The following is a 72089-nucleotide window of genomic DNA, read 5'->3' on the forward strand; positions in this document are numbered from 1 at the left end:
GTTATTAATGGTGGATGGAGATTACAACACTAGAATTTGCAAACCAATCTGAATTTCCATTTACATTAAATTAACGTGTAAAGTCACAGAGAAATAATAGTGAATATATTGGGACTACGAGAGTAATTATAAAAGATACTGCCCTATAACTTGCAAGCGTTCAATGTATGCCACAGTGAGCCCCCTGAAATTGCTATGATGATTCCGATTACTAACGCAAAAAATTTCAATAACAGCATGTCACTGTCATGCACAATAATTGATTATTGCTTGCTGGTGATCTGCTGCGTCTGAAACTATTCGTATAAATATAGTGACTTATCTTAGCAGCCATTTCTGATCTTTGCAACTATTGTAGCTAATTTTAAATCCCACAGGAACCATTAAATTCTGAAGTTTGACGTTTCTGATTTCTGTTATACAAGCTATTCCTGCCAACATAAAAAAATGAGGATCAGCCACACATTGATTTATTTCATATTGGTAAATAAGGAATTCGTTAAATGTTACTGGACAACATCCTGTTGTCACTGAATGCCAGTCGTTAACTTTATAATAACCTCATTCAAATCTATATTTAACCATTTTAAGTCACTGTTGTCACTGAACAGTGGCGGAGGAACTATCTTTAAATTTCACCTTTAATGAGTCAATCAGGTTTATCCGCTTTTCTTGTTAGGCAGTAATTCACATGTCATGTGAAACGACGATGACATTCGAGACATCAAAAGCTCAAAACTATAATATTAATCAGTTTAGAGTACACTTCAACATACGAGGGACGTTTTATAAATAATGCAATGCATTTTCTCTGAAAGCAGATTGCTTTTATTCTGGATTCCAATATACCATATTATCCCGCACTCTTTCGGGTACAGAACCCCAGTTTTCAACATGATATCGTTTCAATGTGACGGCCCTATATCATCTTACTGGAAGGCTTCGTATACCCGTATGTTACCACTCTTCTGGTCGACGTCGGAGCCAAAGTCTTGCAGCAGCATCAATAATCTCCGCATCATCCACTTACTGCCTCCCGCGGAGTGCATCAATCATTGGGCCAAACAGACGGATATTTGAGGGTGCCACAGACGGGCTGTAGGGTGGATGAGGAAGAAGAATCAAATGAAGTTTTGCGGGCTCCTCTCGGAGGACTCACTTGTGTGAGGCCTTGCTTTTTCACGTAGAAGCAGCAGGTCGTTTGAAATTTTCTGGCGACGAACACTCCGAAGTCAGTTTTTTTTTTCCTTTTGGTTTCCTGAGGCTGCGTACGGCCGGCCGGCATGCCGGAGATCGGAATGCTTAGTGCGACCTCTTTGTTATGATGACAGACCCCTCATCTTGCTTTTGTTCTCTGCTAGGTCTGCGTACACATTCTGCAAGCGCCTATTACAGGTTTCGGCTGGGAACGTAACGCCGTTAAAGACGCCATTTTAAGGCAACGTACAATGCCGCCACCTATGGGAACTCCATGCAAGTATAGGGGCTCAAGTAGGAATCCACCACGATGGCACACACCAAATACTACATTTTCTCAACCTAAAATGGCTCGTCTTTACCTACTACTTCTCAATAGAGTCAGCGACAATTACAATGACATAGAAATTGCAAAAGAATACTACATGCAGACATACCTTACTGTATACATAATGTGGTTTCAAAGATTTGTACGATACCTGACAGTAACTGATAACTGTCAAATGTATATAAAAAATTAACTTTAACAGCGATAATTGATACCCGAAAATCACCTCTTGGCACATGTCTGAGGCATCAACCTCTGATTTTACGACGAAAAACTATACTGGCCGCACGTTTCCAATTACAACACCAACGGTCTCCAGTTTCAGTGGTACTGAAAATAATAAATAGGCTTACTCCACAATGATGTAGAACTGTCAGCCGAAATGTACAACCTAAGCATTAGAGTTCGTATTTGGGGAGAAACGACATATTTCTACACGCGAAAGAGTCTTACGAGCCTTCCTTAAGTGAGCTTTACTGTGGCGTTTTCGTGAGAAAAATGAGTATAAAAATAAGAAAAATATCAATTCTTTGTTTGTGATGCAAATAAAATGACATCCACTGTTAATGTAATATACAGAGTGTAAAAAAGATGTGTCGACAATTCTGAGAAGTGGAAGTATTGATTAGAGAATTTCTTTCCGCTAAACGTAAGTTGGAGAACGCTGCCTTTCTGATATACGAACATGCACTCACAGGAGTTCTTGACATTTCGTTGCGGAAATTTGCACAGTTGTGGTGTTGGCGCTCTGTCGACAGGGCTGGGAATATGTTTTAATTTATTCCAATATCTCAGTACCCTGTGTACACATAATTCCGGGCATTATGAAATCTCCAGTAAGCTGCGTGGTTCGAATCTGTCACACTGTAATTTTCCAACAACCTTAAGAGGCGTTCTAGAGGTGCTCATTGAGAAGACTCCCAGTTTTTGCCTCTTGTGGAGCCAGAAAATCTGTGCTCCTAGGACCCTGAACAAATCTACCGCAAAGCTTAACACATGGTTTTCTGCGAAGTGGGTATTTTCCAACGGAGAGGACCGGGATTGTACCCTACTGCTATTTGCCGGATCTAAGTAGAAATAATTTTTGAAAAATCAGTTGTTGAGTAGAATGCCGCCATCACTACAAAAGTAGTACAAAACAGAAAAGAAAACACAGTCAACAATACGTGCTTAATATAGCACAGTAATAGTAAACACAAGAGCGAAGTCACTGGAATAAATACTAGTGCACTGTAATACATAGCCACAGGCGCGATTAGTTTATCAGACAGCAGTAATCACTACTAAGTCTGGTACTGCATAATAACTCGAACCACACATCTGAAAGGAAACCATCTAGAATGCTGCTATACAGGAAAACACAAAAGCACACAGCCTTTACGGTGCCACGTTCACTGGATATGCTTTCCTCGCTTCAGTGCGAATGAACAACTCTCGAAACACTGTGTATACGACATTTTTAGTAAATTAACTACACCAATTTCATGAAAGCTTTTCAGTGTTGTGAAGAGTGTTGTGGACTGGCAAGAGCGCCAATCCACTATGAGAGGAAGCCGAAAGGGACGCGTTTAAGCTCACGCAGGATGGCGTGAGGTCTGGAACAGGACAAGGTCTTTATAGTAGCAAAAATAGTACGTAGCTTCTGGATTACGTAACTTTAATCCATAATTGGTGAACATCGGTCTGACGGTACATGCATCACAAGATAAATAGCAATTGATAACGGCGCCTTGCTAGGTCGTAGCAAATGACGTAGCTGAAGGCTATGCTAATATCGTCTCGGCAAATGAGAGCGTAATTTGTCAGTGAACCATCGCTAGCAAAGTCGGCTGTACAACTGGGGCGAGTGCTAGGAAGTCTCTCTAGACCTGCCGTGTGGAGGCGCTCTGTCTGCAATCACTGATAGTGGCGACACGCGGGTCCGACGTATACTACCGGACCGCGGCCGATTTAAAGGCTACCACCTAGCAAGTGTGGTGTCTGGCGGTGACACCACAAAGAGAATGTTATTTATACCACCTCATGTCAGCATTAAAGTCCACAGATTCACTAGAACTTATAAAAATATTTCAGAGAAACCCAACAAAAAATTAATAGCTTAGTTTGGTCATTTTACAAGAAAATCTTTCTTAAGCAAGCTTTCAAAAAGGTTCAAATGGCTCTGAGCTCTATGGACTTAACAGCTGAGGTCATCAGCCCCCTAGATTTAGAACTACTTAAACCTAACTAACCTACGGACATCACATACATCCATGCCCGGGGTAGGATTCGAACCTGCGACCGTAGAAGCAGCGCAGTTCCAGACTGAAGCGCCTAGAACCGCTCGGCCACAACGGCCGGCAAAGCAAGTTTTACACCTCAATTTTAACAAGACGGTGTATGTAATCTGGGCAAGTTTTATTGGCTCAATATTTTGACGTGCAATAATATGAATTTGAATTTTGTAACACTTTATTCCCTTACAGGTTATTGTTACCTCACTGTATGAAGTATCTTTCTTTTATACGGTTATTACAAATTACGTAGTATATTTCTGTTGTGGAAAAGTTATTTTATCTATGATAGATATAGTCAAAAATGGTTCAAATGGCTCTGAGCACTATGGGACTTAACTTCTGAGGTCATAAGTCCCCTAGAATTTAGAACTACTTAAACCTAACTAACCTAAGGACATCACACACATCCATGCCCGAGGCAGGATTCGAACCTGCGACCCTAGCGGTCGCGCGGTTCCAGACTGTAGCGTCTATAACCGCTCGGCCACTCAGACCGGCAGATATAGTCAGACGTGATTTGTCTCGACAGCACCTGTTCCCTTTATTACTGAGAAAAAATCGCATCTTTTGCAAGCTGCATCAAAGCTGTCTTCGGTGCCAAGGTTACGAAGGCAACAAACTCGACTACAGGAACAAACCTTTCTCCTGAGTGAAAGAACCACGCCTCCGACTGACACTGGCTGACGTAGGCGACCTAGAAGTAGACCAGTTCTAGCAGTGGACAGTACCGCAGCGGAAGGCCGCCCACTGTGGCAGAGACCGCCGCGCACGTTGCAGTACGGTATAAAAGACAGCCGCCTGCGGTCTGCAGGTACAGTCTGCTCCCACAGCAACAACCTTATCCACACAGCAACATGAAATTCTTGGTAAGTGCCTGTGTTCTTCTGGAGAGTGACATATAATCAGCTCATTGATGTAAATAAATGTGTACTGTCAATAGATCCAAATCACTTGAGAATTTGAGTAATGTATTACAAGGGGTACCAACACCAGTTATGTTGACTGAATTGTTACGAGGACCTTCCCGCTGCGAACGGATCGTATATGAGTGGCCCCGCCTTTTTCATCCACATCTGTAGTCCGCAACCAGATGTGGGATGCTTGTCTTCCTCTTACAGTTCCTTGGCGGATATTTAGCATTAGCTGCTGAACAAACATGAATCACTCTAATTACACTTTCGTGGTCACTATCCGATATGTGTGCAGCAGCAGCTAATATCTCCTTCAACTTGTCCTATAAGTTGGGCCATCAAAATAGTGATTCAAAATGGTTCAAATGGCTCTGAGCACTATGGGACTCAACTGCTGTGGTCATAAGTCCCCTAGAACTTAGAACTACTTAAACCTAACTAATCTAAGGACAGCACACAACACCCAGCCATCACGAGGCAGAGAAAATCCCTGACCCCGCCGGGAATCGAACCCGGGAACCCGGGCGTGGGAAGCGAGAACGCTACCGCACGACCACGAGATGCGGGCTCCAAATAGTGATAGCAAATGTTACTGTGGTGCAGTGCTAATTTTCAAACCTTCCATCTCTAGAAGCTGATCATTTAAGCGGGGTAGGACCTCAAACGGGCCGACTTGGAGCAGGAGAGGCATCAAAGGACATTTTAATTTCCAGTGTCTATAATTTTAGAAATAAATTCATAAAACTTTCTCACCATCACCACGAAGGATCCAGGATTCACACTCATTGCAGTGGAACTTCGAAAACATGACAATTTTTTTACATGTGAAATTTCATCATTTTTTTTACTTACTAATGGCTGCATTTGTTGCTATGAGTACACTTTTCTTCATAAGTCAGAGAGAATTTTACACAGCAGACATACCATACCTAGAGGTGTATGGAACTCTAGAATTTATTTAATTTATGAAGAAACGAATGAGTTGCTATATTTTAAAGTTCATGTTTAGAAAAAACACAAATTTTATAGTTAATTACCTCAATTTTTTCTACAGTTTTTAATAGATTTGGAAAATTCTAGAGTTTCATACACCTCTACGTATGGTTTGTATGCTGTGCAAAATTCATCGAAGAATCTCTCTTACTTATGAAGAAAACTGTACCTATAGCAACAAATGCTGCCATTAGTAAGTGAAAAAAATGATGAAATTTCAGAATTAAAAAAAATTACTTCGTTATGTTTTCGAACTTCCACTGCTATGAGTGTGAATTCTGAATCCTTCCTGGTCATGCTGGCACTGTTTTATGAATTTATTTGTAAAAGTATAGACAGCTGAAATTAAAATGTCCTGTGGCGCCTCTCCTGCTCCAAGTCGGACCGTTTGACGTTCTACCCCCCTTAAAGGAGACTTCCACGCTGTGTAAACAATCCCCAGATGAGCGGCGCATCATTTCTTTGTGTATTCTCTTTATTCCGTTTAAAAATGACCCACCAACAGAAAGGTAGCATTTTTCGAGGGCACTTAACAACATTCTAGGTTCAAAATGGCTCTGAGCACTATGGGACTTAACATCTGAGGTCACCAGTCCCCTAGAACTTAGAACCACTTAAATCTAACTAATCTAAGGACATCACACATATCCATGCACGAGGCAGGATTCGAACCTGCGACCGTAGCGGTCGCGCGGTACCAGACTGAAGCGCCTAGAACCGCTCGGCCACAAAGGCCGGCCCACAACATTCCAATTCTCTCTGGTAGCAAAATAACGTGACTTGATTATATGAGATAACCTATGTGATTAACTATGAGACAACTGTATCATGGCCAAGATAGTGTCTATTTACTCTACCGTTATTAAGCGATGTAGCTCAGGTAGTATTTCGTTGTTATCTATATATAATGTGAAGAAAGTGCACAGAATCCTGACCACACAACTGTACTTGCCCCAGTAATTTTTTGTTATAAGCTAATAATGACATTTGAGCCATCGCTAAACGTGTAAGATATTCTACCTGGTATTGTTAGTCTTCATACTAGGCCGAATAACGTATTTCAAACTAATGAGAAGTTATTTTATTGCAGAAATAAGTGTCATTTATTATTTTCTGTATTTCATCTGATACACCAACAATACTTCGCTGAGTTTAAGGCAGTAGCATGGCAAATAATCAGTAGGAGGTAATTTTGGCTATAATTACGCTGCTACATAAATCATACCCGATTTTGTTCCCACACACTCCCCTCTTCAGAACAATTAGTTTCAGCAGATTTCCTCCGAGAATTACTTTTTGCCTCTCTGTTCAAGATAAGTTCGTTAGAAGCGTTGTGCAGCTTCTGTATGTGTGACATAACATTAACTTTGAGTGTACGATCGATTCCGTGCTGCATCACTTGAAAATTCCTGTTCAGATTTACAGTCTGTTGGAGAAAGTGCCCACGTCTTGCTTATCTAAATACGAGCTGTACTGTTGTGAAATCTGATGGTCACAGTCCTAACAAAAATTGATTGTAAAATGGTCAGCGTTTCGCCTCACTATATAAAGCTGCGAAAAATTAGGAATGAAATACTCCAGAACATTCTCGTGAAATTGCCAACAACCGAATATGCTTCCCCAGTTTCAAGAATCCGTATGTTGCCGAGATTTTTGGTCAGACAGTGGTGCTTGAGTTACCTTGTGCAACAAAAGAAAAGAGTAAATTGCATAAAAAATTTACAAATGGGTAGCAACCACGTAGCTGAAACCATTACAGTCAATTTTGAGTCTGCACGGTGATTGCGAAGAACTCACGAGTTATCACTGAAATACTGAATTAAATCAAGAATGAATGGTTATGTTCCCTGTAAATTACAGCATTTCATTGTTAGGGTCCCTGTACAGGAATCCTTTCGAAACCCCTGATGTAGAACTCATCTCATACTATGACTGTAATCCACAAATGTATCACTGCAATTAAAAATATACAAATCTACTTTAGAACAGCAGGATGTATCTAGTGCAATTGCACTACAGAATATGGGCACTTCAGAAACTGTTATATGGGAATGGATTGTGTACCCATATCTGTTACGTATTTAAAACCTAGCCTGCCTCGGTGGCCGAGCGGTTCTAGGCGCTTCAGTCCGGAACCGCGCGACTGCTCCGGTCGCAGATTCGAATCCTGTCTCGGGCATGGATGTGTGTGAAGTCCTTAGGTTAGTTAGGTTGAAGTAGTTCTACGTTCTATGGGACTGATGACCTCAGATGTTAAGTCCCATAGTGCTCAGAGCCATTTGAACCATTTAATTCTTAGTTGCGAGCAACATAATGTCTATGCGTCACTTTAGGATTCCCTTCTCACAATGGCCTGTAAAAATGTTACTAATTGACGCCCTTAACTTTGACAGACTAGGGCAATAGACTAGATTGAATGAGATGCAGTTCCTGAATGTACCTGTGGCTAAAATAACCGGGACTACCACACAGTACTTTGTTTTGCTATTTTCCGTTGCCTCTGTTAGTTTCTTCCTTAATCGATGTTGTATCGTCCTTGTAACTGAGTGATGGCAGGAACATTATCAGATCTCGACGCCTTACATCTCTGGAAGCCTCCTAGAACCTAATGAAACATTGGAGGATCCATAAAATATTTTAGATTATCTTACACGTAAGACCTAAATGGAACATTTGGAACAGGAAACTGATAAAAAAACGTCAAGTTATTTCCGTCCAAGTGTGGTCCATCCAACTTCACAGCTTGCATGTTACTTCACTACTTCACTACTACATACTCTAGCAGTCAGAAGCCATCTCAGATCCGTATACAGGAAGGACTAGTACTGGGAGTATAGCTATGTCTGTCAGTAGCTAGCGACAGTAACCAATCGTTTGCAGAAGGACTCTGCAACTGAAATGACTAATGAAATTTCTTGCTTGTAGGTGTCTATACGAGAAGCCTGTTTGGCAGTTATTTAATATTTTGCTGTTCAGTTTTAACCATATGCACTGGCAGGAGCAGAGGATTTCAAGTTAGTCTTCAGCTGTAATTAAGTTTCTATGTTTGGATAAATTTCCTCAGCTGAATACGATAGGACTTCTGGCAGCCCAAGTGACTTTTATTAATGTAACTGAGTGTCGCCTGTTCAGTCGAACAAGTCCGACAGAACAGATACGCGATTTCTCTATGACACATGATTCGGCGCGGATTCAGAAATATCGTTCTAATCCCTAGGGAGTCAAGAATTTGCAAGTAGGAGGTATAACGGACGAGGGAAGCTAGTAAGCAGCGAGTGATAAGACGAGTGTTTTGGTCGGACGGGGAGCGTGTCCGGGCAGCTGAGACAGTTAAAGAAAACTTTCTACAGGAGTAGAACTTCCGGGTTGGAGTCCCGATCCGGCAAAATTTTTCAACTTCTGCCATTGCAATACTGAAATGTTCTCTGTGGTTCGTAGAAGTGATTTGCCACCTACCCAGTTTCTCTTTCTTCCCTCTTCCTCTGTTTCAGAAAATCAAGTAAGTTTTATATAATGCTGCACTACACTGTAAAGTGACGGAGACAAATGACAGTGTATTTCATTATTGCCGCCAAATCTGTAAACAACGGTGACGATGGAAACGTTTTACCAGTCGTTCAGTTTCTTCACAATAGAACTCTGCTCAATGGTCAAGCAGCCATTCCAGAACCGCTTTGTGGAAGTTATCTTCGTTGGAAAATTTGCGACTGCTGCCAATCAGTTCTTCTGTTGGCTGTACATTGTGGTCCTTGCTTGACGTCGATGGCCTGTTTTCACGATGAGCTTCAACTGCGTCTGTAAGTTCTTTGTCAAATTGTTGGCACCATTTCACTATGAGTCCGCAGCTCGTGGTCGTGCGGTAGCGTTCTCGCTTCCCACGCCCGGGTTACCGGGTTCGATTCCCGGCGGGGTCAGGGATTTTCTCTGCCTCGTGATGACTGGGTGTTGTGTGATGTGCATAGGTTAGTTAGGTTTAACTAGTTCTAAGTTTTAGGGGACTAATGACCTCAGAAGTTGAGTCCCATAGTGCTCAGAGCCATTTGAACCATTTTTTTCACTATGATTAGGCTCGATTTTACTAGGAAATTTGTGGTAAGATCTTATGGGACCAAACTGCTGAGATCACCGGTCCCTAAGCTTACACACTACTTAATCTAACGTAACTGACTTACGCTAAGGACAAGACACACACCCTTGCCCGAGGGAGGATTCGAACCTCCGACGGAGGGAGCCACGTGGACCGTGAAAAGGCGCCTTATACTGCGCGACTATATATCACTAGAATTTTATTGTGAATCGGGTTAGAATTTGAATAAACTGCCAACAAGAATGGTACTGTACTGTCCCACGTACTTCGACTTTGAGATAGATTTCGAATTACCACTCCACCTGACACGCACACTGTGATGTTCCAGTTAAGCGTACCACAGCAGAACTCTGTCGGCTGGAGACCGAGAACAAGTGCTCTCTTCCGACAGTGAACTCCTCTTTTTCCCCAACAGTTTTAGGTTCGAACTACATCTGTAACTTACGGTCGTGCTGCGCGTTCCCTACCTTTACGACGAATGGGCGGAAGATGACCAAAGGATGTGTTGCCGTAAGAATCTGGACAGGCAAGCAAAAGAATACTAGACACAAATTCAGTTTAAATAAAGTTATTGTAGTCAACTTACTCTGAGAAGTGCTACACTACTGTCACTTGTTACAGGCGCAGCTAGCTACAAGCAGAGGCCTAACCCAGGCGTGCGTCTATACACACTGAATATTTGCCAGTAGGGCTATGAACAATTTGGAGTAATGGTCGGCACCAAAGAGCAACAGGAACTCTCACAAGAAGCACGGAACTACAAGTAGAAGCAGAGAACTGCTCTTAAGGTGACCGCAGCTTATAACTTCGTCCTGTCGGTTCTGGAGTTTCTTCAACGGCAGCGACGTTCAAAGCGCCGCTCGTGGCACGATCAAGAATCTTCGAAGCGCCGGGTCTGGCAGTATCGTTAAGCTACGACACTAAACATGCTTTTTGAAGTCCCCTCGTAGATACATGAAGTCTTTTAACACTCTACGGCCTATTTATGCCCCAGTCCTTTCTATCAAATGCTGATAATACAGTCTCGCCAGGCTATTTCTAATTAGCTATGTGCAACAACGTCAAGTAAATCCTAGCGTATGTTATTCCTTCATGACCTTGGAGTCGCTGTCCAAACTGTGAGATGAGGCTCCAGGCGCTTATGAGTGCTCCTTAGCATCAGACAGTAACAGATGGAACCCTCTCTCCTCCATTCGAATAGTGCATGATGTTACCTGGGAAATTTTATATCTTTTCGTGGAATTGCTGAGGCCGCAAAAATTGAGGATGTTGACATGTGGAATAAACTGGTCTACTGCCGGATGTTTGCCGGCCGAAGTGGCCGTGCGGTTAAAGGCGCTGCAGTCTGGAACCGCAAGACCGCTACGGTCGTAGGTTCGAATCCTGCCTCGGGCATGGATGTTTGTGACGTCCTTAGGTTAGTTAGGTTTAACTAGTTCTAAGTTCTAGGGGACTAATGACCTCAGCAGTTGAGTCCCATAGTGCTCAGAGCCATTTGAACCATTTTGCCGGATGTTTGTGTCGCTCTGGCACAATATTTCGGTCACGTAACTCGCTGCCTTCTTCAGGTGCTACCTGAGACAGTCTCAGGTAGCACCTGAAGAAGGCAACGAGTTACGTGGTCGAAATATTGTGCCAGAGCGACAGAAACATCCGGCAGTAGACCCGATTATTCCACATGTCAAGATCTCGCCGGGAAAGCCTGAAGAGTTACATATTAAGTATGTTGTTGGTGGTGTCAGCGAGTGACATCCGCGTCGTGTCGTCTTTCTCAGGTGGTCGTGCTGGTGGCGTGTGTGGCGGTGGCGTCCTGCCAGCAGGAGCTGCAGCGCGAGAAGCGTGGATACCTCGGCCTGGGGGCCGGACTGCTGGCCGCCCCCGCCGTCGCCGCCCCCGCTGTGGTCGCTGCCCCCGCAGTTGCCGCCGTCGCTGGCCCCGCAGTCGTCGCCGGCCCCGCCGTCGGCTACGGATACGGCTACCTCGGCGGTGTCCACGGAAGGCTGGTGCACGGTTGAAGCGCCTTCCTCTCTAACCTCCGTGCGCTGTGTTTCTTTGTTGCTGTGGCCTCATTAAAGCTCCTTTTTGTAATTTAACATATTGTGTTTCTTCTTCATTTTCTCTCTTAAAGTACCAGAGCACCTAATTACATCTTAGTATCATGCTTTGACATCACCAATGGAGTCAACAGAGAAATGGAGTGCCATCCACATGATATCGTTAATGGTTACACAGTGTGTCCCATTTCCGTTAAGACTGTGGCTATGAAAAATAAAACACACGGATGTCCACAAAATCACTGAAATAATTCGAAAGAGTCTTTCCCCGAATCAAAACACAGCTGAAATCGTTTTATACGTGTTTTGTAAAAGTCACTCTAGTCCTTTATTAGAGTTGCATTTTGTACTGCAGTATAATTTTCTTGAGCCGGCCGAAGTGGCCGTGCGGTTAAAGGCGCTGCAGTCTGGAACCGCAAGACCGCTACGGTCGCAGGTTCGAATCCTGCCTCGGGCAAGGATGTTTGTGATGTCCTTAGGTTAGTTAGGTTTAAGTAGTTCTAAGTTCTAGGGGACTAATGACCTCAGCAGTTGAGTCACATAGTGCTCAGAGCCATTTGATCCATTTGAACCATAATTTTCTTGGGTTCCTTCATCGCGTCGTTTCATTGCCATATTCAGTTTTGAGAATAACCAGACATTGGCTGGGGCCAAATCCGGACAAATAGGGTATGTGATCCATTTGCCGGCCACAAACTGATGCTCATACTTTGCTTTGTGAGCTGGGGTGTCATCACTAAAGTGCAACCAGGAACTTGCCTTTCGGTACTCGGGGCGAATTCGCCGAATTCTCGGGCACAAACACTGGAAGACTAAAAAAAACTCGATGTTACCTCAGTGTCCCACTACCATTTTCTGACGAGTGTCAGACACGTAGAGTTGAATTCCCAGCTGCAGAAACGCTTTGACTTTCTACACAGCTGTTCTTGAAGCTTCAAGGATAGTAACGTCGCTGCTCGCTACGAGATAACACTTCAGTTTGGAATTTCACTTAACAAGCAGTCCTAACGGAACTGGGATGCAGGTGCAGTATATACGAAGAATATGTGCCAATCTACAACCTGTTTCGGAGAGAACCGCATGTGAAATTAAAGAAACAAGCAGCTATAACTCATCTGTTAAATTTATACTGGAATTCTCAGTTGAAACTTTAACGATACCGTGAAGATATCCTGCATTGGAGCTCTCAATGGAAATTAATATGAAAACGATGGAAATATCATATTCAGAGCACATATGGTAGAGTATTCCGGAGGCATTAGATGACAGTGGAAAGGTTTCTGATCTCATAATTGGTTTCTTAAGGTACTTGTTGTAGCTCAAAATTTTCAGCTTTCTTCTAGACGCAGTTGATGGTGTGTAGAGGGAGCAATTTCCACTACAGATTACTTTTAATTTAAGAGCGCCAGTTTTCTGTATAGGTCTCAAACCGAAATTTAGCCCAATTTTTGGAAATGAGTTACATATTACACCATGAGCCACACATTATACGAAGTACAGCCAGCTTTTGGGACAAGAGTCATTAAAAATTACCGAAAAATAGTTAGGTGTCATTGTAATAAAATGTAACACACAAACATTCCACACTGTTGACCATTAAATTGTAGTATCATGAAGGAAGCAAGCATCGAATGTCAACATGGCGTTAAGTATAACATATGCTAGGTTATGCAAATAATCAGCATTTCAACACACCTACACCAAACAGTTAGGTCTTACGGCATTTGGATTGTCTACAGGGTGAAAAGTATTTAAACCGACAAACTCTGGGAGGTTGTAGGGGACATCAAAACAAATATTTTTCCCTAATGTCATTTTTTCCTACGAGGGTTATTTAAACCGGTGGAGGCCGTATTACGCTCTTGTTGTTAGAGGGGTATTACGATCTTCAGTTGTTAGAGGGCGTCTTACGCTCTTCAGTTGTAGGCAACTGCTGTCCACCAGTGTAGTAGTGCATTGTCTCTGTTTACTAATGGAGCGATACACCTGGGGTGTACTACGTAGCGGACCACAACGGACGAGCTGCACAGCGGATTTATCAACAACAATATCCTAATCGCCGTATCCCGCATCATACGACCTTTGCTGCTGTGTACCAACGTCTGCGTGAGACCGGGTCATTTAGCACATTACCTGGACAGGGACGCCGTCGCACGGTAAGCACGCTGCAGCTTGAGGAAGCTGTCTCGCAGCATGTGGAGCAGGATGCTTCAATCAGCACTCGTGCAATTGCTCGTAACATGGGGACGAATCAGACGAATGTAAGAACAGTACTTCGAGAGCAATTGTTACGTCCATTTCACTTAGAGCGTGTCCACAACCGGGAACCAGTTGATTATCCACCCAGAGCACAATTTTCGCAGTGGTGCCTGGAAGAGTGTGAAATGCTTCCTACATTTCCATCCTCTGTGTTGTTTACCGATGAAGCAACATTCGGGCGTGATGGAGTCTTCAACATGCACAATTCGCATGTCTGGAGTGAGGATAACCCACATTCCACAGTTACTAGCGCTCATCAAGTGTGGTTATTCGTTAATACGTGGATCGGTGTTGCTGGGGACTGTTTAATTGGGCAGTATCTGCTACCTAGGCCATTAAATGGCAGGCACTATTACAATTCTCTCGCCAGAGCATTGCCAGAATTGCTGGAAGACGTCCAGCTCCCTACAAGGCAATGATTGTGGTTCCAACATGACGGGGCGCCGGCACGTTTCAGTCGTCGTATGCGTCGATTCCTGGACCGACGGTTCCTAGAAAAGTGGACTGGCAGAGGTAGTCCTGTACCATGGCCTGATCGATCCCCAGATATGTCCCCTCTGCACTTTTATGTGTGGGGAGAGATGCGCAACATTGTTTACGTAACTCCTGTTGCGTCAGAAGAGGATCTGGTTGTCCGGATAGTAGCAGGAGCAGGAACAATTCAGGGTACTCCTGGGGTTTTTGCCCGTGTCAGACAGAACATGATCCGACGGTGTAACCTTTTTTCACGTGTCAGTGGAGGCATTTTTTTAAATCTACTGTAACTGAAACTGGCTTGTGTTAATGTTTTGTGTCTTGGTCATAAAAAATGGAAAAGTGTTTGTTGGTTTAATTAATTTGCCGCCAGAGAAATCTTCCTCTACCGGTTTAAATACTCCGCATAGGAGAAAATGACAGTAGGGAAAAATATTTGTTTTGATGTCCCCTACAACCTCCCAGAGTTTGTCGGTTTAAATACTTTTCATCCTGAATATGAGGAGTGAATTTTCATTTAGAATTTCTATACTAAAGTAGCTTGCTTAGAAACATTTACTGCAACAGTTCAGAACTCAACACCGGCAGAATTGTGTTTTATCGATACTCACTGCGGTTACCACTCATTCTTTCACATACATCATCATTTTTCAAAGACACTCGTGTGAACACATATGTCTCCCCTCGGCTTCGCCACATTCATCGACCACATGTTCCTGTATCGCGTGCACGTTTCAACTGATATGTAAAAATGCTAACGCCCCTAAATGTCCTCATTGCCAGTAATTTTAGGCATTATGTTGAGGTAAGCGTGGAGTTCTCACCACTACTGGACTTCTTGTATCATTATCCGTTCGTATTAAGTTCGCGCTAGTGTCTGTCGTATGAAGGATGGAAAGCGGAAAGGCACTCCATCGTGCATAACCAACACCGGTTGTCTTAAACGTGGCCAGATTTCCGCGCAGCACATGTTAATTTTTCGTGCAATATTTCCCGTCATTCACAATTCCTGCCCATACAATGATTCTGAAGCGAAACTGTTGCCTCACTTCGACAATCACCAAGCATTTGTTGCATCAGCATATGCCAATTCAGGACAGTCAGCACTCCATCTTAGACCACATCGGCGGAACGGTAATCTCGCATGCTGATTTTGTTGCCTGATAGCTTTCATATGTTAGAAATGATGTAGGTAACGTAACGTGATTCGTGCATCGATAGCCAAGGCGGTTAAGACGATCGCTCGAGTAAAGCGGAAACCCCGGTTTCGAGTCCCAGTCCTATACAAATTTTCATTGTCGTCATGCCATTACACAGTCGATGGTGCAGTTGCGAATATAGATCCCGCATGTCAGATGATGTAGAGAAAAGATTCGGAAATCACAATATATGAAATTATTTTACTGCAACTTTATTCATACATGTCCCATATTGGAAAAAACCCTGAAAATATGTAGGATTTTCCTGGTAGTTTTCGTCACAGTGGAAGATATGAACATTGCGGTCCATGAAGATTCTGACTGTTGGATGTTTGTTATCTCACAACAAGAGTTAGAAACATAAAACATCTGTAAACAGTGGGTATACCATGAACGAAAAGAAAGGAAACGATGACGTACACAATACATAAATATTTGACTATGCGAGTAGATGCAGGTAAACAGAAAACAGTGTGTCTGCGAATAGGAAAGTGGTATGCGTTGTCACACTGTGTCAATAGTTGACTCGCTGTTTTCAAAGCTTCAGACCTTCCATGAGTTTCACAAATCTTCAAGTAAAACTTTGACATCTCTTTGGCACTTTTCTATTTTCCTTATCTATTCCTTGTGTAACTGTCAGACAGTGGCCTTCCGCATATTCTGATATTGGAACATGAGATTGTGGTAATCCTTGTTGGCTCCTAGAGGATCTTGAACAATATATTGTAAGATTTCCATGATTAAGGATTTTTTTTTTTTCACTCGAGCAGATGTAATTTCGATGGATTGCTCACGCGCTGCCTGCGATATGTAAGCTGTAAGAGAACCTCAGACCAGAGTGCAGTGTTGACTGCAGTAGGAACTGTGTTGCAGTAGGAGTAGTAGTAGCGAGAAGTCTGGTGTATCGTGTTGGCTGGGCCGGTCGTGTGGAGCGATGGCGGTGCCTGAGCGTTGTAGTATAAGGTAAGAGCAGCCTCGCGCATGTGTACTATTGTTATATCAAGTCCCATGTAAATAGTTTTAAAAAAATCTCTTAATAATAATCTTTCTTATAAAAATTAACTTTTGACAATTATTCATTTCAGTGTAAAGAATTTACTAATTTCTTCAATCCATGGTCATCCCGATTATTGTAAAGAAAAATCAGTTGCTTCTTTTTATGCATGACAAATCTATCGGCCAGCATTGCACTGGGCTGTGTCAGAAAAATTTCTTATAGGAGCAGATATATATGCGTCATCCGGCGACTTAATTGAGGTAAGAATTTTCATTTTTTATTCAGAATGATCTTTCAGGGCCATGACGCAGCATTTCTGACGTCCAAATTCACCAGCTTAGATTCACAGTCAGTCAATTATTGAAAGGTTGTATATGAGTCAGATTTTTTATTATGAGGTTAGTCACATTGTATTATTGGTATGTTACGGAATTTATTTATTCGGAGGTTACGCTGAATGTGAATGATATAAATAATTATATTTTTTACTGTTGGGGGGTTTGGGAAATTATCTGTTGGGAGGTTATAATATTCTACGGGAAATTTACAGTTCGTGGAGCTGTAAAGAAGCTGTTAGTCTGATCAAGACGGAAGTGATAAATGTCTCCAACCGATGATCGCATTTTCAGGACAGGTTCATCCAGAACATATTTTTCGACTACAAGCCACATACAACTGTAATTGCACTAGGAATACGTCATCTAAAGAGATACTGCACTAAACAGGGCTGACCACACGGAGTCAGGCTTATTCGGCCTACTGGCAGACAGACATCTTGTTACGTATCTTCTTTCCATATCACCATCAGCTTCGCTAATAAAGGACTGCTCTCCATAAGTAAAAACCAGCGCACTTTACTGTCCATAAAATGCCGTTGGTAAGAGTGAAGTATTCCTGTAGCTTTAGCCCACCTGTTCAAGATATACTGGAGATTTTGGTTTAAAATGAAAGGGAGCCATCTACCTCGGAGGGAGTCTAATTGCAACTGAAAGTCCGTTTAACGGGAAGAAAGAGAACTTACTTGCGAACTGATCTCGTGCTTCTCCGTCGTTCAAATATCTACATTGACGGTGCTTCTCTGAGAGATTTATCACCGGACCCACAGACACTATACGAAAAATGTGGAAAAATATGACTAAAACTGAGGAGGGAAGATGATGTACGCCCTTCTGAATCAGAAACTGTGGTACTCTGAAATAATGATTTTTGTCTCCTGCGAACACTGTAAATTAAGAACGAAAGAACATTATCTATTTCACTATCAGAGACTGGCAACAAATTCCCTGATAGTCACGATAAGGATTGGAAGGATCACAGTAGCCAGGTCCGTAATGCACGAGACTTCAGTTTGTGTGAGAAGTCCATATATTACTTGCCATTTTGTTGTCTCCTGAATGGCATTTTACTCTGCGGCGGAATGTGCGCTGACACGAAACTTCTTGGCTGTTTAAAACTGTGTGCAGTAACGGGACTTGAACTTGGACCTTTCTGTAAGGCGGGCAAGTGGCTCACCTACTGTGCTGTCAACACACTACACATGCTTCGCTCCAAACCCCCAAAATCTCCCTTCCGGCTGTGTTTCGTTGTCTGCTCTGTTTAAACACAACTACAGGTTCACAATTTTTACTGTCAGGATGAATGGTGTACTTATACACTCTGATGCAACTTATCAATACGCCCATCTTTTTAATAGTGAGTTGGTTCATTCTGCATGAACCCCAGTCAAATTCAGGACGATTATGCTCTTTTGAGGAGGACAATTACCCAGCCACGTGGAATTAGCCGAGCAGTCTAAGGCGCTGCAGTCATGCACTGTGCGGCTGGTCCCGGCGGAGGTTCGATTCCTCCCTCGGGCATGGGTGTGTGCGTTTGCCCATAGGGTAATTTAGATTAAGTAGTGTGTAAGCTTAGGGACTCATGACCTTAGCAGCTAAGTCCCATAAGATTTCACACACATTTGAACATTTCTTTGAAGAATTACCCAAGTGCAGGATGCCTTCTCACGCTGCCTCTATCGGGGAATAAATCAAGCATGAAGGGATGCAGATGGTCAGCGATGATGTCCACATAGTCTGCAGCCGTCATGGTGCCTTCTGTTCGTGATAGGTTCTGTGGAAGCCCAAGTGAATGCTTCCCATATGATAAAACTGCCCCCACCAGCCTGCGTCTTTGGCACGGTGCACGTTTTGTATAGACGTCCGCCTGGATCACTTGTCTACTGCAATCGTAATCGACGCCATTTTTGGGCCAACACGCCGTCGTGTAAGAGTTGTACGCTACGGAGCCGAAAGTTCTAAAGTGTGAACTAAACACTATGCTACGAAACACTTGAGCCTGCACCAATAATGTCGTCAGATCTGCCAGAGATCTTCGAATACACTGCCTTATTCAGAGGGCAACATTTCCATCCCAGCGTTCTGTGATGAGGCGTGTACATCTTACACCTACTACATGTTTCACCGTTCTTCAAACACTTTCCGTACATGCTCGCTATAGTAACACACGGGTGGTTTCCAGCGTTACCGTTAGCGAAAGTACGTCAGTGGCTTTCTCCATTTGCGTCCCTTATCTTCGCTAGAATGATTCCCCATTCGACTCTGCTCCAGTAACATATTTTCCATTCGGCTCTTTAGTAATTGCACAGCTTTCAAAATAATGGACAGTGGCTGCAGAGAAATAGCTGCAGTTTGTATATGACAGAGCGACTAAATTGCATTAGAAAGCTGTTTAGTAGGCAATAGATTTCCGGTGGTGAATAATAATAAAAAAGTACCAACAGTATTTTAAATTTTTTGCATTTATGCCACACAGAATTTGTGCCTGGGGCATTCGAGGTCACAAAACCATGTTCTGTTTTGGTGTGAGAGAAAAGGAGTAGGTAGGGCATACGGAGAAGGAAGAATGAAACAATCACTACTCTTTCAATCCCAAGATTAATTTCAGATTATTGAAAACAACCCAGAAAGTAATTTCATCACAAAGTGTTATATGTATTAATGCTATACGTTTGCTAGAGTATCTCATTCAGATCATATTATCTGGCTGCGGATACACCGAAGATCATTCAAGTAAATAATCTGTTACTGCTGTAGAAAACAAATTCACAATTCTAGTATTGTTATCTTTACGAGTGTGACATTTTTCCACAGAAAGATGAGGAGTAAAGGAAAGAAAATGTCACTACGAGGACATGGTTATTAAAGGTGAATAGAAATTTCAACACTAGAATGTGCAGCCCAGACTTAATACCCATTTACATGTACTGAACATGTAAAGTAACAAAAAAAGACTGAATGTACTGGGACTGAGAGAGTACTTATAAAAGATACTGCCCCATAGCTTGTAAATATTCAATGAGAGGAAGAGTGAACCACCCGCAGTTGCTACGATGAACCCCATTACTAACGCAAAAAATTTCATCCTCATGCACAAAAGTTTATTATTGTTGCTGATAGTCTGTAACGATTGAAACTAGTCGCATAAATAAAGTGATTCGTCTTAGCAGCCATTGCTGATCAGTGCAACACTTGCAGCGAATTTGTAGTTGTACAGGAACAATCAAATTCCGAAGTTTGTCATTTCTGATTTCGGTTATACAAGCTGTTCCTGCCAACATGAAAAAACTGAGAATCAGCAATACATTGATTTATTTCATGTTGATAAACAAGGACTTTGTTAAGTATTACTGGACAACGTCCTGTTGTTACTGAATATCAGTCGTTAACTTCATAGTAATGATTACAACCTATATTTCAACTTCAGTGCCTCCTTCATTGGACCAGACAGATCGAAGTCGGAAAGTGTGGCATCTGGGCTGTAGAGTGGATGAGGAAGAACAGTCAAATGAAGTTTTCTGAGCTCCTCTCGAGGGTTGACGTGTGCGGGGATTTGCGTTTTCACGTAGAAGGAGAAGATAGTTGGCCTTTTTGGCGACGAACGCTCTGAAGTCAGTTTTTCTCTTTTTTTCTGTTTCCTGAGGCTGCGTGCGGCCGGCTAGCATACAGGAGATCGGCCAGGTTTGTGCGACATTGTTGCGATGATGACAGACGCCTCACCCAACGACTCACCGTGCTTTTGTTCACTGACAGGACAATGTGGACATCTTGCAAGCGATTATGTATATTGTAGAAGCTCTGATTCTCCGCCGAAAGAAACACAGTCACAGGGCTCTACTTGGAACGCACCTCCGTACAGACGTCATTTTGAAGGTTACGTACAGCGCCGCTATATAGGAAACTTCGTTGCATTGCATTTTCAACCGAAAATGGCCGAGAGAAGAAAGTGTTGCATTACTTACTGAATGCCCCTCGTGTATCCTAGCTATTTCTTAATAGTCTGAATATTAATTAGAATGATATACAAATCAGAAAAGAATACCACATGCAGACAAACCTTATCGTAAATATAATGTAGTTTTAAAGACTTGTACGATAACTGACAGTTACTGATAACTGACAAATGTAACTTAAATAATAATTAACTTTAACAGCGATGGCCGATATCTGAAAATCAACGCTTGGCACATGTCTGCGGCAACAACCTATGATTTCTAGGACAAAAACTGTACTGGTTATACCGTTCTTGCTAACAACACCATCACTCCCCAATTTCAGTGCTAATGAAGGCAGTTAATAGGCTTACTTCACAATCGACCTATCAGCCGAACTGTACAGCCTAAACATTCCAGTTTTGTGTCTGGAGAGTAACGGCATATTTCTAAACACGAAAGAGCCTTACAAGTCTTCTTCAGTGATCTTTACTGCGACGTTCTCGTGAGAAAAATAAGTATAAAAATAAGAGAAGCTTAAGTTCTTTGACTGTGATGAGAATTAAAAAATATCCACTGTTAAAGTAATATACAGAATGTAAAAAAAAATGTCGATAAATCTGAGAAGTGTCAGTACTGATCAAAGAAACAAAACCAAGTCCAGTGAACATAAGATAAGCATTCACTCACAGCAGATGGCGACATTTGGTTGGGTTGCAGAATTTAACACAGTCGTTGTTTTGGCCTCAGTTAACAGAGTTGGGAAAATGTTTTGATGTATTTCAATATCTCTGTACCCTGTGTACACATTAGTCCTGCCATTATGAAGTCTGCAGTAAGCTGCGTGGTTCGAGTTGTGTCACACTGCAATTTTACGACAACCTTATGAGGCGTTTCAGAGGTGCTGACTGAGAGGACTTCCATTGTTTACCTCTTGAGGAGCCAGAAAACCTGTGCCCCTACAACCTGAACAAATCTGCCGCAGAACTTAACTCATGGTTTTCTACGAAGTGGACATTTTTTAACGTAGAGGGCCGAGAATGTACCTCACTTCTATTTGCCGAATCAAAGTAGAAATAATTTACGGAAAATCACTTATTGAGTATCATGTCATCATCACTAAAAAGTCGTACAAAACAGGAAAGAAAACATACTGAACAATTCGTACTTAATATAGTGCAGTAAGAGTAAACACAAGAGTGAAGCCACTGGAGAAGCTAGAAGTGCGCTGTAATACATACCTACAGTTGCAATTAGTTTATCAGACAGGAGCAATCACTAAATAGTCTGGTACTATATAATAACTCGAATCACATATCACAAAAGAAACCATCAAGAGTACTGCTACACAGGAAAGCATAAAATCACACTGCCTTTCCGGTGCCACGTCTACTGGGCGAGTTTTCCTTGCTTCAGTGTAAATAACGAACTCTCAAAACATTCGAGACTTCTTGTCAACATTTCTCGTAAAATAATTACACCAAATTGGTAAAAGCTTTTGATTGTTGTGAACACAATGTTGTTTATACTAACCCATATCAGCATAAAGGCCACACATTCACTAGAAATTATAACAATGTTGAAAGTTTTGTCAGGAGATGAACGTTAAGTCGAAATTATTTTGCAGAGTAACGTAACAAAAAATTAATAGCTCAGTTTGGTCGCTCATTGTAAAAGAACATTTTTTTAAGCAAGCAATTTTAAGAAGACTGTGTATACGTTCTGGGTAAGTTGTACAGACATCTGTCCTATATTTTGGATTGCAATAATATCAACTGGCATTTTACAAAGAGCTATTAAAATGTACATGTGCCCTTACAGACTATTGTCATCTCAGTGTATGGTTATTACTAATTAAGTAATATATTTGTCTTTTGGAAAAGTTATTTTATCTGTGAGAGATATAGTCAGACATGATTTGCCTTGACAACACATGTTCGCCGGCCGCGGTGGCCGTGCGGTTCTGGCGCTGCAGTCCGGAACCGCGGGACTGCTACGGTCGCAGGTTCGAATCCTGCCTCGGGCATGGGTGTGTGTGATGTCCTTAGGTTAGTTAGGTTTAAGTAGTTCTAAGTTCTAGGGGACTTATGACCTAAGATGTTGAGTCCCATAGTGCTCAGAGCCATTTTTTGAAAACACATGTTCGCTTTATTGGTGGGAAAAATCACTTCTTTTGCAAGCTGCATCAAACCTGTCTTCGGTGACAAGGTTACGAAGGCAACAAACTCGACTACAGGAACAAACCTTTCTCCTGAGTGAAAGAACCACGCCTACGACTGACACCGGCTGACGTAGGCGACCTAGAAGTAGACCAGTTCTAGGAGTGGACAGTGCAGCAGAGGAAGGCCGCCCACTGTGGCACTGACCCCCGCCCATGTTGCAGTACGATATAAAAGACAGCCGCCTGCGGTCTGCACGTACAGTCTGCTCCCACAGCAACAACCTTATCCACACAGCAACATGAAATTCTTGGTAAGTGCCTGTGTTCTTCTGGAGAGTCACATATAATCAACTCACTGATACAAATGTGTTCTGCCAATAGATCCAAATCACGTAAGAACTTGAGTACTGTACTACAAGGGGTGCCAACACCAACTATAATGACTGAGCTCTTACGAGGACCTTACCACTGCGAATGGATCGTATATGAGAATCCCTGGTTTTTTCATCTACATCTGTAGTCCGCAACCAGACGTGCTATGTTTTTCTTCCTGTTACAATTCCTTGGCGGATGTTTAGCAATAGATATCGTCACTGCACGTCTGCACAAGCCTGAATCATTCTAATTACACTTTCGTTGTCACTATCCGATATGTGAGGAGCAGCAACTAATTTGTTCTCCAACTGATCCTACAAGTTGGGCCCTCAAAATAGTCATAGCAAACGTTTTGGGATGCGTTACGAATTTTTTAACCTTTCATCTTGAGATGTGGATCATTAAGAGGAAACATCCACGCTTAGTAAACAAATCCCAGATGAGCCTCTCATCATTTTCTCTTTATCTTTTCTCCTTATCACCGTTTAATGCAACACAGAAGAGGTCCCACCAACAGAGAAGGAACAGTATTCGAAGACGCTTACAAAACTCTAATTGTTTCTTCTAGCAAAATAATGGGACTTAATTATATTAGTTAACTTATGTAGTGATTAGTTATGAGAGAACTATATCATGGCTGACATAGCGTCTATTTACTCTGCCGTTGTAAGGCAACATACTTGTAGTTCAGGTAGAATTTCGTTGTTACCTACATATATTATGAAGAATTTATACAGAATCCTGATCAGACATCTGTACCTGCCGTAGTCATTTTTTGTTGTAAGCTAATAATGACGTTAGATATATTTCAGAGCCATATTTAAACGTGTAAGATACGCAATCTTGTACTGTTAATTTTCAGACTAGGATGAATAAAGTATTTTAAATTAATGAGAAGTCATTTTCCTGCAGAAATAAGTGTCATTTACTATTTTGTGTATTTCATCTGATGCACCAACAATGCTTCACTGACTTTAACGCAGTACCATGGCAAATAGTTGGCAGAACGTAATTTTGGAAAAATTCCGCAACTACACAAACTGATTTTGACGCCACACCCTCCTCTCTAGAATATGGGGTTTCAACAGATTCCCTATGAGAACTACTTTTTGTCGTTCTGTTCATGACAAGTTCGTTAGATCCGTTGTTCAGCTTCTGTATACGTGACGCAGTATGAAGTTGGAGTGTATAATCGATTCCGTGTTACATCGCTTGAATAACTCCTATTCAGATGTATGTTTTGTAAGCGAATGTGGCCATAGCATGCTTATCTAAATACGATATGTACTGTTGTGAAATCTTATGGTCTCAATCCTAAGAAAAAGTAATTGAAGAGTGTTCAATATTTCGCTTCACGATATCAGGCTGCAGAGCATCTACATAATGGAGTACTGAAGAGTGTTCATTCGAAGTTGTCACTAATCGAATCCGCTTCCGCCAGTTTAAAGAATCCGAACCTTATCGAGTTTCTTGATCAAACAGTGGCGTCTGAGTTACCTTGTGCAACAGAAGGAAGGAGTAAATTTCATAATTTGCAAACGAGTAGAAACTACGTAGTTGAAACCATTACAGTCAATTTTGATCCTGCACGGTGATAGCGAAGAACTTCAAAATCCATTCAAAAGCGCTTGTGTAGAATTCATCTCTTACGTCGATCAGAATCCTAAATATATCAGTGCAATTGAAAACAAACAGGTGTGCTTTAAAACAGCAAGATGTGTCTAATTCAAATTCACTACTGAATGTAGGCACTTAAAAAATAGGTGTATCGGAGTGGACAGCGTCCCCAGGTCTGTTAAGTATTTAAAATATAGTTGCGTACAACATAATGACTATGAGTCGCTTTAGTATTACTTTCTCACAATGAACTGTGAAAATAGTTGCTCATCGACGTCCATCCCTCAGACAGACGAAGGCAGCAGATTAGATTGAGCAGTGGCTGTCGCTAAAATACCCGGGACGATCAAACAGTCTTTTGTTTCACTATTTCCCGTTGCCTCTGTTAGTTCATTCCTTAAACGGTGTTATATCGTCCTTGTATCTGTGCGATGACCGGAACATTATCAGGCCTCGACACTGTTTACATATCTGGAAGCTTCCTAGAGCCTATAAAACGTTGGAGGACCGATAAAATATTACATCATCTTACATGTCAGAACTGAATGGAATACTTGGAGCAGGAAACTAATAGCAAAATATCAAGTTGTTTCCATCCAATTGTGGTCGATCCAGTTTCATGGCTTGCATGTTATTTCACTACTTCAGACTTAAGCACCCAGACTCCATCTCAGGTCCGTTTACAGAAAGGACTGATACTGGGAATACAGCTATATCTGTCAGTAGCTAGCGACAGTAACCAATCGTTTGCAGGATCCTGCGATAGAAATGACTAGTGAGTTTCATTACTTGCTTCTCTACAAGAAGCCTGTTTGGCACCTGTTTCATGTTTTCCTGTTCAGACTTAACCATATGCACTGTCTGGAGTAGACGATTTCAAGTTCAGCTATAATTAGGTTTCTACGTTTCCTTAACTTTCCTCAACTGAATACGAGGCGACTTCTGGCAATCCATGTAACTTGTATTAACGTAACTGAATGTCGTGTGTTCAGTCGAACTAGTCCGATAGAGCAGATAGCACTGATTTGCATTAACATAATGGAGCGCGATTTCTCTACCACGTATGTTTCGGTGCGGATGCACAAATATCATTCGAACCCCTACGGGAATCAAGACTTTGCAAGTAGGAGGTGTGATGGACGAGTGACACTGGAATGCAGCGAGCGATAAGACGAGAATTTGGGTCGGGGGGGGGGGGGGGGGGTCAAGTCCGGGAAGCCGAGACGGTTAAAGAAATTTTCCTAGAGAAGCGGAAAGTTGGGGTTCTAGTCCCGGTCCGGTAAATATTTCAAACTTTCGCCACTGCAATATCGCAATGTCATTTGCAGCTGGTAGTAATGATTTGCCGCCTATTCCCGTGCTCTTTCTTCCTCCTTCCTCTGTTTCAGAAAATCAAGTCGTCAATTCGTTGGAAATAAAACCTATTCACTGGTCAAGAAGCCATTCCAGGACCGCTTTGTGGCGGTTACCTTCGTGCTTGATATCTAACGCCTGTTTTCATGATAACAACCAACTACTTCTGTGAGGTCTTGGTCAAATTGTTGGCACCATTCCATAATGACTTGGCTCGATATTACTTCTGGTCCATATATCACTAGAATTTCATTGTAAATGTGTGTACTATTTAAATGAATTGCAGACATGAATCGTACTGTTCTACAAACTCTGGAGTACGATTCCAGTTACAACGCCGTTTGAGTCGCACACTGTCGTGCACCTGGTCGTATTCCAGGGGAGGTGTGTCGATTGTAAACGCAGAACAAGTGCTCTCTTCTAACAGTGAGATCCTCTTGTTCCTCAATAGTTTTATCTTCGTATATCCATAACTGAAATGGACGATTTGGGACGTCAGCTAGTATAATATATGTTAAAAAATGACGAAATTCCTCCAGCTGTATTAAGGTGTTGGTTTTATTGGCGACCAGTTTCGATGTTGTTACAATATCATCTTCAGGTCCATACTTGTTGACAGCAACTGTATCTGTTTAACACTAGTAATCAGTGGTGAGATAGGCATGTTTTAGGTTCGAACTACATCTGTAGCTTACTGTCGTGTTGCGAGTTAGCAAACCGTTATGCCCCATTTGTTAACGACGGATGGGTGGAAGGTAGCCAAAAGATGTATCGCCGTAGCAATCTGGACAGCCAAGCATAAGATCACTAGACACAAATTCAGTTTAAATAAATTTATTGTGATCAACATTTTCTGAAGAGTTGCTACACTTGTTACAGCCATAACTTGCTATAAGCAGAGGCCTCATCCGACCGTGCATCTATATGCACTGAAAGTTTGCCGGTAGAGCTATCAATAACTTGCAGTAATGGTCGGCACCAAATAGCAATACGCAACTCTCACTTAAGCACAGAACTATAAGTAGAAACAGACAACTGGTCTTAAAGTGGCCGCAGCTTATAACATCGTCCTGTTGGTCCTGGAGTTTCTCCAGCGGCAGCGATGTTCAAGGCGCCGCTCGTGGCACGATCAAGAACCTTCGAAGCGCCGGCTCTGTCAGTATCGTTAAGCAACGAAACTACACGTGCAGTTTGAAGTCCACTCGTAGATGCATGATCTGTTTTAACCCGCTATGGCCTATTTTCCGCCCAAAGCGTTTCTACCAAATTCTGACAATTAAGTCTCGTCCGGCCATTGCTAATTCTCTATGTCCAACAACGGCAAGTAAACCCTAGTGTATGTATTCCTTCATGATCTTGGAGTCGCTGTCCAACCTGTGTCATGAGGCTCCTGGAAATTGTGAGTGCTCCTTAGCATCAGACGTTAACAGATGGAACCCTCTCTTCCCCATTACAATAGTGCGTGATGCTACCTGGGAAATATTATTTCTTTTCGTGGAATTGCTGAGGCCGCAAAGATTATGTTGTTGGTGGTGTAAGTGAGTGACAGCCGAGTCGTGTCTCCTTTCGCAGGTGGTCGTGCTGGTGGCGTGTGTGGCGATGGCGTCCTGCCAGCAGGAGCTGCAGCGCGAGAAGCGTGGATACCTCGGCCTGGGGGCCGGACTGCTGGCCGCCCCCGCCGTAGCTGCCCCCGCTGTGGTCGCTGCCCCCGCAGTCGCCGCCGTCGCTGCCCCCGCAGTCGTCGCCGGCCCCGCCGTCGGCTACGGATATGGCTACCTCGGCGGTGTCCACGGAAGGCTGGTGCACGGTTGAAGCGCCTTCCTCTCTAGCCTCCGTGCGCTGTGTGTCTTTGTTGCTGTGGCCTCATTAAAGCTCCTTTTTGTAATTTAACATATTTAGTTTCTTCTCTCTAAAACACCAGAGTACCTAACTACATCTTAGTATCACGATGTGACATCACCAATGGAGTCAAAAGAAAAAGGCAGTGCCATCGGAATAACCATTAATGACGACACAGTTACGCCAGAGTTCTGTTAGGACTGTGGCTATGAAAAATAAAAGCCATGGATGCGTTCAGAATCACTGTATTTATATTTATTCAAAACAGACACTGTAGTCCTTTTTTTCTATTTTTTTGGAGTCGCATTTACTACTGCAGTGCAATTTTCTTGGTTGTCTTTAATCACGTCCTTTCTCTGCCATGTTCAATTTGTGGAACAATCACATGTTGACTCGGGCCAGTTGCGGACTAATAGGGAGTGTGATCGATGATTGTGCCAGCCAAAACTCGTGCACGAGCTTCGCTTTATGGGTTAGGGTGTCCTCATGGAGGGGCAATCAGGAACCTGCCTCTCGGTATTCGGATTGAATTGGAAAAATTCTTGCCCATAAAAGCTGGAGTACTCAAAAAACATTATAGTCTCACAGTTGCATTTCCATTTTCCGACGCGTGTCAAGACACATAGTGTCACATTCCCGGGGAGGATGCCTGTCCCAGCAAAGCTTTGACTTTCTACACGGTTGGTTTTTTTTTTTTTTTACCTTCAGAGATAGTAATGACGCTAATCGCTATGAGGTAACATAGCAGTTTGTAATATCGCACAAGCAATCCTAACGGAACTGGGACGCAGATGCTATGTATGTGGAGAATGTGTGCCAGTATGCAGTCTATTTCAGAGCCAACTGAACGTGAAGTGGGTTAAATTAATGAAACTAGCAGCTATAGCTCACCTGTCAAATTTACAATAGAGTTCTCAATTGAAACTTCTACGAAACCATGAAGATTCCCCATTATTGGAGCTCTCAATGGAAACTAATATTAAAACAATGGAAGAATCGTGTTCAGAGCACCTATGTTACAGATTTCACGAGGCATTAGATGACAGTGGAATGGTTTCTGATTACATAATTGGCTTTTTAAGATACTTGGTGTAGTTCATAATTGCTACTTCCTTTTAGACACGGGTAATAGTGTGCAGAGGAAGATAAATTACTTTTAATTTATGAGTGTTAGTTTCCCGCATAGGTTTTAAACCGAAATTCAGCCCAATTTTGAAAATGAGTTATACATTACACCATGATACACACATTATGCATATGAAATACAGCTATCCTTTGAGACACTAGTAACTAAAAATTTCCTAAAAATAGTTAGATGTCATAGTAGTAAATTTAACACACAAGCATTCGACACAGTTTTAAATTAAATTGTAATACCATGAAGGAAGGAAGCATCAAATGTCAACATGTCATTAAGTACACCACATGCTAGGTTTATATTATTTACTTATTTACGCATCAAGTTTTGTAGGACTAGATTGAGGATCAAATCTCCAATGTCATGCAACGTGCCAGTACATTAAATTACAACATAAAAGTAATAACAGATAAAAATAAAATGTTCATGAACCCAAATAACGTCAAGTAAAAGCTTTAAGTATACGCAACCAACAATACAACATAAGAATCAGCTCAATTTTTCAAGCAGCTCCTCAAAAGAATAGAATGAGTGACGCGTGAGGAAACTCTTCAGTTTGGATTTGAAAACGCGTAGATTACTGCTAAGATTTTTGAATTATTGTGGTAGCTTATTGAAAATGGATGCAGCAGTACACTGCACACCTTTCTGCACAAGAGTTAAGAAAGTTCGACCCAAATGTAGGTTGGATTTCTGCCGAGTATTAACTGGGTGAATGCTACTTATTCTAGGGAATAAGCTGATGTCGTTAACAAGAAACGACAGTAAAGAATATATATATTGAGAGGCCAACGTTAAAATACCCAGACTAGTGAATACTGGTCGACAAGATGTTCGCCAATTTACACCACATATTGCACGACCCGCCAGTTTCTGAGCCAAAAATGTCCCTTGAGAATGGGAAGAGTTACCACAAAATAAGCAATGTAGACTAATTTTCGTGTAGAACAATCACTTACTTCAGATACCGTTCGATAGTAAAAATGGCAGCATTAACTCTTTGAACAAGATCCTGAACTAGGCTTCCCAAGACAGTTTACTATCTATTTCCCAAGAGCCATAAACTTATGTTATGAATTGCACTATTTGAAACCAAGCAAATGTTGCACACAACATCCTTTACTACCAAGCTAGTGTCATCAGCAAACAGAAATATTTTAGAGTTACTCATAATACTAAAGGGCATATCACTTATATAAACAAAGAACCATGATGCCTTATTTCTCGACTTTCGAAAGGCGTTCAACTCAGTTCCACACTGTCGCTTGCTCCAGAAAATGCGCGCTTACAGCGTATCCGATGACATATGCAGTTCGATAGATAGTTTTACAACAGAGAGGGAGCAGTATGTCGTCCTGAATTGGGTGACTTCAACAGAAACAAGCTTAACTTCAGGTGTGCCCCAGGGCAGTGTAATAGGTCCACTGCTTTTTACGATTTACATAAACGATCTGTTTGATGGTATTGACAGCGGCATTTGACTGCTTGCCGATGATACTGTAGTCTACAGGAAAGTAGTGTGACACGAAAGTTGTGAACAAATCAATGAGAATTTGCAGAAAATAAGTGCGTGGTGTAATGACTGGCAGTTATCTCTCAATATCAGTAAGTGTAACCTACTGCGTATAACAAGGGGAAAATCCCCATTAATGTACAAGTACAAAATAAATGCCCAGTCTCTGGAAACGGTAACATCCGTCAAGTATCTGGGTGTGACTGTTCGAAATGATCTCAAATGGAATAATCAGAATACACAAGTAACGGGCAAGGCGAACTCTAGATTGCTGGTTTATTGGTAGAATCCTGAAGAATTGGTAGAATCCTTCAACAAAGGAAACAGCTTACAACACGTTAGTTCGTCCAGTCTTAGAGTATTGTTCGCCTGTATGGGACCCTTACCAGTTGGGTCTGATTCAAGAGATTGAGAAGGTTCAAAGAAGAGCAGCAAAATTCGTGAGTGGTACATTTAGCCACCGCGAGAGCGTTACAAATCTCATAGAAAGTTTGAAGTGGGACACACTTGGAGATAGACGGCGCGCTAAGTGGAAGGGGCTGCTCACTAAATTCCAAAATCCGATCTTCGCCGACGATGTAAAGCATATATTATTATCACCAACTTTCAAATCGCGCAATGATCACCATTCAAAGATAAGGGAAATTAGAACTCGTACTGAGGGGTTCAGACAGTCGTTTTCCCCTCGCGCGATCCGCGTGTGGAACAGACGTGAGGAAGTATGACTTAGGTGCGAATTTTGCCTTCGCTACACACCGCTTGGCGGCTAGCGGAGTTTCTTTGTAGATGTAGATGTAGAACAGGGGTGGCCCCAGCACTGATCCCTGGAGCAACCCCATTTGACCGTACGCCACTCATACCCCACACTACAGCCATTCTCAAAACTGCGAATAATGACCTTTTGCTGTCTGTTGCTTTAGTAAGAGGTGAACCGATTGTGAGCTACTATCCGTATTCTGTAATGGTCCCACCTCGGGAGCAATATTTTGTAATCAACAAAATCAAATACTAAAGTTGAACTAAATAAGCCATCGGTCACAATTTTTAGTCTTTTTGACCAGGTTTCAACACTTCTATGAGTGCCTTCATCAGGAATTAAATATTTAAAGTGGCCTATAACATAATTACAAATTTGTGGAAAAAATTTTTATAAAAGTGTAAGTACTGACTAGCATTACAAGAAAGAGACAGTACTTACATGTCACGTATAAAATAAATATAAAGCCCGAAAGGCTTTAGTCACAAAAATTTTAAAAGAATACACGAAAGGCGAGCCACTATGGGCTGCTCGTACCTATAAAGCCACAGGTAGCAACAAGCAGGCGCCCGGGTTATCAAGTGTGGGCAGGTGAACAATACACCGAGAGTGCCATCTGCTAGCCATAGATATAAGTAGGCTACTTAACATTTAAAATATAGACAGCTGAATGTTAAAATGAGCAGTGGTTAGTACATGAACCCACAGGCATAGTTTTATTCGACAGCAGCAGACATCGTAACTTTTTATATAAAAAAGCATAGAAATACATTTTGAAGACTGAAAACTGATTAACAGAACAAAAAAGAAGCAGTATTTACACGGCACGTATAAAATAAATACCAAGCGAAAAAGATTTAGTCACAATTTTAAAGTAGAATCCGTGGAAAGCAAGCCACTACGGGCTGCTCGCATATATCGAGCTACAGATAGCATCACACAGAGGCGCCCGCGTTAACAACTGCGGCCAGGTGAACATTGCACCGAGAGTGCCATCTAGTAGCCGCAAGTACAACCTGGCTACTTAACATTCAAATAAAGACAGACGAATATTATGATGAACATTATTCCTTACGGGACGTAAAAGGCAATATTTTGTTTAACAGCGGTAGATAAAGTAGCATTTTGTCTACGTCAGACATTAGACGTACAGTTTAAAGTATGAAAACATTACTATAGAAAATACAAAAAGGGCCGAATGACACAACCTGTAGAAAACGACATAACATGTAATACAGCCAATAAACCATTTAATAAACGGAAAATTATGTGTTGACTTAGATGGAAAAAAACATTTCCGTAACTGCACGAGGAAATCCGAAATTAAATGTCAAGTAACGGCTTTATAACGTTGAAGAAATTTTTATTAAGCAAATGCAGCTGCTCATTGAGAATGAGGCTATCATTTCGAGAAAGATGTTTAAAAATGTCTAATTCTTCAAGAATATCTGATAGACGCCCTTTCTTGTCGGTGTGCGAAAATGCTGATATCGTGAATAGCTTTAGGCACGTGACCTGTATTCAGAAGGAGGTCGGCAAAAGACGAATTCTGGGCGCTAGTGCCATTTTTTCTTAATAGATGTTCTTTATATCTGGTTGTAAAGGCACGTCCTGTTTGTCGTATGTAGTAAGAAGAACAGGTGTCGCAGAAAATCTTATAGGCGGCAAAACTTTCTAAAGGGGAACGATTTTAAATTATGAATGAAGAAGGTAGAAAAGGCAACGTTGCAGTTGTATTTCTTACGAAGGCGTTGGATCTAATAGGAAATGGGCCCTAAGAAAGGAACAGGAAAATATTTTATTGGGTTGGATTCAGTGATAGAGGTGCCGAGCGTAGTAACTCATTTAACAATTTTCTTTTTAAGGATGTCATCTACTATGTCAGGTACATATTCGTTATTAACTGCTGTCATTTTGAGTAAATTGATTTTGTCATTGAATTTTCCTTTCGAGAGTGGAATAGAAGTGGCGCGGTGAATAGCAGAGTGAAAGAAAGTGTTTTTATGAGACTGTGAGTGCATGGAAGATGCAGGTAATATCTGATCAGTGTACGTTTCTTTACGAAAAATATTGAATGAGATTTTATTTTCTTCTACTGTAAGCGTCAAGTCAAGAAAGTTTAATTGGCGGGCCTCGTTTTCTAGTTCGATGGTGAAAGATATTTTCTCATGAGATTAAAAATACGGTCAATGCCATCAGCAGGTCCCTTGTAGATGACTAAAATATCATCAACGTATCTGAAACGAAAGAGAATACTTAGTGCTGCAGCTGAAAGACAGTTGAAAAACTTTTCTTCTAGAGAGTTGATGAAAATATCAGCAAAAATACCAGCTAAGGGATTTCCCATAGTGAGACCGTCGGATTGCAGGTACAATTCTTCATTAAATTCAAAATAGTTGTATTTGACTACCGCTGCGATGAGATTCATGAAATCAGTGATTTGTTCATCTGAAATGACGTAAATTTTTTCTATGATTGTAAGCATTTCTTGTACAGGAACGTTTGTATAAAGATTTTTGATGTCTGAACCAAGCAGCCATGTTCAAAACTCTGACAGTCAAACACCTTAGTTAAATCAAAGAATAGGCCTAGCATTCAAAGCCTCTTTTTAACCCATCCAATACCTCACAGAGAAAAGAGAATATAGCATTTTCAGTTGTTAAACGACTTCTAAAGCCGCAATATACATTTGATAGCAAATTATGTGATATAAAATGATCAATTACCCTTAAATACACACCCATTTCAATAACTTTAGCAAACACTGGTGGTATAGAAATAGGTCTAAAATTGTTTACATTACCCCTTTCTCAATTTTCATAAAGCAGCTATATTACTGAGTAATTTAATCGTTCAGGATACTAACCATTCCTAAAGGAATGACTAAGTACAGGGCTAACATGTGGACCGGAGTAGCTACTTGAATATTCCACTAGGCACTCCGTCATATCCATGAGAGTCCTTAATCTTCAGTGATTTAGTATGTTACGCAAATGATTAGCAGTTCAACACAACTACACGAAACAGGTAGGTCTTACGTCATTTAGATTTTCTACATAAGGAAAGAATTCTCAATCAGAAATATAAATGTAGTTTGTTTAGAAAGATTTACTACTACGAGTCAGAACCGACATTATCAGGAGCGTATTTTATCGATACTCGTTGTGATTATCACTAGCACACTCGTGTGAACACATATGGCTCCTTCCGACATCGCTTCATGGACCACATGCTGCTGTAGCGTGTGCACATTCCGATTGATGTGCAAAATCCTAATGCACCTAAATGTCTCCACTGCCCGTAATTTGATTTGTTACATTCAGGTGAGCGTGGAGTTTAGTCTACTGGACATCTTGGATCGCTATCCACTCCTCGAAAGTTCGTGACAGTGTCGTATGTGGGCTGGAAAGTGGCAAGGCGCTCCATCGTTCATAACCAACATCGGCTGTCTTTCTGCCTCAGTAAATTTCTCCAAAACCGCGACCAGATTTTGGGGTAGCACATGTTAATTTCTCTTGCATTAATTCCGTCACTCGCAAGTCCTGCCCAAACAATGATACTAAAACGACCCTGCTGCCTTGCTTCGACAGTAACCCAGGATTTGTTGCATCTGCATCTGCGTATTGAGAACATTCAGCACTCCGCCTTAGACCACATCGGCAGAACGGCAATCTCGCGTGCTGATCTTGTTGCCTGATAGTTCGCATATCCTGGAAATGATGAAGGTAAGGTAGAGGCACGTACAGATCTGACTGTGTTCTACTTTTTCCCCTGATTTCAGAAGCTCCAGTTTTTCTCTCATTCGTTTCACGATTATCTCCTACTCCACAACAGCCTAGTGGTAAGACACTGGACTCTCATTTGGAGGGACGGTGAGTTTATCCTCCTTGCTACCATCCAGAACTAGATTTTCCGTGGTTTCGATAAAGAGTCTGAAGAAAATACCGAGAAGGTTCCTTTGAAAAGGGCTTTACTTGTTTCCACAGCACGAGCTTATTCTCCATCTCTAAAGACCTTCTCGCCAATGGGATGTTGAACCACAATCTTCATTTCTTCCTCCCTGAAACGTCCCCTTAGAAAAACTGTACAAGACTGTGCTTAAACTGACACACAATATTTTTGGCGCAACGCAATCTGACTTTCAAAAATCCCTACAAAGGAATGACGCTGACTAACGTTAACCTATACCTTTCACAAATCACTTACCTCACAAAAAATCTTCGTTACTCGAACTACTGCAATACAGTGAGCGCCGCTACTGCCATCTAAATAAAAGATTCAAACTACTGAAGGCACTAACTACTGATAGGCATAGCAAATGAAAGATTTTGATAGAGAACAAACAATGTATTTACCTTAATAGTGTTCAAAAGTCATAATATATATAGCAGTTCATGACATCCATTCTTACAAATGTACTGTTTCTGATGGACACAAGTCCAGATCATCCGCTCCCAAAAAAATCTGCACATCTCACTTCCCCACATCCACCACTGCTGGCGGCTCACCTCCAACTGCGCAACGCTACGTGCAGTTAACAGCCAACAGCCCAACATTACAATAGCCAACAACAATGCAAACCACCCACAGACTGCACACAGCACAGCCAGTGATTTTCATACAGAGCGCTACGTGGAGTTACCAATATAAAAACCTAAACAGCCAACTTACATAGCCCCCATGCTCCCCACAAAAAATTTTACAAATTGTTTTGGGCAATGCTCAATAATGATTTGATAAAATTTTTCATAATTACAATGACAAAGATATCAAATGCACTCACTTATCGATACAATGTTGGTCAAAAGATAAAATTTTCTCGCAATCCATAAAGACAGTCCTGATCATTCATCACAGTAAAATTGCAGTGTTTTTTTTTTTCTCAAAGTCTGAGCAGTAAAAGGGAATGCACTCGGAAGTAGTGGATTGCCATGCAGTCTTGAAGAAGCAGTGTTGTCCTTCCAACAGAAAGATAATGCTGACTCTTGACATGCAGACAGGTAATGGTCCGCAACAGAGCAAACCCACAGCAGAGTCAGTCGAAGTTTTGAAGAATATTGATAGGTAGGTCATCACAGAGCAGACCCACTGTAGTCCTGGTAGAGATTATGGTATTGGTGGGCCACCAGAGGTGCAGACCCACTGCATTCCTTGTAGAAATAATGGTATTGGTGAGTCATCAAATGGGCAGACCCACTGTAGTCCTTGTAGAGACGGCCAGCAGCCATCTGTTGCGACTGTGCAGGTGCACAATCACCATCGAAGAGTCTTGTGGAGAATGTAGCAAGTCTATAAACCACCACTTGTCCTTAGAACCAGCAATGCTGTGAATCAGTCCCTTGCTGAATTATTAACGCATGTGCAAACACTAACAGTCCCAATTTGTCACATATTGTGCATATACTATGACCAACAGAAATGTGTTCAGTGAAATGAATGCTTACAAGTTACTTAATCTGATGAACTGGTGTCCATTACAATTATAAATTTACAACATAAGAATACAATTACAAAGGTACAAAATACACCATTAAAGAACATAACAGTACAGATAACATTTGTAGTCACACAGGCTTTACAAAGGAATAGAAATAAATGTATACAGTGTTACAGGAATTATGACATCAGCAAATATATTAAATAATGAGAATAGTTTTCGAAACATTAATTTCACACATGAGCATTGAAACAGAACAGAATTAATAACGTCTAAACATCTTTACAAAGTAAATAACTTATTATTAATGCAAATTATATTTGAGGATAACAGTATTCCTCATGATAGTGAATGTAGCTTAATACTAGAAGAGAAAAAAATTCTATGAAACAGTACACAGAGACAGGAAGAAGACAAATACACAAGGGTACACAAACACATAGTGGGATAACACAAAAGGAAAGGACAGGGTTTGTTTTCAGTGTAACATTTGGTACTGCAGTCCAACCCAAAACTTCATTCCGTAGATCTTTCCTCTTATTTCAACATTTGTTTCCACCAAAAAAATCCTATCCAAGCATGCTTTCTGTATTTATATGTTCACATTTTTCTTACCTCATTATTTATTTTCCATTATCTTACCTCATCATTTATTTCCAAGAAAATCCTACCTAAACCTGTTGTCCCTAAACCCTACTTTTTTGTTCATATCCTCTTTCAAAATCCTTTTTTGGCCAAACCATTTTCTTATAGCTTCTCAGTGCATTTCTTCCAATTCATCATAGTTAGTTTCTGGGTGAGAAGATACAGAAGTAGATACATGCATGGCTGTCTTGAGTTAGACGCTGTAGCTACGCAAGGCGTGTGACCTTGAACGAGTTTCGCTCGGCCGCCGCTAGGATGCGGAGGATCGCACTATAGTTCTAACTCAGCGCGATCCGCTGGAAAGGTTCTGTTTCCGGCCGCCATATTGCGATAAAGCGGCTCGACTTACGGCCAACGCCCAGGCGTGGCGCTCTTATCAGTACCCCCTCTTCAGCTAACTTAAATCTACGGAGCTCAGATGCTAAACTAAGGGACGACGCAATGCAGCAGCACAAAACAATTAACACAAACAGCAATGACAAAAAAATGGAAATATATACGTTAGCAAAGAAAATGGGACATTATCACTAATATGAGCCAATGTGCAGCAAAAAGAAAAATAAATCAGTAGTAAAACTGGCTTAACAGAGTAATACAAAGTGAAATTCAGTAGCACTATGCCTGGCAAACAGCAGCAGCAAATGCAATAACTTATATCTAAACATGGCAAAGCTCAAGCAGAAGAAATAGTACACTAAAGACAACAATGCAGATAAGGGAAATGTCTATTCACATCTTAATATCTATGTCATTAAAGTGGTGCACCACAACTTATTATACGAAAAATATTACCAAGTATTTGAAAAGAAAATTATGTATGCAATTCCTGTGAAGGGAAATGTCTTTTTGTGCTCCTTCGTTTTTTTTAAGTAGATCATAAAGTTATTATTTACTGGATCTGTAGGCATAAAGTATCTATATTAGTACATCTAAAAAATTTTATTTTAACCAATGCTGCAGTGCATCTAGAAACTAGATATTAAACAAAATGAGCAAACTCTCAACTAGAAAGACAATAGATGTAAAATGTTTCTCATCATTTCATTAGGCATTTTAGCAAATATCATAAATTAAGAGCTCCACAGTATAATCATATGTTTTCAAAAGAGTTACCCAAGCACGACTCACGCCCCGTCCTCACAGCTTTAATTCCGCCAGTACCTCGTCTCCTACCTTCCAAACTTCACAGAAGCTCTCCTGCGAACCTTGCAGAACTAGCAATCCTGGAAGAAATGATATTGCGGAGACGTGGCTTAGCCACAGCCTGGGGGATGTTTCTAGAATGCCAGGAAGTTTCATATCAGCGCACACTCCGCTGTAGAGTGAAAATATCATTTACAAAATTTTATGTACAAAATTAATCACTCAAATGCGTGTCCTGTAGCGCTAAATGTGCGTCTTGCTGTAAGATAATTCTGTGGTAGTGTCGTAGTTATCGTTCTCCGATAGCTAAGTTCTGCAGAAGTCAATGTACTTACCTCATCATAAACGATAGTGAAATGCTTTGCGTATAGATATCGTAGTTATTACGTACCTTAGCGTGATCAAGAAAGTACTATAATGTAACGTATTGTTGTGCTACAAAAAAGACTGTCTCATTGTAGCTATACCACAAAAGTTACTTCTAAAACATGTTTTACTTTCCAGAATAATACAGAAAAACTGTGCAGATATAAAACAGCAACACCTCAAAAGCAACATTGTAAATTGTCACTCATTAGTAGCGTCGTGATAAAATCGTGTAGCTGTCACATAAACTAACCACTGTGTCATCTGGTATCTCACAGAAAGTACTTTAAATCCAGAATGTATTTTCAAGTAAACCAAAATGTTGCAGTAAAATCTCATTAGCAGTACCAGTATATGTTCTAAGTACGTAAGCCTTATGGTCGTTACGTAATCGTGCCACTAACAAGCAAGAATGTACACACACAATAACACACTGCGTTGTCTGTTCACTATAACAATGCATTCATAATTTCTGTTTAAATAAGTTCTCTTGGTTCTTGACTGGATATTTAACTTCAAACGTTGTTGCATGTTAACAGTTTCTAAGTCTGACAAAGCATACTAGTAACGTGAAGTGATAATTTGTATGGCAAAGACAAAGTTAAAAATCAGATTATCTCTCAATAAACGGTTTTACATATAAAATGTGGTTAATTATCATGTTGTATACGTCGGTAAGGAATGCTAAAATTTTTGTTAATGTTAGCGTCTATGTTATTTTTCGCTGAGCCAGCCGGCGCATGTGGCTGCCTGCGGTGCAAGTCATCGTCTGTCCTTTGTTGGCGCGCGTCGTTATTGGGATTTGGACATCTAACTTCTACAAATTCTCCTTGCCGAGAGGGCCCTGCCCTGTTTGAATCCCGCCAGTTCTCATGAAATTCAAGTCTGTCGTTATGATTATATCGCCTGTCGTCATGTCGATAGTTTCTGTAATTTCTTTCTTGTCGGTTAAGTGGTGGAGAATTTCTCTCTGAATTATCACTGCACGGTGAACTGTGATAATAATTGTTTTGGTTCCCATATTGTCTGTTTCTATGGTTGTCTCTGTGATAGTCACTACCGCGGAGCGGTGATCTTTCCCTGTAATTATTTCTACTCTGCCAACGGTTGTCAAATGGGAGGCGTCTGTTTTGGTCACGATTTACGTTGTAAGAATAGCCTTGTCATGTCCAGTTATTATTTCTTTCGTCGCGGAATTACGACGGATGTGACCTGTAATTGTTGTGGTCCTGTTTTCGCGTTACACGATTGTCAGTGTCAATTTCTAATCCTTGTAAAAGTCTCTGAAAAGCTTCAATGTCGTCTTTGCAACGTCCTGCCAAAATAATATCTCGTAATGTTCAGGTAATTTGATTAAGCAAATGCGGATGAGTTCTGAGGGGCTGTATGGGTTTGGCAGGAACTGATTCTTGTGCAACATGTCTTCAAAATATTTCACAAGACTGGAAAATTCAGATTGTTCGGAATATTTCATCTTATGACGCTATGTTTTACTCGGTCTTGTGTTGCTGGAGACCAATATGCTGAGAGGAAGGCATGATAAAATTCTCCTTCACTGTGGCAATCGTGAATGACCGTTCGCATTCTTACATCTGGTTCATTCTCTAAACAGCCACACATAAATTCTAATCTGTGCTCTAATGACCAGTTGGGAGGGAAACAATGAGAGAATTGATGAAGCCGCGCTTGTGGATGAATGTCGTTGCCAGAATTCTAAAATGTTTTGAATTTACGTGTAGTAATGAACAGCTTATAGTCAAAATCATCGTGTCGGCGAGTCGCATGTCGGTCATTGTTACGTCGTTTCGGCGGTTCCATTTCAAAATTCAGTGCCCCTTGCCAATTTCTTTCATAATTTCCGAAATGCGCTGTGTTATTATTTAGTGGCTGTTCCGTATTTCTATGTCCCCCATCCCGTATTGGAGCGCGAGTGTCCTCTAAAATATGTAATTCTTGTATTACCTGTGTCAACTGATCTTGTAATTCCCGCATTTCTCTTTGGTGTTGGGTATTAATTTGATTCTGATTTTGTTTGAATTTCCTAATTTGTTCGCACTCTTCTGTGTCATTAAAGACTACCGGTTTTGTGTCGTTCAGATTATCATCTACCTTCGTAGATAAATTATTTAGCTGATCCGAAAATTCAATTACTTTCTCTGATAATGCACTAATTTCCTCCATGTGTCTTTCTGAACCAATTTTCAGAGTATCTACTGTGTCCTTTAAGTTTTCCTGAGTTTTTTCAAGTTGCGTAACCGAATCGGTAGATGCAACTGAGTCAATTTTAGCTTGCAAGGTGTCGTGATTTTCATGAACAATAGTTTGCAGTTCCTTTATGGCTGCTTCGTGATTCTGTAATGCATTTTCATGACGCGAGGTTGAAAATGCTCACAAATTTGTGTTTTTACGTCATTACAGACTTTTTTATATTTCGATTCGATTTTATGAAACTCAGTAGTTAAATCTTTATGTGTTTGTTCAAGCGTGGTGTCTAACATCCGAAGATTTTGTTCCATTGTGTCTAACGTTTGAAGCTTTTGCTGTGTTTGTCTCTGATTTTGTTCAATTGTGTCTATCTTTTGAAGATTTTGTTCCATTGTGTCTAACTGTTGCTGTGTTTGTCTCTGATTTTGTTTCATTTGTTGCATTAATTGCAATAATAATGTATTAGTGTCTGGAATCTGTTCCTTTATGCTTTTCGGCAGTGCATTTGCACCGGCAACATTCACATTTTGACGAGCAGAAAATGTGCCTTGACTTATTTGAGAAAACGGTGAGGAACCAAAACCTGAGTCTACAGTATTTGCCATATTGTGTTCTGTCATTTCGGATTCCTGAGGCGAGCTGTTGCCGACCGATCAATCGATAATGCTTCCCTGTTTACTAATTGTTTCACTGCCTACACCATTATTTGCAGCCCGCTCCATTTCCCTATGCGCAATTACCAAATTACTACTTTGAACATTAGTTAATTCATTACTCGGCGGCGCTAAGACACTGCTTTCGTCCTCACTGTCATTTCTCAGTTTACTTTGGAGCCTAGTATTACGTTTTTCACACGCCATTATTGTCACAATATTTCACACGACAACACAGGAAAGCACAATTTGAAGAGCAAAATAAGAAAACACATTAACATAGCGTGGAAAATAATATCTCGTTAATTGCTACTGCAGCTGCGAAATACTTGGTGCAAATGTACCTGCATGCCACAACTGTTTTACTGTACAACAATGAAAGACTGCAACTACAAAGGAGATTCTCTCTATAATTACGCGCTAGCAATAAACAAAAGCTACACTAATTACACAAACTGCTAGAAAAAATCAGAAGATTCCAGTGATGTATCCTCGGCTAAGGGCCGACATATGAAACGTCCCCTTAGATAACTTATTTAATTACTATGCAGTTAAACCTCTTACATTATTTGATTTTCAAACAGCTGAGCAGAACTTTACGTACTCAGACATTTCACTCTTTACTTATTCTGTTCAACACTAAACTGTCACACAATATTTTTGGCGCAACGCAATCTGACTTTCAAAAATCCCTAAAAAAGAATGGCCCTGACTGCCATCTAAATAAAAGATTCAAACTACTAAAGGCACTAACTACTGATAGGCATAGTTAGCAAATGAAAGATTTTGATAGAGAACAAACAATGTATTTACCTTAATAGTGTTCAAAAGTCATAATATATATAGCAGTTCATGATTCCATTCTTACAAATGTACTGTTTCTGATGGACACACATCCAGATCATCCGCTCTCCAAAAAAAAAAAAAAAAAAAAAAAAAAAAAAAAAAAAAAAAAAAAATAATCCGCCATCTCACTTCCCCACATCCACCACTGCTGGCGGCTCACCTTCAACTGCGCAACGCTACGCGCTGTTAACAGCCAACAGCCCAACATGACAATAGCCAACAACAATGCACACCAGCCACAGACAGCACAGCCAGTGATTTTCATTCAGAGCGCTACGTGGCGTTACCAATATAAAAACCTAAACAGCCTGCTTACATCCCAACACTCACCCAATCATTCCCACCTCCCGAACTATGAAAGCACTACAGCGATCCCATGTCCTTCTTCCGGATGATGCAATATGTGCGAGTCGCTGAAAGAACCTGCTGACGACTTCTTGAGATAAAATGCAGTTTCAGTATGTTGTCCAGCATACATAATACTCTGATCAGACATAATATTATGACCACTGACCTACTGACGATATAAACGCGTCAAGGCGACAACAGCGTCACCTGACGAGGAATAACATATAGTCTGACACGCGCACCGTGCAAATGTTCGCCGGCCGCGGTGGTCTAGCGGTTCTAGGCGCTCAGTCCGGAACAGCGCGACTGGTACGGTCGCAGGTTCGAATCCTGCCTCGGGCATGGATGTGTGTGATGTCCTTAGGTTAGTTAGGTTTAAGTAGTTCAAAGTTCTAGGGGACTGATGAGCACAGATGTTAAGTCCCATAGTGCTCAGAGCCATTTTTTTGCAAATGTTCAAATGTGTGTGAATTTGTAAGGGATCAAACTGATCAGGTCATCGGTCCATAGACTTGCACACTACTTAAACTAATTTATGCTAACAACAACACACGCACCCCTGCCGAGGGAGGAATCGAACCTCCAGGGGGAGGGACAGCGCAATCCGTGACATGGTGCCTCAAACCGCGCAGCCACTCCGCGCGGCTCGCACGGTGCATACAGTATCAGTGAGGGTCTTGTTCGTGTTTAGAATGGGGAAGGCGCGCGAAGTATCTGAGTTCGGCCTAGGGAAGACTGTGAAGGCCTGGAGGCTTGGCACGAGCTTTTCGGAGGCTGTATGACTTCTCGGGTGTTCGAGGGGTGCAGTGGTGAGTGTCTTCAACACGTGGTGAAACTAACGTGAAACCACGTTCAGATATCGTGGGTATGAGCGGCCACCCCTCATTAGAGATGTCGGACGTCGTGAGCTGGGCAGACTGGCAAAGCATTATAGGTGGCGAACTGTGGTGGAACTAAAACCGGATTTTAATGATGCGCAGAGTACAAGTGAATCTGAATACACAGTGCACCGGACATTCCTAACGACGGATCTCCGCAGCCGACGAACCATGCAAATGTCAATGTGAACACCACGACATCGGCAACTACTAATGAAATGGGTCGTGACCATCGGCATTGGACGTTGGTGCAGTGACAAGGCGATACATGGTGTGATGAATCCTTATACCTTCTTCACAATGCTGACGGGACGTCGTGAATCCGTCTCCTTCCAGGGCAACAGTTCCTTGACACATGTACTGTGGGACGGAGACAAGTTGGCGGGGGCTCCGTTATGCTCTGAGAAACGTTCACGTGGCATCGACGGGTCCAGTGGAGCTCGTACAAAGGGCCATAACGTCCAAGGAGTATCGTACACTGGTTGCAGGTCACTTACACCATTTCATGGCGATCATCTTTCCAGATGGCTGAGGCATTTTTCAGCAAGATAATGCCGCTTGTCACACGGCCAGGAATGTGATGAAGTGATTCGAGGAACACAATGGCGAGTTCCCAACTCGCCAGATCTGAACCCAATCCAACACATCTGGGATGTGATTGAACATAGTGTCAGAGCTCATTGCCCCTCTGCCCAGAATTAACGGCTATTAGGCGCCTTGTATACGCAGATGTCAACTCCCCTCTCCAACTTACCAAGGTTTCATTCCTTCCATGCCACCACGCGTCGCCGTTGTTATTCGTGCTAAAGATGAACATACCGGATATCAGGCAGTTGTCATAATGTTCTGGCTGGTCAATGTAGATGCCTCTCGTTCTATGAGGACCTCACAAAAGTAAAGCCTGCAAATATTTTACTCCCTTCTTAATGTACGAGGCATGTTTATTAAGTAGGTACCGTTTTGAAATTAAAAAAAGACATACTAAGATAGCTGAATAATTATACTTTTACATGAAAGCCTGTACGTTAATCTACTTTTCTACATAATTTCCGTCAATATTGAGGCATTTGTCACAACGTTGTACCAGTTTTTTAATACCCTCCTCGTAAAAATCTGCCGCCTGACTTGCTAACCACTGCATCACCACTGTTTTGACTTCGTCATCGTCTTGAAGGCGCTGATCGCCCAGGTGTTTCTTCAAGTGTAGGGACAAATGGTAGTCACTGGGCACAAGATCGGGGCTGTACTGAGGATAATCTAGAGTTTCCCATCGAAAAGATGTGATGAGGTCTTTGGTCTGATTCGCCACATGCGGACGGGCATTGTCTTGCAGCGAAACGACGCCCTTCTCAACTTCCACGAACTGTTGCTTTGATTCTGGTGTGACGTAATCCATCCATGTTTCATCGTCCGTAACAATTTGGCTTAAGAAATCATCACCGTCGTTGTGGTACCGCTCAAGGAAAGTCAATGCACTGTCTAAACGTTTGGTTTTGTGCACATCCGTCAACATTATCGGCACCCAACGTGCGCACAATTTTCGGTAATTCAAGTGCACGGTCACAATGCCATACAAAACACAACGAAAAACATTAGGAAAGTCATCCCGCAAGGAGTAAACCGTAAAACGTCTCTTTTCTCTCACCTTATTGTCCATTTCCTGCACCAAACTTTCATTAACGACCGAAGAACGCCCACTCCGTTGTTCATCACGCACATTTGTGCGGCCATCTTTAAATGCTCCCACCCACTTTCTTACCCTTCTATCACTCATAATGTTTTCTCAGTAAACTGCACAGATCTCACGATGATCGCTTTTAGGCCTTTAGCACTAAGCAATCTTATAACAGCCCGTACTTCACAGTCGGCGGGACGCACGATTATCGGAGTCATCTTAAACACTCAGTACAGAACGTAAACAAGGAAGAATCAGACTGTAATGGCGTCAGTGTGTAGATTAAGGTACAGGCTTTCGTGTATAAATAAAATCATTGAGATATCTTTGCACATCTTTTTTTAATGTCAAAACGGTACTTACTTAAAGAGCACGCCTCGTATACTGAGATATTACATGTCATGCCAACACCACTGTGGACTTTCCTGTTACGCTGACGAAAGTTGGAGCCCTCTCTCCGAATTATAGTGCGTAACAAGGCGCTGAGTAACTTGCCTACGTCAGTGCGTGAATTTAGAATTCGGAGAATTCGTCAACGCCGGTCGCTGGTGGCCGAGCGGTTCTAGGCGCTTCAGTCTGGAACCGCGCGACTGCTACGGTCGCAGGTTCGAATCCTGCCTCGGGCATGGATGTGTGTGATGTCCTTAGGTTAGTTAGGTTTAAGTAGTTCTAAGTTCTAGGGGACTGATGACCTCAGATGTTAATTCCCATAGTGCTCAGAGCCATTTGAACCATTTTTTTTTAGAATTCGTCAACACATGGAGCACCCCCTCCTTCCGCATGACAATACCAGACAACACACGAGCGCTGCGACATCCGCAACAATCTGATCGTGATGCGACAGCTACGCCGCGCCGACCACCTCGTGAGCGACAGTTCGGCGGCTGGAAGGAACAGCCTCACAGCAAAACCAGCAGAAGGCGGCAACTACGAGCCGTCAAGGACATTCGTAGGCGAGCGCATCCTAGAAAACTCACTCATGGGGAACTGTCTTCTTCTGCCAAAGCTGTAAGGCCACCCAGTCGAAAACTTTCAGCTCCAGACCGCAGCCTATTTAGTTCGGTGCAACGGCCCTCAAAGGGAGAATCACCACAGCCTACGATCGGGGATCACCGCTGATATCACTCGGGACTTCGCAGCTACGGTAAGCGCCTCATCGCGTGGATCCGCGACGTCATTGTGAGCGGCTCCCCGAAGAGTGATAATTTGTGAGTGTTCCATGTTTCGTCCAGGATGTAGAAACTCTACTTCGGAAGTGGAAATATTTCGCTGCTTGCTCAGCAGAATTTTCTCAGTATACCAAAGGGACTAATACCGGCGAGTTGCGGATATAAATTTTCCAGTTACGTTTAAGTCAAGAATGAACCTCATGTTATTTAATTCATTTCTCCGATTCTCCATTGAATTCAAGCCACGTTTTTGTTGTTATATACTTACTTTATATTCATGACACTGTGCCAGTTGTCAGACTGTAATTAATGTGGTAAATGCTACCTGAGTTTCAATCTTGATTATCTCCAGGCTACCAGATATAACATTGCTCATTGGCACCGATCATCCTAGATACAGTCCCGTCTTGGCCACATCCGATTTTCATCTGTTTCCAAAACTTAAAGAATGCCTTCGACTACTTCAATCTGACAGTGATGAAGCGGTTCAAGCAGTAGTGAGGTTGTCACTCAGTCAGCAAATTCTACATTGAAGGTACCAACAAACTGGTCTCTTTATAGGCGAAATGTGTTCGTCGCCCGGGTGACTATGTCGAGAAATAAATATATAGAAATGAAAAATAAATATGTAGAATTTGTAGGTCCGGCATGCTGGGGTTGAAACAGGGCTGTAACATTTATGTCATTAAGATAACTGTTAGGGGAACCGTCGTAAGTTGCATAGGAAGTTTTATTAATTTATTGATGACTAGTTTCGGACAGCTTGTCCATTATCAGATCATCAATTACAACTAGACGAGTTGATACACAACGTTGTTGACATGTGGGCTTAACACTATATATTGCCACGTTTATATATTTTGTGGCCAGTAACTTACATGCACGTCTGGTTTTAGCGCTTTACTTATGTACGAGTGCATGGAAGATTTGATGACTCTATTTCAATGTTTTGTTCTCGACGAAATCGTTAATGTTATGGCTGTTGTTTTTTTTCTTTATTGAGTTTCGATCCCCCCCCCCAAGGAGGCGGGCTGGCAGCAGCTTAGTCTGCCGCTCTTCAGCCTACAGAAATTGTTTTAAAAAGATGAAAATAATAAACAATAAAAACAGGCGATAAAATCGGAGCCTTAAATGGTAGTATGGCGGAAAAAACGTGGAACTTAAAACACAGAAACAAAGGGATGATGATGCTAATAAAATACATATGAAGCATTCAGGTAAAATAATAGAACGACAATTATAGAAACACGGCGACAGTCTGGTTTCTGTTCGCAAGAGACATAAAATTCACACCCACCGACAGCATGATTTCAGTTCGCAACACTTTGGAAAGACGAACAACACTGAACATTCACTTGAACACTGCACTAAAAAGTTGGCAAATATGACATACCACAGCCGAGGGCAGATGGGGGGAACCATGACAGATCATGGGAAAATAAAAAAAGGGGGGAAGGAGAGGAAAAATGAAGGGGGGGAAGGGGGGAAAGGACGAGAACCAATAAGAGGGGGGGGAGGGGTGCTGGGCAGACGCGACAGGGAGCATGCTGCGTAAATAAACAAATATATAGAGTAACACAACTGGGAGCCTTATGTCTGCCGATCTCCAAGGTATCAGATGATAATGTGTGTGAAATCTTATGGGACTTAACTGCTAAGGTCATCAGTCTCTAAGCTTACACACTACTTAACCTAAATTATCCTAAGGACAAACACACACACACCCATGCCCGAGGGAGGACTCGAACCTCCGCCGGGACCAGCCGCACAGTCTGTGACTGCAGCGCCTGTGACCGATCGGCTAATCCCACGCGGCTCCAAGGTATCCCCGTACTGTTTCGCCAATACAGCTATTGAAGCAGGAGACCTGTGTTTGCCCCACCTTCAATATTCTTATTTATTTAAATTGTTTTTCATTCCTTTGCGCTAGCAAACTAACCAGATGTTAGTGTTTTACTTACGGCTGTACACATGGTTCAGATGGCTCTGAGCACTATGGGACTTAACATCTGAGGTCATCAGTCCCCTAGAACTTAGAACTACTAAAACCTAAGTAACCTAAGGACATCACACATATCCATGCCCGAGCGGTCGCGCGATTCCAGACTGAAGCACCTAGAACCGCTCGGACACACCGGCCGGCTACGGCTGTATATATCCAACCAGCCAATGAAATGGAAACACTCTATGACACGGTTTGTGGAATGCAAGCTGTTTAAACTTCCTAGGTAGGCTATAAAATCTGAAAAGGTAAATGCAAAGGCTCAATCTTGGTATAGTGGAGGTCAGTGAAGTGAAATGGAAAAAAGACAATGACCTCTAGTCAAATGAGTATACGGTATTAGCAACACCAGCATAACATGGTATTACGTTATTAGAATTGTTTATGATTAGGAGGGTAGGGTAGAAAGTGGGTTATTGTGAACAGTTCTGTGAGAAGATTACTTCTCATCGGATTTGACAACAAACCAACGTCGATAACAATTGTTCATTTATACACGCCGTCGTCGCAAGCAGAATATCAAGAGGGAGAAAATGTTTATGAGGTTATTAAACGTGTGATATAGTATGTAAAATGAGATATCATAATCATGGGGTATTGGAATGCGGCTGTAGGGAAAGGAGTAGATCAAACGGTTACGATATAATACGGGACTAGTAATAGGAATGAGAGTTGAGAAAGACTAATTGAGTGTCACACAGTAATAGATCATAATTTGTTCAAGAATCACACAGGAGAAGGTGCAAATTCTGCAATTCTCGAATCACAATAACACGTGACGGACGAAACAAGGAGAACTTAAAAGCTGACTAGCACAGGCAAACAGGGCGTTCCTGCTCAAAATAAATCTATCAGTATCAAATATAGGCCTCAATTTGAGGAAGACACTTCGAGGAACGTGTGATAGGTGTACTCCACTGTATGATAGCGAATCATGGTGAGAAAACCAGAACAGAAGAGTATAGAAGCATCTGTCATATGGTGCTACAGAAGAATGTTGAATATTAGATGTACTCATCACGTAAGGAATGAAGAGGTTTTCCGAAGAATCGGCGAATGAATGAACGTATGTGGAACATTGACAAGAATAAGGGGCACATGTTAAGATACCAGCGAAAAACTTCCATCGTACAAGACGGAGCTATAATGGGTAAAAACTGTACAAGAAGTCAGAGATTGGAATATATCCAGCAAATAATAGAGAACCTTGGATACAAGTGCTAGTCTGAGACGAAGAGGTTAGTATAGCAGAAGACCTCGTGACGGGCCGCTACAAACCACTCAGAAGTCTGATGTCTTAAATAATAATAATAATAATAATAATAATAATGTATACACATGCATTACCTGAACTCCACCTGTCTTTACGACATACGTCGCAGTCGGTATTTCATATTTCGTTATCGACAACTGGTTTCAGTTAACCTTTTGTAACAGCACTACGCGGACTTTACAACTGTTTAAGTCAGACTGTGCCCAGTAACCGAAAAAGTGTCAGACGTTTTAATGTGGAAGTGAAGCTAGAAAATATGGAAAGCGAAATGCAAAGGCTCAATCTAGGTATAGTAGGGGTCACTGAATTTAAGTCGAAAGAAAACAATGATTTCTGGTCGAGTGAGTATAGGGTAATATCAACAGCGGCAGAAAATGGTATAACGGGAGTAGGAGTCGTTATAAATACGAAGGCAGGTCAGAGAGTTCAGTGGTAGAGTTGTTCTCATCAGAATCGACAGCAGACCAACACCAACAACGATAGTTCAGGTATACATGTCGTTGTCGCAAGCGGAAGTTGAAGAGGTAGAGTAAATTTATGAAGGTATAGAAAGGGGAAATCAGTACGGATAGGGACATGAAAATCTGTTAATTATAAGGAACTGAAATGCAGTTCTAGGGGCAGGAGTAGATGAAAGAGTTATGGGACGATATGGAATTGGTGCTAGGAATGACAAAGGAGAAAGACTTATTGTGTTGTGCTATAAATTTTAGTTAGTAGAGCGAATACTCTGTTCAATACTCACAAGAGAAAGAGGCAACATCGAAGGTATGGGAAGATTAGCCTACGTCATGGTCTGGCAGAGATTGCGAAATCACATACTGGATTTTAAGGCGTACCCAGGGGCAGCTGTAGACTCAGATTACAAATTAGCAGTGATGAAGAATAGGCTGAAGCTTAAGAGACTAGAATGGAAGAATCAATGCGCAATGAAATGGGATACGGACGCACTAAGGAAGGAATAGATGCGCTTGACATTCTCTGAGACTATAGATACTACGATAATAAATAGCTGAGTAGGCAGTTCAGTTCGAGAGAGGAACAGACATCTCTAAAAGAGGCAGTCACCAATGTTGGAAAGAAAATCGTAGGTACAAGGAAGGCAACTGGGAAGAAACTACGGACAAAAGATGAAATACCTCAGCTGATCGACGAAAGAAAGAAGGGCAAAAATGTTAAGGAAATTCAGCAATACAGAAATAGAAATCATTTAAGAAGGAAATAAATTGTACATCCAGGAAGCTAAAACGAAATGGCTACACGAGTAATGAGAAGAAGTCGAAAATTAAATTATTGTCGGAGGGACTAAGTCAGCATATAGAAAAGCCAAAACAACATTCGGTTAAATTGATTTCCAAAGTAAAAAGAACAACTAAAACAATTAGAAAGATATAAGTGTTCAGTAAACTATAGAAAAAAATCAGTATTGTTATATCTCAATGAGGATCTTGAAACGTTCAGCATAGGTCAGGAGCATGTAGAATGAATCTGGCTCAATTTTAAAAGAATAGTTAACCACGCACTGGTTACCTATGTACGCAGCAGAACACTTCATAATGGTAGAGAACATCCATAGTATTCAGTCACTGTAAAGAAACAGAGATTACAGCATAACAGGTGAAAAATGAAAAAATAAAGCGTAGTGCTATAGATAGAGAGATGCTGAATGAAACGCGTTTGGCTATCAGGAGAACGATGTGTGATGCCTTCAATGTCTAAAGTGGCAGAATATTCTCAAATTACATCTCACAAAATCCGAAGACATACTAATCGTATGCAATGGCTGTTAGTGGTACCAAAGTTAGTGTCCAGTCCCTAGTGAAAAGGACAAATGGTTCAAAGGGCTCTGAGCACTATGCGAATTAACTTCTGAGGTCATCAGTCGCCTAGAACTTAGAACTAATTAAACCTAACTAACCTAAGGACATCACACACATCCATGCCCGAGGCAGGATTCGAACCTGCGACAGTAGCGGTCGTTCGGTTCCAGACTGTAGCGCCTAGAACTGAACGGCTATTTCGGCCGGCTGAATGGGACATTAACTGAAATTAAGGGTAACAAAAGAAAATCTGAAACGCTTAACTCAGTTTTCAAGTGTTCCTTTACAAAGGAAAACCCAGGAGAATTGCCCACATTTAAACCTCGCACTACTGAAAAGATGAATGAAATAAGTATTACTATCAGTGGTGTTGAGAAATAGCTGAAATCGTTAAAATTGAACATAGCTCCAGGCCCTGATGGTATACCTGTCAGACTCTATACTGAATTTGCGGCTGAGTTAGCCCTCTTCTTACTACAAGCAATAGGAGATCCCTCGAACAAAACACAGTGCGCAGTTGTTATAAAAATGTACAGGTCACACCAGTCTACAAGAATATAAACTTAAGAGACACTAAATTATTGCTCAAACTGATACCTGTTTCTCGAAAGCGGGAAATTATAACCTCTTTTCACGCACGAAACAGATCGATTAGTACAAGCTAAGGTCTGTGGACGGAAAAATGTCACGAGGTGGGACAAGGAGGAAGTGAATCTTGGCTGCTAAAGGATATAGGAGGGTGAGAAAGATGCTTATTTTTCTCGTGCTACACTGCTACCAACTCAGGAACCACGCACCATCAGTGGCAGTGGTAGAACTGGTACATGGCTGAAACAATGCTTAGTGAGTGCGTCTTTTAGGGAGGCTCGTGTTCAAATGCGTTCAGATTTGTAGTAACAATTATTATCCCGATGAGCCAGAAAATGTTTAATGGCTAATTGCTCTATTAAGTAATACTGGACACCCGTTCGCCGAAAAGCTACAACACACTAACTGTTTGAACGCTGCTATTGGCATCAGTGGTAACCATTAAGACGTCATAGTCATGAAGGCTACGGCCTTGTGCCGAAATGTGTCGAGCACATCATGGGGGAAAAGTGACACAGCTACTGACAAAGATTATGGTCAAGACCGATGTATTTGTATTCTTTGTGCTTATATGTTCAGCAATGCATTCTCAGTTTCAGAGCAAACACTGTTGCCGCATGGTCCCGACAGCAGCGCATTCTGAAAGCAGTATTCTTCAAAACACCTGAGCTGAATCTCCTTTTAGACTTTCTGAGTCTGCTGTGCGACAGTCGATCACAAAGATATTTACTGCTAGTCGGGTTTGGTGCGTCTGGATGGAAGGAGTCACAGTACTGGTGGGGTAGGCCGCACGAATAATATTCAAGGACCGCATGCTGCCTGTGGGCGACGACTTTGGTATCCTTGTTCTACAGGAATGAAAACAGAAACTTGGAGTGAATTCTAACGTGCACAAAGTGCTACAAGGGTTTTACATTCGAATGAATCAGTCTTACATGCAGGAAGGTACAACAGTGGAATACTTTTTATAATTACCTTTAGGATCAAAGATCTAAGCTGCGTTTCTCAAATGTTTGATATGAACTTGAAGCAATGGTGATCTAGCCTGACACGACTTGTGGACATCTGTGGACTATGCACAAAACGGTTAAACGAAGTCTATGTCTTGAACAAGCACGGGATGCACTATTGCTTTTCGTTCACATAAATAACCCTTGTCTTGAAACTGCAGGTGCCATCATCGAATTCTTTGTATCTTAGGTGGAGCAGATCAATGCTCTTGACGAAAATCACACCACTGAGCTGTAAATCTGTTGCACATGTCTAAATGGAGAACACAGATCATCTATTGTTACTGTGTTCTGTTGCTCGGTAAACATTGTTTGTTGGACAAGTAAGAGAGTTTTCTTTACCAGTAGGACGCCTACCGGCAACCACGTGAAGCGGCTGTATAGAACAGCCTCCAAACTAGACCTTTAGTCTACATGTATAAAATAAAATCGTGAAATTACGAAAAGTCGACTTCCGGCGCGAAGGGCTGTGGTGACTGCTTTGTCAGCTCGTAGCGGCTGACCAACAGGTCGAGGAATGCCAGCGAGGTATTGCCGAGCCCCAGCTGCGGCTTTTTTTTCCGAGACAGGGGTGTCTGTGCTTGGATCATGGCTGGAGACTACAATGGTAGGTAAGTTGGTAGAAATAACTGGTAAACATTATTTTTTTCAACAACATTACGTTACGGGTCATACAAATATGATACATGATACAGAAGAAAAACTGCAACGATAAGTCAGAACACTACCTTCAAACAACGCTTCTAGGATAAGCATTACGAAAGTTCTGCTGTGCCCAGATCTTGTCTGGTGCATCGAACTGCGTGGCACAAATGCAGAAACGATATCGTAGGGAGAGAGGTGCCGTGGTTGTGGTGTATTCAAAACGCAGGGTCTCTTTTCCAGGAGGCTGACGGAATGGAAAAAACTAACCAGACCCCTTGAAGGATTAAGCTGAGCTATACTATAGGTTCTCCAAGACCTGACTGAACAGGCACAGCTGAACGAATTAATTTATCACTATTCTGCTGCCGCCTGTTGTCTCTTCCATAGTGGGGGTGTTGCACTTGGAGAATTACTGGCCAGCACCACTTCTGATAAATACCGCACCAAATCAGACTGTGACTTTCAGACATATTCAGTTGTACTCAGATGCTCGTCAATACTCTCTGTACGTGGCCGATCGAGGATAGCAATCACCACCGACTACAATACATGCGGACTTCGTGGTGGAGACTACCGGAGAACCAGATGAAATATCCGATCACCTACCAGAGACTTCGTTGCAGTACTTCATATATCTATAGTTCCCATTCAGCCACTAATTCATCGATAGTGACCCTAACCCATCGCATTAGTAGTGTAACAGTTAAATGAAGATATTTATGTAATTTAGTTTTTGTTATATAATTGTTTAGATTTATTGAAATGTATGGGTGAATTTTACATGTTCATCTACGTTGTAAACAGGGCGACAAGTTATCAATAACGCCCCTAGACGCGCTACTTCAAATGGTTCAGGTGGCTCTGAGCACTATGGGACTGAACATCTGAGGTAATCAGTCCCCTAGAACTTAGAACTGCTTAAACCTAAGTAACCTAAGGACATCTCACACATCCATGCCCGAGGCAGGATTCGAACCTGCGACCGTAGCGGTCACGTGGTTCCGGACTGAAGTGCCTAGAGCCGCTCGGCCACAACGGCCGGCGATGCGCTAGTAATTGTGCACATAAGTTCAAGTTGATAGCATTAGCCAGTAATTACCTAATAAAAGCCTGCAGGATGGCAGCTGGAAAGAAGCGTCCATTGTCCAATTCAAAGTGGCCTATTCATTAAAAATACTTCGGGCACAGTGTGCAAACTAAATGTTTCTTTCTACGTCCCCATCTCTGCTAGTTGAATGGAGACCCTTGCTGGTACCTTGGTCACGAGAAAGTTAGCAACATACAGATTTAGGCAGTCTCACACTTTTTCAGAAACCGCGCCAATAAATCTCAGGTCACAACTTGCCTCATTGTCACCAGCTGCTTTCGCCTTGTCTGGACGAAATCGTGGCAGATACGTATCGTCCTCTATAGGACAAAGGAGATGGAGCGTTGGACTGACAGTCTCAGTATAAGGCGACGATCTCTGACTGTTATATCGGTAAGGTTAGCAAGTGTTGGCTTACAGAAAAAGTCAAGTATTCTTCAGCGCATTACGCCATGTGCTACAGAATATTAATTCTTTTTACTTACATTGTTCTTTGAAAGAACAAAACGATGTTTACTATCCACAACTGTACGAAATACTCCGATTTTAATTCTCCGACTGCACATTTCTTGGCATCACCTGTGTTGGGTACAGCTCAACTGTCAAATTGTGACATACGGAAGTCTGTGCTGGACAGGAATACGAACCCGGATTTCCTGCTAATCATGAGGGGTAACCTTAACACTTCAGCTATTCGAGATCGCTCCACAGATTTAATGGCATTGATCTCCATATGTCACTCATTGGTGTTTGATCTCCAACTAATACAGCAGGTGACAAAGAATTCGCATCTGCGAATTATTTTCGAAATATTTGGTACAACTGTGGAACATCAGCTGTATGTGCTCTTTCATACTTAGTAAGTATTTCAAACCTAGACTCATGACGCTGGTAACATTGGACTCGATTTCCGGTTGTGTAATTCTGCCTGTTGAGGGCATCGATATAATATTAGAAAATTGGGTGAGGAATTTAGTGGACTCAAATATAAGCTTATAGAAAGTGCGACGTATTCCATGTGTCACTATTTGGTTGTTGATCTTTACCAAATCCGGCTAACGCCAAGGAATTCGCAGTTAAGGACTTAGTTTAGAAACAGAATATTAAGATTCGTCATCCACACCGCTATCTTATTCATACTCCACCGCTGCCGGTTCTCGCAAAACGCCGGCTGCCGCTCCTTTCTCTCGACCAGTTGCACAGAGAGAGGTAAGGACTTATGTCAGGTGTTCGGTTCCCTACAATTCCGGTCCTCGCAAAGCACTCTTTCTCTTTCCAACGATTTCTTTATTCTTGGGCCCATAATATTAATCTAAAATTTCACTGTAGTGCGTCCATCAAGTTAGTACAAGCTGCTGTCAGAAATCATGAATAGTGTGCTACTTTCCTTACTTGCGGGAGGGACAGACCCTATGCTGGATGTCTAATAAAGTTTTCTGTAGAAGGTTCGCAAGGATCAGTGAGACAATGTCTGTTTTGCACAGTGGACAGTGTTAACATTTTGTGACTGATTTACTTTCTGTGTAATAATATTCGTTGTTCAACAATATAACTATGTTGTTTCTCTATATGTCTATCTCCTTATTACGTTTGTCGAACCGACTATCCTGATGTTCCCACATTTCCTGCTGTGTAAAATGGATCAAAGCCCTACGCCTACAAGTAGATTTTACCGTCTTCCGAACGGCAGCAGTTTAACAGAGAACGGTAGCTGCCGGCTTACCAGGCACGTAGGGAATTAGAGCGTGAGTCATTGAAACCATGGAGCAGTTCAACGTAGTCCTCAGTAGCGGTGTTTGCTGGTGACTCTATGCAGATCACCTGAATTTCGATTTTGATCTGAATATGTTCAAACCTAGAGCAAAATATGAGACACGTACTTGTTTATACGTGCCAATATGGCTGTTATGAGGTGAAAAACTCCCTTGAAAAAAAAATTCAGTAATTTTGAATGAATACCGTTGATGAAGTAATAGATATTATAAAAAAAACTCCAGATAAAATTTCTGCTGTTTTTCAAGTACAGGATAACAATGCACCATGATTTGTTGAGACAGTCTTTTTTTTTTTAAATCACCACTATTTTGTTATTCATGTCGACATATGGCTAACAACAAAAGTTAAAGCATCGTTAATACAAAATTCAGTCATACGAGGGTCACTCCAAAAGAAATGCACACTATTTTTTTTTAAATCCATCTGTAATCTACATGTTTGAAAGTTTTACAGTGTGTAGATACATCCTTTAGGAACAATATTTTCATTTCTCCACATAATTTCCATCCCTCTTGGAACCAGCTCCTCTACACACACACACACACTCACACACACACACACACACACACACACACATATATATATATATATCTATATATATATATATCTATATATATATATATATATATATATATATATATATATATATAGCCGGCCGTGGTGGCCAAGCGGTTAAAGGCGCTACAGTCTGGAACCGCGCGACCGCTACGGTCGCAGGTTCGAATCCTGCCTCGGGCATGGATGTGTGTGATGTCCTTAGGTTAGTTAGGTTTAAGTAGTTATAAGTTCTAGGGGACTGATGACCTTAGAAGTTAAGTCCCATAGTGCTCATAGCCATTTGAACCATTTATATATGTTGTTTTGGTCTTCAGTCCTGAGACTGGTTTGATGCAGCTCTCCATGCTACTCTGTCCTGTGCAAGCTTCTTCATCTCCCAGTACCTACTGCAACCTACATCCTTCTGAATCTGCTTAGTGTATTCATCTCTTGGTCTCCCTCTACGATTTTTACCCTCCACGCTGCCCCCCAATGCTAAATTTGTGATCCCTTGATGCCTCAAAACATGTCCTACCAACCGATCCCTTCTTCTAGTCAAGTTGTGCCACAAACTTCTTTTCTCCCCAATGCTATTCAATACCTCCTCATTAGTTACGTGATCTACCCACCTTATCTTCAGCATTCTCCTGTAGCACCACATTTCAAAAGCTTCTATTCTCTTCTTGTCCATACTAGTTATCGTCCATGTTTCACTTCCATACATGGCTACACTCCATACAAATACTTTCAGAAACGACTTCCTGACACTTAAATCTATACTCGATGTTAACAAATTTCTCTTCTTCAGAAACGATTTCCTTGCCATTTCCAGTCTACATTTTATATCCTCTCTACTTCGACCATAATCATTTATTTTACTACCTAAATAGCAAAACTCCTTTACTACTTTAGGTGTCTCATTTCCTAATCTAATTCCCTCAGCATCACCCGATTTAATTTGGCTACATTCCATTATCCTCGTTTTGCTTTTGTTGGTGTTCATCTTATATCCTCCTTTCAAGACACTGCCCATTCCGTTCAACTGCTCTTCCAAGTCCTTTGCTGTCTCTGACAGAATTACAATGTCATCGGCGAACCTCAAAGTTTTTACTTCTTCTCCATGAATTTTAATACCTACTCCGAATTTTTCTTTTGTTTCCTTTACTGCTTGCTCAATATACAGATTGAATAACATCGGGGAGAGGCTACAACCCTGTCTCACTCCCTTCCCAACCACTGCTTCACTTTCATGCCCCTCGACTCTTATAACTGCCATCTGCTTTCTGTACAAATTGTAAATAGCCTTTCGCTCCCTGTATTTTACCTCTGCCACCTTCAGAATTTGAAAGAGAGTATTCCAGTTAACGTTGTCAAAAGCTTTCTCTAAGTCTACAAATGCTAGAAACGTAGGTTTGCCTTTTCTTAATCTTTCTTCTAAGGTAAGTCGTAAGGTTAGTATTGCCTCACGTGTTCCAACATTTCTACGGAATCCAAACTGATCTTCCCCGAGGTCCGCTTCTACCAGTTTTTCCATTCGTCTGTAAAGAATTCGCGTTAGTATTTTGCAGCTGTGACTTATTAAACTGATAGATCGGTAATTTTCACATATGTCAACACCTGCTTTCTTTGGGATTGGAATTATTATATTCTTCTTGAAGTCTGAGGGTATTTCATCTGTCTCATACATCTTGCTCACCAGATGGTAGAGTTTTGTCAGGACTGGCTCTCCCAAGGCCGTCAGTAGTTCTAATGGAATGTTGTTTACTCCAAGGGCCTTGTTTCGACTAAGGTCTTTCAGTGCTCTGTCAAACTCTTCACGCAGTATCGTATCTCCCATTTCATCTTCATCTACATCCTCTTCCATTTCCATAATATTGTCCTCAAGTACATGACCCTTATATATATATAGTGAATACTGATCTTACACATCCGATGATGTTGAGAGAAATTACGGAAATCACATATTTGAATTTATTTTACTTCATCCTCATTCATACATGTCCCACATTGGAAAAAAAAATCCAGAAAAGATGTAGGATGTTTGTAGGTAGTTCTCGTCACAGTGCAAGAGGTGAACTTCGCGCGCCATGACGATTCCGACTGTTGCAGATTTACTATCTCATAATAAGAATTAGAAACATAAAATAGTTGTAAACAGTGGGTATCCTGTAAACGAAAAGAAAGGAAACGAATACATAAACAATACATAGTTTACTGACTATGCGAGTAGAACTGAGAATGCAGGTACACAGACATCAGTGAGTTGAGTTGTCACACAGTGAAACTACTTCATTCGGTCTTTTCAGAGCTTTAGACTTTCGATGAATTACATAAATTTTCGAGCAACACTTTGACATGTCTTTCGCCCTATTTCCGTTACCTTTTCCTTGTGTGAATGCCACCCAATGACCTTTTGTATATCCTGATACTGGAACGTGGTCATTCTCGTTGGCCCCTAGAGAACGTTGAACAATATATTGTACACGGCTTCCTGTACGCCATGGACAACTAAATAAAGATATAAAAATTAATGCATAGTACTGCAAGAGATTTAGAGCATGTGTAGCTGTAAAGAAGCCGCAGGTGTGATCAAGACGAAAGTGATAAACGTCTCCAATCGAAGATTGCAGTTACATGGCACCTTCACGAACAGCATATTCTCCGGCAATAGTCCGCATGTGGCTGTGATTGTACTAGAAACAGGTCATCCGAAGACATACTGCACTTAACAGGGTGTAGTTTGTGGCCGTCGCTGACCACACGAAGTCAGGCATGAGGCTCTGCTATGGACGTATTCTACCTTCTGGCAGCCAACGTGTTACATATCTTGTTTCCACATCACTAAGAGTTTCGCTAATGAAGAACTCCTCTCCATAAGTAAACTACAAATGACCATATGAAAATGAAAAACTACAAATGCACTGCACTGTCTATAAATTGCCGTTAGAAAAAGTGAAGTATTCCTGTAGCTATAGCTCACATGTTGAATATATATTGGAGGTTTTGGTTTAAGCTGAAAGGGGCTCATCTGACTCGGAGACAGTCTAATTGCGACTGAAAGTCTATTCTGTTTAACGGAAAGAAAGAGAACTTAATGCGAACTGATCTCGATCTTCTCCACCGCTCAAATGCCTACAGTGACGGTACTGTTGTAGGAATATATCTCCGGACTCACAGACACTATACGTGAAATGTGGAAAAAATAGGGCTAAAACCCTAGGATAAGTCATAGTGGAACAAGTGAGGATGATGTACGCCCTTCCAAATCAGAAAGTCTGTTACTCTGAAATAATGGTTTTTGTCCCATGAGAACATTGAAAATCAAGAACGCTCCAGGCCAGAAGCACATTATCTATTTCACAATCAGGAACTGGCGCCAAATTCCCTGACAGTTACAATAAGCATTCGACGGCTCACAATAATAAAATGAGTAATAACCTTTTTAGAATTTAGCCTGGTGCTTAGAACACGACCCTTCAGTTTGTGTGAAATAGTTCAGACGTCAATCATACATTACACCTAGCCACATCTCCATAATCAGGACAGAACCGTAAGCATAAATGAATTGAAGACAACAGCACGGTAAATTCTACCATATTATAAGATACGTTTTTACTCTTAAGCAGGTCCATAAATACCAAAAACACAAAAAAATCACATAACCACACAGAATTAGCTCCAATATAAATCAAGAATATGTATTCTAATTAGGAAATCGGTAACTGTGATTTACATGCACCGACCAACAAATGATTGCAATTTCAGAAAAATTGGACTATTTACTCAAGAGAAAGAGCTTCACAAACTGAGCAAGTCAATAACGCGTTGGTCCACGTCTGGAAGAAAAATTCAAGCAGTTAGTGGGATTGGTATCGACTGATAGGGTTTCTGGATATCATCCATAGGGATATCGTACCAAACTGTGTGCAACTGGCACCTTAGACCATCAGAATCCCTAAGGTTTCAAATGTTCTCAGCTGGGGAGAGATCCGGCGATCTTATTGACCGTGGTATGGTTTGGCAGGCACTACGACATGCAGCAGAAACACTGGCCATGGGCAGAAGGCAATTAGCTTCCTGAGATGTACCAATAATAAAGTACCAACAGCCGTTATTTTGGTTTTATTTGTTAGGCAACCAGATTCGGCATTACATTATGCCATATTCACGCCAGCATGTATCGAGTAACCCTCGTGTTAGACGATGGCATAATGTAATGCCGGAACTGGGTGCCTAACAAATGAAACCAAAATACCGGCTGTTGGTATTTTATTATTGGCAATCGACCTGCCGAAGTCCCGCACTCCGAACATAGAATGCAGTTACATTTATTGCTGAAATGTCAGTCCACGATGGATTGCCAGGACAAAACGGGGCACACATTATCAACTACGTACGGCTGTGATGTAAACGCACCGCACATGAAAGCCAAAGGTGGCCCGCTATGAAAATAAATTGCACCACAGATCGCCACTCCCGGCTCTCAGGCTGTATAGCGGGCGACGGGTTGGTGTATCACACTTGTCTAGGGGTTTTCCAGATACGTCTTCAGCCTAGAATGTCGTTCACTGCAGTAGAATTGTCTTCAGTGATGAGTCCCACTTCGAACTAAATTACGATGACTAGCGAAGGCTTGTCTGCAGACACCCCGGATAGCTGTGGGTAACATCATGGACTATCGCTCAACATACCGGCCGACTACCAGGACTGATGTTCTGGAGTGCCATTTCTTTCCATAACAAGACAGCTTTGGTCTTCATCCATGGCACCCTTACACACAGCGGTACTTGCAAGGCATGGCAAGCTATGTTGGGCTCACATTTCAGCGAGATAATATCTGCCTCACACGATGAGGGTTTGCGAAACCCTACCATGGCCAGCAATGTCGCCGGATCTCTCCCCAATTGTGTGATTGAATTGAAGAGTTCCTAGATAACAGGACGCATCATGCCATTCTCAGTGGAGAGAAGTCTTCTGAAGTAAGCCTGATTTCAGGTGTACCGCAGGGGAGTCTCGTAGGACCGTTGCTATTCACAATATGCATAAATGGCCTTGTGGATAACATCGGAAGTTCACTGAGGCTTTTTGCGGATGGTGCTGTAGTATATCGAGAGGTTGTAACAATGGAAAATTGTACTGAGATGCAGGAGGATCTGCAACGATTTGATGCATGCTGCAGGGAATGCAATTGAATCTCAATGTAGACAAGTGTAATGTGCTGCGAATACATAGAAAGAAAGATCCTTTGTCATTTAGCTACAATATAACAGGTCAGCAACCAGAAGCAGTTAATTCCATAAATTATCTGGGAGTAGACATTAGGAGAGATTTAAAATGGACTGACAATATAAAATTAATCGTCGGTGAAGCAGATGCCAGACTGAGATCTATTGGAAGAATCCTAAGGAAATGCAGTCCGAAAACATAGGATGTAGGTTACAGTACATTTGTTTGCCCACTGCTTGAATACTGCTCACCGGTGTGGGGTTGATAGAAGAGATAGGGTTGATAGAAGAGACAGAGAAGATCCAACGGAGAGCAGCGCACTTCGTTACACTATCATTTAGTAATCCCTAAAGCGTTACGGAGATGATAAATAAACTCCAGCGGAAGACCCTGCAAGAGAGACGCTCAGTAGCTCGGTACGGGCTTTTGTTCAAGTTTCGACAACAAACCTTCACCGAGGAGTCAAGCAGTATATTGCTCCCTCCAAAGTATATCTCGCGAGGAGACCATGAGGATAAAATCAAAGAGATTAGAGCCCACGCAGAGGCATTTCGACGATCTTACTTCCCACGAACAATACGAGACTGGAATAGAAGGGAGAACCGATAGAGGTACTCAAGGTACCCTCCGCCACACACCGTCAGGTAACTTGCGGAGTATGGATGTAGATGTAGAATTGAGAACGTCTGGAGCATTAGGGGTAGGACCCTCCAACCATCTCGAGACTTTGACTATCTATGGCGCCAGCTGGACATATTCCTGATGAGGACATCAAACAACTCTATCAGTCAATGCCAATCTCAACAACCGCTTGTATAAGGGCCATAAGAGGACCAACATGTTACTGAATTTTTTGAAATTGTAATCATTTGTTTGCTTGCACATGTACATCACATCTATCGATTCTCGTCCCACTCGGATCAATCCTCTATGCTTAGTTGTTTCTTATGGCCTTAGAGTGTATACATCCTGAAAACGGAAAGAAAAATTGACTCTTTCGTAGTATACAGCTATTAAGCGTCCAGCTGTAAATATTGCTTAGACTAGGTATAATGCATACATGCCTGCTCACCACAGCATCCCATAAAAGGCTCCCAGTGAGAAAATGAGTCCACTGGGATGTCATGCCGACAAAGTAATTCTTTATCCAGATCGCATAGCTGAGGCACCACTCAAAGACATTACTTTTGATTTAGTCACTAAGGACTTGCATTATCGTATTGTTGGATCCTGAATGAATTTTTACTCTGAAGTGGAATGTGCGCTGACATGAAACTTCCTGGCAGTTTAAAACTCTGTGCAGTAACGGGACTTGAACCCGGAACCTTTTCATAACATGGGCAACTGATCCACGTAATGGGCTTTCAAAGCAATACACAGCCCCCTTCCCACCCCCCACCCCCCACCCCCAAACCATCCCTTCCGTCTATACTTCGTTGTCTGCTCTGCTCAAACAAGAATATAGGCCCACAGTTTTTAATATCAGGATGTATGGTGTACTGCATAGTCTCTGGTGGACCATAACATTATGCCTTCCATTTTAATAGTCTATTAGTTCAATCTGCACTAGTCGCAGTCAAGTTTAGGACGATTATGCTCTTGTGAGGCGGACAATTATCGAGCTGCAAGATGCCATCTCACGCCATGTCAATAGGGAAACAAATCAAGCATGAGGGGATGTAGATGGACAGCGGTGATGTCCACACAGTCTGCAATCGTCATATCGCCTTCAGTTTGTGGTAGGTTCTATGGAAACGCAAGTGAATGCTTCCCATCGGAAAATACTGCCCCACCAGCCTGTGTCGTCGTCACGGTGAATGTTTTGTGAAGCCGTTTGCCTGGATCCCTCCTCTGCAGTCTTAATCAACGACGTTTTTAGGCCAACACGCCGTCATGTAGGGGTCGTATGCTACGGAGCCACATCTTCTAAAATGTGAGCTACGAAACACTTGTGTCTGCACCGATAATGTCGTCAGATGTGCCAGAGATCTTCGATTACCCTGCCTTTCGCAGCGGGCAACTTTTCCACGTCATCGTTTTGTGAAGAGGGGGGGGGGGGGGGGGGAGTCCAACACCTTATTGCCTACTCCGTGTTTCGCCATTCTTCTAACACTTTCCATACATGCTCGCGACAGTAGCACACGGGAGGTTTCCAGCGAATGCTCGTTGGCGAGGGCTGGATCCTAACAGTCTCACCTTGGTCAAAGTCAGTATGGTAGTAGTTTTCTTCATTTTCGTTTAGTACCTTCGCTAGAATGTTTCCCCGTTCGACTCTTCTCCACTTACACATTTTCCTTTGGGCTCACTAGTAATTACAAAGCTCTCATAATGTGGACAAATGCTGGGAAGAAATAGCTGCAGTTCGTATATGATAGAGGGATCAAATTGTGTTAGAAAGCTTTTTTGTAAGTAATACATTTCCAGTAGTGAATAATAATAATAGAAACAATACAAAAAATGCTTTAAATTTTTTGTGTTTCTGCCAAACAGAGTTTGTGTCTGGGGGACTGGACATCACAAGCCCATTTTCTGGTGTATGAGTAGTGAGTAGGTATGGCATACGGAAAAGAAAGAAAAAAGCAATCAGTACTATTTCGTTGCTGGAGATGGGATATGAACTAACACCACAAGATCGGTTTCAGATCATTGAAAACAACCCAGATATAAGTTTGATTACAAAGTATTATATTTATTAATACCATACGTTTGCAAGAGTATCTACTCGTAATTCAGTGACATATTATCTGGCTGCGATTACATCAACAAGTACAGAGTAGAGTGTTCGTGTAAATAATATGTTGCTGATGTAGAAAACAAATTCTTTATTCTAGTATTGTTGTCCTTTTGCGTGCAACATTTCTCTACAGAGAGATAAGGAGTAAAGGAAAGAAAATGAATTTTAATATTACTACGAGGACATGGTTATTAAAGGAGATTAAAACACTAGAATGTGCAGCCCACTCTTAATCCCCATTTATGTACTGAACATGTAAAGTCACAGAGAAATAATATTGATTATACTGGGACTATGAAAGTAATTATACAAGCTGCTGGCCCACATATTGTAAGTACTCAATGAGAGTAGCAGTGAATCAGCTGAAACTGCTGTGATTAATGTGGTGTCACAGCCAGACACCACACTTGCTAGGTGGTAGCTTAAATCGGCCGCGGTCCATTAGTACATGTCGGACCCGCGTGTCGCCACTGTCAGGATCGCAGACCGAGCGCCACCACACGGCAGGTCTCGAGAGACGTACTGGCACTCGCCCCAGTTGTACGACGACGTTGCTAGCGACTACACTGACGAAGCCTTTCTCTCATTTGCCGAGAGACAGTTAGAATAGCCTTCAGCTAAGTTAATGGCTACGACCTAGCAAGGCGCCATTTGTACCATTGCATGTATCTCAAGATAGTCTCACTTGTATCATCAAGATTGCTGTATACCAAAGGACGATATAAAAGTTAAGTGTTCTAGTAGCTACGTTCTTTTCTTTATCACATTCATTACGAATCCTGTTCCAGACTTAACGCAAGATGGCGTGAGTTTACGCGTGCCCTTTCGGCTACATCACTGTGGACTGGCTGCTTTAACAGTCCACAACAATTAATCCCATTATTAACGCAAAAATTTAATAATTGCATATCATCATCATGCACAAAAATTGATTATATTTTCTGATAATCTGTTACGATTGAAACTAGTCGCATAAATGAAGTGATTCATCTTAGTAGCCATTGTTCATCAGTGCAACTATTGTAGCTAATTTATAATTCTACAGAAACAATCAAATTCGGAAGTTTGTCATTTTGGTAATATAAGCAGTTCCGTCAAACATGAAAAAACAGGATCAGCCACACATTGATTTGTTTCATATTAGTTAATAAGGACTTCGTTAAACGTTAGAGGACAACATCCTGTTGCAACTGAATACCATTCGCTAACTTCATAATAATCTATATTTCAGCTGTTTAAGTCACTGTTGTCACTGAACAGTGGCGAAGGCACTTCCTCAAAATTTCACTTAATGAATCAACGACGCTTGCCCACATTTCATTTTAGGTATTAATACACATATCGTCAGAAATGACAATAGCATTCGGGCCGGCTGGGGTGGCCGAGCTACAGTCTGGAACCGCGCGACCGCTACGGTCGCAGGTTCGAATCCTGCCTCGGGCATGGATGTGTGTGGTGTCCTTACTTAATTTGTCGTCTCAATTCTCCGTTGAATAAATACAATAACACAATAACAGGAACCTTCTGTTAAGGTTTCGAAAGGGAAAGGTAACCTTTGCAGCCGGTCAAACTGGAATGCAACGGTTCTGGTGTGATAAGCGGCTGAGCAGAGTAGCAGAACATTTATTGGCGTTCTTAGTTTCACAGGAGTACACAAGTATACAGAAAATTCATATCTGTTTTTTCTTAATCAATAAAGCAAATAATCCTGAAGTTCTGAACTTCGCAATGTTTCCCCCTTTTTTTTAAACATCAGAATTAATAACATTTTTTTAAAAAAAACTTAAGGTCATTCGAAAAATTTAAAAGTAACTACTGAAATTCTAAATCACCCAAAATTTCCTTTACCCTAAACTTTCGAATAACTAATCTTTAAAGAAATTAAAATTGTCCCAGGTATTTAGCATAAGCACTGGAGCTCTAGACTGTCCAAGTTTTCTATTCTTTAAACATTAAAACTAATAACTTGAAAAATTAAAAACTTTCAAGGTATTCTTTTCAAAACAATTAAGTGCACTTTCACATTAGTGCACTATAGCTGGCCATAGGGATACTGACATATGAATAACTTAACGCCAGTTCAACGAATCCGGCTGTCATAAAAGTAGTTCTCAGTTCTATCGGAGTGATGACCTCAGCTGTTAAGTCCCATAGTGCTGACAGCTATTTGAACCATGTGAACAATAACATTCGAGCAATGAAAACTAAAACTCGCTGTAAATCTAGTCGAATAAAACTACAAACAAACAAGGGGCGTTGAAAAAGTAAAGCAATACATTTTTCAAAGCAGATTGGTTTTATTCTTCAATCCAGTATATCATATTATCCCCTCTTTTGGCAATACGAGGTGCATTCAAGTTCTAAGGCCTCCGGTTTTTTTTTCTCCGGACTGGAAAGAGATAGAAACATGCACATTGTTTTAAAATGAGGCCACGTTCATTGTCAATACGTCCCAGAGATGGCAGCACCGTACGGCAGATGGAATTTTACCGCCAGCGGCGAGAATGAGAACTGTTTTAAATACTTAAAATGGCGACGTTTTCCTTACTTGAACAGCGTGCAATCATTCGTTTTCTGAATTTGCGTGGTGTGAAACCACTTGAAATTCATCGACAGTTGAAGGAGACATGTGGTGATGGAGTTAAGGATGTGTCGAAAGTGCGTTCGTGGGTGCGACTGTTTAATGAAGGCAGAATATCATGTGACAACATACCGAAACAACCTCGGGCTCGCACAAGCCGGTCTGACGACATGATCGAGAAAGTGGAGAGAATTGTTTTGGGGGATCGCCGAATGACTGTTGAACAGATCGCCTCCAGAGTTGGCATTTCTGTGGGTTCTGTTCACACAATCCTGCATGACGACCTGAAAATGCAAAAGTGTCATCCAGGTGGGTGCCACGAATGCTGACGGACGACCACATGGCTGCCCGTGTGGCATGTTGCCAAGCAATGTTGACGCGCAACGACAGCATGAATGGGACTTTCTTTTCGTCGATTGTGACAATGGATGAGACGTGGATGCCATTTTTCAATCCAGAAACAAAGCGCCAGTCAGCCCAATGGAAGCACACAGATTCACCGCCACCAAAAAAATTTCGGCTAACCGCCAGTGCTGAAAAAATGATGGTGTCCATGTTCTGGGACAGCGAGGGCGTAATCCTTACCCATTGCGTTCCAAAGGGCACTACGGTAACAGGTGCATCCTACGAAAATGTTATGAAGAACAAATTCCTTCCTGCACTGCAACAAAAACTTCTGGGAAGGGCTGCGCGTGTGCTGTTTCACCAAGACAACGCACCCGCACATCGAGCTAACGTTACGCAACAGTTTCTTCGTGATAACAACTTTGAAGTGATTCCTCATGCTCCCTACTCACCTGACCTGGCTCCTAGTGACTTTTGGCTTTTTCCAACAATGAAAGACACTCTCCGTGATCGCACATTCACCAGCCGTGCTGCTATTGCCTCAGCGATTTTCCAGTGGTCAAAACAGACTCCTAAAGAAGCCTTCACCGCTGCCATGGAATCATGGCGTCAGCGTTGTGAAAAATTTGTACGTCTGCAGGGCGATTACGTCGAGAAGTAATGCCAGTTTCATCGATTTCGGGTGAGTAGTTAATTAGAAAAAAAATCGGAGGCCTTAGAACTTGAATGCACCTCGTAGAACCCTAGTTTTCAACATAATCTCCGTTCAGTGCGATGGCCTTACGCCACCTTACTGGAAGGGTCTGGATGCCCCCATGGTACCACTGTATTGGTCGATGTCGGTGCCAACATCTTGCGGCAGCATCAATAACCTCCCCATCATCCACGTATTGCTTCCCGCGGAGTGCATCATTCATTGGTTAGTTCAAATGGCTCTGAACACTATGGGACTTAACATCTGAGGTCATCAGTCCCCCAGAACTTAGAACTACTTAAACCTAACTAACCTGAGGACATCACACACATCCATGCCCGAGGCAGGATTCGACCGTAGATGTCGCGCGGTTCCAGACTGAAGCGCCTAGAACCGCTCGGCCACACCGGTCGGCCGTCATTCATTGGGCCAAACAGACGGAAGTCGGAGGGTACGATATCTGGGCTGTAGAGTGGGTGAGGGAGAACAGTCAAATGAAGTTTTCTGAGCACCTCTCCATGGGCTGACTTGAGTGTGGTCTTACGTTTTCACGTAGAAGGAGAAGTTAGTTTGCTTCTCTGTGGCGACGAACACTCTGAAGTCGGTTTTTCTCTTTTTTCCAGTTTCCTGTGGCTGCGTGCGGCCGGCCGGCACGCAGGACATCGGACAGGTCTGCGTGACCTCGTTGCGATGATGACAGACGCCTCACCCAACGACTCACCGCGCTTTTGTTCACTGACAGGACAATGTGGACATCCTGCAAGCGACTATGTATACCTTTGAAGCTCTGATTCGCCGCTCAAGGAACTCAGTGACAGGTTTCTACTTGGAACGCACTTCCATACAGACGTCATTTTGAAGGCTACGTACAGCTCCGCCACCTAAAGGAACTTCATTGCAGTATAGGGACTGAAATGGGAATACTCCACGATGTCCAACACCAAATATCGCATTTTTTTCATCCGAAAATGGCAGAGAGAAAAAAGTGTTGCATTACTTACTGAAAGCCCCTCGTACATCCCTGCTATTTCTTAATAATTGCAGTGTTAAGTACCATGATATACAAAGCAGAAAAGAACACTACATGCAGACATACCTTTCTGTATATATAATGTAGTTTTAAAGATTTGTACGATACCTGACAGTTACTGATAACTGACAAAAGTAACTTATATAAAAATTAACTTTGACAGTGATAACAGATATCTGAAAATCATCATTTGTCACATGTCTACGACAAAAATCTATGATTTTTAGGACGAAAAACTGTACTGCTCGCACCTTTCCCTCTAGCAACACCAACGACCTCCAATTTCAGTGGTAATCAAGGTAATAAATAGGCTTACCTCACGATGGTATCCACCTATTAGCCGAATTGTACAGCCTAATCACTCAAGATTCCTATCTGGAGAGAAACGACATATTTCTAATCGCGAAAGAGCCTTACGAGTTTTGCTTCAGTCAGCTTTAACGCAGCCTTTTGGCGAGAAAAATGAGTATAAAAATGGGAAAAATATAAGTTCTTTGTTTGTGAAACAAATAAAATTACATCCACTATTAATATACAGAGGTTAAAAAATGCGTCAACAATTCTGAGAGGTGGTAATACTCATCGTAAAAAGAAAACAAGTCCGCTAAACGTAAGTTCGGAAGTACTTTCTTGCTGATATATAAGCATTCACTCACAGGAGATGCTGACATTTGGTTGCGGAAATAAGTACAGTCGGTGCTGACATTTGGTTGCGGAAATAAGTACAGTCGTTGTGAAGGCGCTCAGTTCGCAGGGTTATTAATATGTTTTGATGTATTTCACTATCTCATTATCCTGTGTACAAATTAGTCTGGCCATTATAAAGTCTGCAGTAAATTGCATGGTTCGAGTTTTGTCACACGGTAATTTTCCGACAACCGTCTGAGGAGTTTCAGAGGTGCTCACTGAGAGGACTTCCATTGTTTGCGTCTTGAGGAGCCAGAAAACCTGTACTCGTAAAACCTGAACAAATATCCCGCAAAACTTAATACATGGTTGTCTGTGAAGTGGATATCTTTCAATAATGAGGGCCGCGATTGTACATTACTTCTATTTGCCGAATAAAAGTAGAAATCATTTTCGGAAAATCACTTGTTGTGTAGAATGCGGCCATCACTACAAAGTAGTACAAAACAGAAAAGAAAACATATTGAACAACTCGTACTTAATCACTAAAAATTAGTACAAAACAGAAAAGAAAACATACCGAACAACTGGTACTTAATACAGCACAGTAACAGTAAACATAACATTCAAGTCACTGGTGTAAATAGTAGTGCACTATGGTTCAAATGGCTCTGAGCACTATGGGACTCAACATCTGAGGTCATCAGTCCCCTAGGACTTAGAACTACTTAAACCTAACTAACCTAAGGACATCACACACATCCATGCCCGAGGCAGGATTCGAACCTGCGACCGTAGCGGTCGCGCGGTTCCAGACTGAAACGCCTAGAACCACTCGGCCGCTTCGACCGGCAGTAGTGCAATATAAAAACATACCTATAGTTGCGAGTAGCTTGCCAGACAACAGCAGTCACTAAGAAGGATACTGCTGTATAGGAAGACATAGAAGCACAG

The 72089-nt window shown here is 41.8% G+C and overlaps 1 protein-coding gene across 1 annotated transcript; it reads left to right on the top strand.

The window, feature by feature from the left end:
* Positions 1 to 23476: 23476 nt before the first annotated feature.
* LOC126195707 (cuticle protein 63-like) lies at positions 23477 to 28360 on the top strand. Its single transcript, XM_049934336.1, has 2 exons — positions 23477 to 23514; positions 28121 to 28360. The coding sequence occupies exons 1-2, from the start codon at positions 23503 to 23505 to the stop codon at positions 28358 to 28360; spliced, it is 252 nt and encodes an 83-aa protein (XP_049790293.1). The 5' UTR covers positions 23477 to 23502.
* The last annotated feature ends 43729 nt before the right edge of the window (positions 28361 to 72089 follow it).

This window comes from Schistocerca nitens, chromosome 7 (genome assembly GCF_023898315.1).
Source record: "Schistocerca nitens isolate TAMUIC-IGC-003100 chromosome 7, iqSchNite1.1, whole genome shotgun sequence".
Classification (NCBI taxonomy): domain Eukaryota; kingdom Metazoa; phylum Arthropoda; class Insecta; order Orthoptera; family Acrididae; genus Schistocerca; species Schistocerca nitens.